The sequence below is a fragment of the Aethalodelphis obliquidens genome, unplaced genomic scaffold (genome assembly GCF_003676395.1).
Source record: "Aethalodelphis obliquidens isolate GAN/ISIS:26980383/991018 unplaced genomic scaffold, ASM367639v1 scaffold11, whole genome shotgun sequence".
Taxonomy (NCBI): Eukaryota; Metazoa; Chordata; class Mammalia; order Artiodactyla; family Delphinidae; genus Aethalodelphis; species Aethalodelphis obliquidens.
Window position 1 is genome coordinate 12,812,487 of NW_020837955.1, and position 72,089 is coordinate 12,884,575.

The following is a 72,089-nucleotide window of genomic DNA, read 5'->3' on the forward strand; positions in this document are numbered from 1 at the left end:
GACTAATACAGCAATCGTGAGGATCAAACAAGATAATTTATGTCTAAGCAGAGTGTCAGGAACATAGTAAATGTTTAGTAATTAATAGCTATTTATTATTGTGTGATATCTGCCCTACTTTATGTACACAGACTTTTCCCTTCCCATCTTTCCAATGCTACTTCTTCCCTTTCATCCAGTGACCAGGGTATCTCTGTATGTTTACCCCTGCTTTGTCTTTAAGCCTGAGCACAGTGTTAATGGGCTGCTTCTCTCTGGACCTTGTTTTACTAATAGCATTTCCTTGCAAAAAATATGGGGATAGAGGGGATGTTTCTATTGACATGATAATGGTTCTGAAATGAGTCAGAAGCATGAGACAGCCCAGTTGGCACCGTTCATCACACCTCCATTTTTGCCTTCCTTGCCTTTCCTGAAGGCTGCAGGGCTGAGTGTTAAATTCATTTGAGAACTGACTCGGATGAGCAGCACAATCTGCTCCACTGGAGAAAACATTTCATAAAAACTGTTCCTGCCGAGTTTCCATGAAACTTCCAAATTTTAAGTAGAAACTAGAGAACCAGATGGGTGGCAAAAGGAATATAAGTTAGTGAGGGAGCAATTGCTCATATGCTAAGGTTAAAATCAATAGCCGTATGACTAGGTGGCCACCTAATTGGCATGATTTGAGGAGTTCTAGGGGCTCCTCCTATGGTCCCCAAACATAAACATCTCCTCCATTGCATGTTGGCAATGCCTGAAAAGTTGTTCATAGCAACGCTTCACAATCACACGTCACTTTACATGATCTCTCTTAACACTCACAATTCTTTTGCAAGGTAGGGTTATAAATATGGACCTCAAGACTGTGAAATCAACTAATCGGCACAAGATTACACAGGTGGTAAAGGGCAAAGCAAGGACTTACAATGTGTCCTAAACTTCAGGATTCTTTCCACTATACCACAGTTGCCTCTGCCATCATTAAAACTTCATTTCTTTGGGTTAAATGAATCTCCTAAGAAACGGATCGTTCAAATGAAATCTTACCTGAATCTTAGTGTATAAATGGAGTTGTTCTGGCTGATGTGTATTTATGGGGAGGAGAGGCAGAGAGAGGGAAAGTTTAGGGAAGTAGATGCAAAGCCCAAGAACTACAGTCCAAAAGCCACTAGGTTAAAGCTTCCACCCCCTATTTCAATACAACTGGCCTTGGAGGAACCTCTCGCTGTCATTCATACCTTGTATCCTATCAGATATTTCCCACCACCTGAGACAAAGAACTAGAATAACAAGTCCAGATTAAAGGGCTCTGTCAGTACATGGCAAGGTGGGAAGGAGAGAAGGAGTAAATAAAAGATGAAAACCATTTGGCTTCAGGTTTGCTCTGTCTATTGAGGGAATCAAATTCTTCTGTAACTAATCGATTATTATGCTTCCTTAACCTTAGTGCTTTAAAACTGCTAATATGGAAACAGAGAAAACCTAGAAATAAAAAAGCAAATTACAATCCAAGAAGGCCTTCTATTACCTTGAAGTATGATCTTTATATTCTAGAAATACTAGAATTCCTTGCACTTAAAGTATACTCTTCAAAAAGTCAAAAATATAACTCTTATACAAGTATAGAATGAACACATGTTGAAGATTTATTCAATTCATTAGCAAAGGGTGGTAAAACTGATTCCAAAGAGAATTAGAGGAATTGGAATTATACAGGCATTGGAGAAAGGATATTGGCATGAGATGGTTGGATTAGACAAAAAATTGATTATCCTACAAGCAATAGAGCCATAACTTGAGGATTATGTTTTCTACCTTTCATAATTCATTTACATCTCTACAGGATACAAGTCTATAGGTTCTGGTGTAACTTCAAAGTGGCCTTTGGTCAATAGTGAACAGAAACTCAAGCAAAGGCCCACTACTCAGCCTAGATCATTCAGTAATTCTCGGCAGGCCTGTAAAGAGTGTTTCACTATGACACTGAGAAGACAGTCTGCCCTCCCTTTGCTGTCTTTCCAAGTTTTGAGTCCTAGTGGCTCAAGTTGGGCTCAAGCAGTTCAAATTTTTCTAGTTCAAATTCTGATTTGCCTTTGAATGTCTGAGTGTGTTCAAAAACCAAGGAAAGAAAAAGAAGTGTAATTAACATTTGCATTCGTCAGCTAGGGTTGCATAAAAAAATATTCCAAATAGGGTGGCTTAACAACAGACATTTGTCTTCTCACAGTTCTGGAGACTGTGAGAAGTCCGAGATAAAGGTATCAACAGATTTGGTTTCTCCTAAACCTCTCTCCTTGGCTTGTAGTTGGCCACTATGTCCTCAAATTGTCTTTTCTCTGTTAACGTACCCCTAGTGTCTCTTCCTTTTGTTATAAGACACAAGTCATACTGGATTAGGACCCAACCCTTATGACCTCATTTATGCTTAATTCCCTCTTTAAAGGTCTATTTCCAAATATAGTCATATTGAAGGTTGGGCTTTAACATCTGAATTTGGAGGGCGGGGGGTACAATTCAGTCTATATGACATTTATTTAGCAGTTTCTCTGTGTTAAGACTTTTAAATATACAAACTTCTTGAGAGTTAACTCCAACCTGAAGAAGTGGGTGCATTTTACAGACGTGGTCTGGGAGGTTAAATAACTGCCCAAGATCACCCAGGTAGCAAGTGGCAAGGCTGTCGTCTGACTCTGGGAAGACGATGCTATAGGACGTCAGGAGCTAAAGGTGGGCCATTTCCAGAGGATCTTGTTAAGGTTACACAGCCTCTATAACTTCCTGATATTTGCTCTTTATTATGATCTTCTGATGCTTGAAATGAAAGATCCTATGGTCTTGTCTTCCAGGGAAGCATCGTCTGGAGAAGCCATGGAGACTGAGTTCCAGCCACAGCCAGCACTGTGAAAGTCAGAATTTCAGGGACCAGAGAGAGTGGGGGAAACTAACCACCATACTTCCCAAATTCCTGGGAGCTGTAACATGCAAGAGAAGAAGATAGAGCCAGCTGGCCTGTGACTAGGATCGGTAGGAGAAAAGGCTGCATGGATCCTGATACGTTGAGAAAGACCATCTGAGACTCATTCCTTCACTCTGTTCTTCATGCCCTCCCTCACTGTTTTACTCCATTCGTATTAATTGGGCTCCTTCTGTGACCAGCACTACCAGACGCTGAAGGATTTACAATCCTCCCAAGGATCCCTTTCTTGATTCTCCCTAAAGACCCCTTTTTTAGGAACAATAATATCTCCCATCTCCACTCCTGCAAAAAAATTGCCCTTACTAAGAAATGATCAATTAATTTTTTCATTTTCCTAGGTTCAAAACCTAGCTCTGCCGTTGGCTAGGTTTATGACCTATTCATTTCACCTCTCTAGCCTCAATTTTCTTACCTGAAAAAAATGGGCATATCAATAATACCTACCTCATAGAGTTGCTGTGAAAAATAAATGACATGATATATCTATATGAGATGATGGATGTTCACTAAACCTATGGTGGTAATAGTTTCATGATGTATGTAAGTCAAATCATTATGTTGTATGCCTTAAAGTTATGCAGTGCTGTATGTCAAGTATACCTCAATAAAACTGGAAATGAAAATAGAAGAAAAAAGAAATGATATAATGTAATATAGATACAAAGGTTCTAAGCACAATGCCCAATACCCAAACACGGCCCAATGAAGGTGATCAGAGTATGTAACCCCAAAATATGCCACTTTTTTTAGCATTGTTTTGAGCTGAGAGCAATTATCTCTCTGCCCTGTCCCTTCCTACCTAAAAGCAGAGTATAAATTTCCCTTTGTAAAGGTAACATAAATTTCCATTTCTAAACGTGTCTCTGTCTCTAGTACCATGAAAAGAACTACTAGGGAGAAAATTCTTATCACCTGAGAGGACCCTTATCTGCATAACAAACCTTACTAAACAACTTTTATCTACCACACATGCCCTAGTCACCTCCCAGAACTTACCCCCCACCAGAGGCCCCAAACCCCTTTTTACTTTGTTTAGCCTCTTCTCCATACTTTATTAAGAAGATACATAAGCCCCAATTCTTACGCCTCCTTGAGTCACATTTCTTTGTGAACGCCTGTGCATAAGTATGTAATTAAATACTTTTTTTCACTCTTATTAAACTGCCTTTTGTCAGTTTAATTTGCACCGTCCAGGTACTGAACCTAAAAGAGTAGAGGAGAAGTTTATCTTTCCCTACAGAGGCATGAAAACTTTTTCTTCTTGCAACTTTTTTTGGCATTATTCTCCTTGTTGCCTTGTTTTCCCTAGAAACTATTTCTTAGAACCTTGGCCATTTTTGTGAGAATTTGGAAGCAAAAGAGTGAAGAGCTTTCCCAGATCTTTGGGAGCAGAGGGCCTGCAGTGAGACACTCTCTACTGCTGCAGCCATCTGACATCCACAGGGAAGCTGGGCCCCTGGGGAGGCTGCTAGGATAGATTAAGGCAGAGTTGGAGCCCCTTGTTTAGTTTAAACTTTCCTGACACCTTAGTCTGGATTCTATTGCTGTTATTGCTGCCCCACCAGACTGAATGCCCCCTAACTCATCCTTCACCTCACTTGTTTCCTCTTGTTTAATTCTTGTCTCCTCCCCTAGACCGTGTGATGTTTGAGGGCAGGAGCTCTTTGGGTGCCATGCTGTGCCTCATATGGAGAACACACTTCATACACACTTATTGAATGAGTCAGCTGAGACAAATATGCTGAGTAAGAAATAAGATTCCTTTGTCCATAGTAAAAAAGAAAAAAATCCAGTGTTTACTTAGTTCTAATCTGAGCAATATAATTACAGTCAAATGTCAGATGATGGATACTCCACTTAAGCCTATGTCCATCACAACTCACTTCAATGTTGGTCCGGAAGAGGAACAAAAGGGGGAAAGTGTTGTTTTCCTGAAAAAAACTTGAACAATCATCTCAGCGTGTTGATGCTCTCATTTGAGAGTCCCTCTGACATCTGGCTCTATTCTAGGAGGGGGACAGAAGGAAGTACCATCTCTGGGCTGTGATTCACCCTCAGACTAGAATTAGGGTACCTATTACCCAGGCCTGGGGGTGAGGGATATAGTCTGGGTCAGGCAGGCTGCCATTCTAGTCTCTTCTCCCCCATCCTCAGGCCTGATGTTTCCTCTCAACCCCCTCCCTCAGTCATTCTGACAGCTTCAGGAGGTGGAGGCTCTTATAAAGGTACCTTGAATAGCAAGAGACAGATCAGAATGATAATAACTTTCTATGCTAAACATATCTTACAGTATCTCATTTCCTCTTCATAGCAATCCTGTGAGGTGGGTACTAGTATTATCTCCATTCTACAGATGAGGAAAACAGAGGATGACGAAGTATAAAAACTTTCCCAAGGTCACTTAGATGGCAAGTGGCAAAGCCAGGACTTGAGTTGTAGCCACAACACTAGACTGCATCCTACTGGATTGGGATGACCAAGGAATCCTCCAGGTTTCCCCAGAGAGCCTCCAGAGCCAGGGCTGGGTCAGCCTCGGTCACTTCTGTGCCTCATACAATATATATAAACAAACAATGTCATACAGACATTTTACATAATAGTTGCCTCACACAGACAAGGCCTCAAGAACTGTCTATAATTTCATATACATCAAAAGTAAGAAATTACAGGATAAACATTTGGAAACTGATAGAAGTCAATTTGAAGCCAAGCTGTACGGTCTTGGGCAAGTTGTTTAATCACTGTGAGCTTCTGGCTCCTCGGAGTAAGGATGATAATGCCTCACTTGCAAGCCAGGTAAGATGATCAGTTGAGCACCTGGCCCATAGGAGGCCCAGCAAGTACTGATTCCTCCATCTTCCTCCCTCCACTGCTGGGAGCAGTAGGGGCAGTGCAAATGTGAGGCCAAGAGCGGGGCTGGCGTCAAAGCCCAGTGCTTTTCCACTGTTGATGCCCATCCTGGCCTGGACCAGCAGGGCACTAATCCTATGGTCAAAACCAGTTCCGTCATTCCCTTGTCATTTTCTGGGGTCAAATTCCAACCTTCTTGGGTCATCATTTCTACTGAAACGAATGAGTGTAATAAAGGCCACAAGTCACGGATAGCAATGGAAAGCTCGTAGTTCTTCCAGAATGAGAATATAAAGCCAAACAAAACGGAGCCTTTCTAAAGGGATAAGACAAAAACAACAAGCCTGAAATCCAACATCATGAAGTTCAAGTTTCCAGCATGAGCAGTCTAGTTACATGTTTTTCCTTTTAATTTCAGAGTCACAAAGCAAAACAAACAAACAAAAAAGGCAGTTAATAGTCTCCTTGAAAGGATGAAGGAGTGTCACTTTTAAGAAAAAAAAAGACTGCTAATAACTATCTCGGGAATAATTCACACATAAAATAGAAGAAGAAGGAAGGTGAGTAATCATATTTTCAAATTTATATTCTAATAAACAAGTCTCACTCTGGGGCAACGCCTCTTAGGGCCACCGCTTTCTGGACCAATTATGTTCACCTTGACCGTGACTTAGAATTATGCTTGTTTTATTCCCTAACAACCTTTTTTTTTTAAGCCAGTAAGAAGGTTGGCCTACCATGGTCTTGCCTACATTTTTGTTGTTTGACTCTGAAAAATTCAAATATATTTCCAGAGAAAATGCTAAATAGCTAAAATCATACTTTATCAAAAACCGTCTGGGATCATTTGCTTCTGTATACCTTTTTTTTTTTTTTTGGCTACGCGACGCAACATGCGGGATCTTAGTTCCCTGACCAGGAATCGAACCCATGCCCACTGCAGTGGAAGCACGGAGTCTTAACCGCTGGACCAACAGGGAAGTCCCTTCTGAATACTTTTTTTTAATTGAGGTATAGGGCTTCCCTGGTGGCGCAGTGGTTGAGAGTCCGCCTGCCGATGCAGGGGACATGGGTTCGTGCCCCGGTCTGGGAGGATCCCACATGCCGCGGAGCGGCTGGGCCCGTGAGCCATGGCCGCTGAGGCTGCGCGTCCGGAGCCTGTACTCCGCAACGGGAGAGGCCACAACAGTGAGAGGCCTGCGTACCGAAAAAAAAAAAAAAAATTGAGGTATAATTGACATATAACATTGTATGGTTTCTGGTGTACAACATAATGATTCCATGTTTGTAAATATTGCAAAATGATCGCCACAATAAGCCTAGTTAACGTCCATCACTCTACATAGTTAAAAAATTTTTTTCCTGTGATGAGAACTTACAAGATTTACTTTCAAATATGCAACACTGTATTATTAACTATAGTCAGTAGAGTCAATAAAGTATGCTTCTGTATACTTTTGATTTAAGCTTTGCCATATGCATTTCAGTTAACTACAGTACATGTATCTGCCATACACAAGGCTTTCCAAGCCTTGATTTTTACGAGGTATTTCTCCTTTCTGAGGAGAGGAATTAGGAAGTTATAGAATGTTAGTGCTATAAAGATGGAGAAACTGAGGCCTAAAGAAATGAAACGCCTTGTCCAAGGCCACACAGCCTCTCCAGAGTTCTTGCCGGAGGATATCTGTCAGTTTGTTTTGGATTCTGTGTGAAGAGCATTCAGCTTCCCCGAGTTAATGGATTATTGATTAATGTTCAGAAAAATGCACAAAGAAGTTTTTTATGTTCCCCACTATGAGAACTTCTTTTATTCTTCCTCAGTGGGAACGCTCAGAGCATGCTGGCCTGGACAATCCTTCGTTGTGTGTGGAGGTCCCAAGAGTTTCAGGATGTTAGCATTTCCAGTCCAACAACTGCAGCCAGGGTGAGAACAGAAATGCTCTTATCCATTTCCAAACACTTCCCAGGAAGGCAGTACTGCCCTTAGTTGATATCCACTGGGGTGTTCTAAGACCAAAATAATGAAAAGTCCTCCCTCCCTACCCTGCCCTCCCCAGTGTCTTCTGTAATATTCTTCTCACTAAATAATCATTCCTTCCTTTTCAGGTTTTCTGAGCATCCAGGAATAGCCACGAGTGATGTTATCCATTCGCCAGCTACAGGCATATGGCACAAAGTGAAGCAGCAGGCAACTAAGCCCCAGGTTTTCAGACCTCCTCAGGGCACCCAGATAGCTATTACCTACTATGTTTGGATGTTCAAGAACCTGCTCAACACTCTCCTTGCCTTTCTAATAATCTAGCCTCTAATAGGATTTCTGGCAGGGGCAGTTGACATGGACAGGATCCGTAGAGATCACACAGATCACAAAGGAAGCAAGAGCTTCCTTTGAAAACCAGAACCTAGTTCTCAAGAGCTGTGCCCAATGTCATACAACTCATCCATGACAGAACCAGATCTTAGCCCATTTCTCTTTCTTCCATGTCCCAGAGACAAACTTCCCATACGCCACAGCTCTTCCAAGGATCAACCCTGGTTACATGACCAGGCTAGCACAAAGGCTCAATACACATCACCTCACTGGGTTCTGCACTTACACACCTCTTGCCTGCCAGGGTGTGAATAAGCTGGGATCATCTTTGTTTCAAGAAACCACTCTGAAGCAAGGAAACAGTGCTGTGGAGTGATTAGCAGCATGGAATGCCTCAGTTTAAAGCCAGATTAATCTCTTAATCTTGAGCAAGCTGCCTAGCCTCTGTGTCTCAGTTTCCTCATTTATAAATTGGGAGTCCATAATAACCAAACAATGTATTAGTTAAGATTAGATGGAGTAATGGTTCTAAAGCACCTACAACAGTGACTGGCACATTATAAACACCTGTTAAGTGTCAGTCGTCATCACTAGATCATCATCATTATCCTTATCATCACCAACATCTTCATCATCAATTACATCCTTTTTCCTCACCTGAAAATTTAACCAGGGAAAGAAAGCATGGCTGGTTCAATTTCTCCCACCATCATGAGCCAGAATGGGCTCTTCCTTTGGGGACATAAGCAACGTTCTCCAATCCATAGCTAATTCAGTTTCTTCTCAATATTGAAGACAGTTGTGAAAAATGTGTAAACTCAGCTTACTTACCTTCGGGAATAAAAATTAAGCAAATCAGGGCTTCCCTGGTGGTACAGTGGTTGAGAGTCCGCCTGCCGATGCAGGGGACACGGGTTCGTGCCCCAGTCCAGGAAGATCCCACATGCCATGGAGCAGCTAGGCCCGTGAGCCATAGCCGCTGAGCCTGCGCGTCCGGAGCCTGTGCTCCGCGATGGAAGAGGCCACAACGGTGAGAGGCCCGCGAGGGTACAGAAAAAAAAAAAAAAAAAAAAAAATTAAGCAAACCAAAGTTCTTTTTTTTTTTTAGAGTAAAGAAAAGTACCAGCCCACAGCTCTATCTTTTCTCTTTTATAAGGCCATTTTAGCTGTTTTTCCTACTGAATAATCATTCATTCAAGGAAATAGAAAGATAAATAAATTGTGGGTCCTGCCTTCAAGGAGGCTTTCATAAGCAGTACAACTTGCTGCCTTTCATCCTGTTTACCTAGGTTCCACTCTGTGAGGGGCTTGGCATCTTGGTAAACTAATAGTGCCAGGGCTGAAATTCTCCTGGAATCACTGACCTTCCTACTCCCTTCCTTGCAGACCACCACTCCTAATGGGCGGTTACCCAGGCTTCCATGCTGTTCCCAGTGCTCTTAGAGCACAGTCAGTTGCTTCCTATTGAGGAGTGGCTGGAAGGATGTATTCAGCATGTCTTTTTATTTTCTTTATTCTAAAGGTTTGACATCCGGGCCCTTGCTGACTTTGGAAGGACTGCCCCTCCCAGGGTTAGCCAATTCCTAGAGAGAGTAAATGACTCACCTGTGAACATCTCTCTCCCATATAAACCAACCAATGCAGAGCCCATATCTCCAACCACCTCCTCTGCTGGGCTCTCACATTCCCGACCACTAATCATCTCGGAGGCAGGTACCAGATAATTAGGGACAGCTCCAGTGCCCCAAAGCCCACTGAGATTATTCAACTAGTGCAATAAAGGCTCTTGTCCACATTTTTTCTTTACTCCCTCTGCCTCCTGACCAACCCTAGTGCTTCCCCACATGGCCCCCCTGCGTGGTGTGCCATGCCTCCTGTTTTATACTCCAGGAAACTGTCACAACTTATTCCTTCATGACAGTTATTTCCATGTCTGCATGTCTTATCACACCTGATTAAAACGAATCTTGGGTACCCTTACAACAAAGGGAGATAAAACAGAGGAGGAAGAATCAGAGACAAGAGCCAGTTGGGGAGGGAGGATGGAATTTAACTCAGTAAATGAGATTAGGATAGGATAATAACCGCACATACTTATTTGATAACTTACTCATATCAAATGTTTTCATTGACACAATTTCACCCGACCTTGTCAAAAGCCTGTGAGGTTAGCATTATTAATCTCATTTTACACAAAGAAATTGAGACCCAGAGAGGTTAAGTGATTCGAACAAGATCCCACAGCCAGTGGTGGCAATACCGAGATTTGAACTCAGATCTATCAGATTCTACAATCTGGGTCACTATTCAGTTTTTCTGAATAGGTTGGCCCTACTGTGTGCTTAAAAGCTTAAATTTGGGAATCAGACAAATATGGGTTGAGTTCCAATTAATAGTAGCTGTGTGACTTTGGGCAAGTGATTTCACCTCTTTGCTCTTTCATTTCCTTTTCTGTAAAATGGGGTAATAATAGTACTTATCATACAAACTTGTTGAGAAGAATCAATATATAATTCAAATATATATAATTACATAATATTATACATAATATACTATTTATATATTATATAATGTATATGCATAATATATATTATAAATATATAATATTGTTAGTGAACACTAATATAGGAAAAAAGTTTCATCTGTATATCTGGCACATAATCAGTATTCACTATGCTGTAGCAAGAGTTAGTACCTTTAGGAACCCTCCTACACTGTTGGTGGGAATGTAAATTGGTGCAACCATTATAGAGAACATATGGAGGTTCCTCAAAAAACTAAAAATAGAGTTGAAATATGATCCTGCAATCCCACTCCTGGACATATATCCAGAGAAAACTATAAATCGAAAAGATACATGCACCCCAATGTTCATTGCAGCACTATTTACAATAGCCAAGACATGGAAACAACCTAAATGTCCACTGACAGAGGAATGGATAAAGAAGATGTGGTACATATATACAGTGGAATATTACTCAACCATATAAAAAAATGAAATTATGCCATTTGCAGCAACATGGATGGACCTAGAGATGATCATACTAAGCGAAGTAAGTCAGAAAGAGAAAGACAAATACTATATGATATCACTTATATGTGGAATCTAAAATATGACACAAATGAACTTATCTATGAAACAGAAACATACTCATAGACATAGAGAACACACTTGTGGTTGTCAAGGGGGAGGAGAGGTGGGGGAGGAATGGACTGGGAGTTTGGGATTAGCAGACACAAACTATTATATGTAGGATGAATAAACAACAAGTTCCTATTGTATAGCACAGGGAACTGTATTCAATGTCTTGTAATATATAATGGAAAAGAATCTGAAAAGAATATATATATATATATACACATATACAAATATATATATACATACCCATATAACTGAATCACTTCATCGTACACCTGAAATGAACACAACGTTGTAAGTCAGCTATACTTCAAGAAAATAAAATTTAAAAAGAAGAGTACCTTTAATTCTTCTATTCTTGGCTGGGTATTGTGGGCCTTTGCTGTCTGGGTATGGGTATAGCATTATTGGCTTCTGGTCAAAATTCCCTTCTTAGCCACCCTCTTCATCAACTGGATAGAATATCCCTGCTTTCTTTCCAACTCCTGTTTTTCCTCCTTTGACAAAGGAGAGAGGCTATGTTCCAGCTCCATGTCCCTATAGCACTTTTACCCATTAGTTCAACAACTATTTATTGAGCAGTGTTTCTTTTTCTTTTCCTTTTTTCTTTTTTCTTTTTCCTGTTCCTGCATTAACAAACCACCCAAAACTCACTGGCTTCACACAGCAATCATTTTATTTGCTCACAGCTCTTCGATCTGGTCTGGGCTCAGCTGGGAGTTTTTTCTGCTGGTCTTGCCAGTGGTCACTCTTGTGGCTGCATTCACCTGGCAGATCTATTTGGGGCTGAACTCAGCCTGGATGATAGCGTGGCTGGATCTCTCTTTACAGTCTTAGGATTTCTAACTCTCTGTATGGCCTTTTCACAAGGAGCCTGACATCTTACATTGCACCTCAGGGCTCCTAAAAGCCCCAAAGCAGAAGCTGTTGGGTCTTCTTGGGACTCTGGCCTGGAACTGGAAGAGTATCACTTCTGCCACATTTTATTGGTTAAGGAGGACCAGCCTGGCTGGCTTCCAGGGGAGGGGGCACAGGGCATGGACACTGGGATGTGTGGTTCCTTGAGCGCCATTAACATAACAGACTAAAAAAGCACATTCTATCTAACACTTTGCAAGGCTTCCTGGTGAACATGTTAGACCAGGTTCCTGCCTGGAGCTTACATCCCAAGGCAGGGGTTCTCGAAACTTGAAAGTGTATCAGAATCACCTAGAAGCCTTATGAAAACACAGATTACTGGGCCCCACCCCCGAGACCCTGGGGTGGGACCCAAGAATTTGTATCTCTAACAAATTTCTGGGTGATGCTGATGCTGCTAATCTAAGAACACACTTGGAGAACCACTGTTCTGGGGTTGCTTCAGCACTAAAATACACCCCCAGAGATTTTAATTCAATTGGTCTGGGGTGAGGTATCTGTATTTTTTTGAAAACATTTCCTTAGTGATCTTAATGTACAGCCAGGGCTGAGAACCACTGCTTTTAGAGCCTAGAGTGTCTCCCTCTCTTTTTTCTTAAAAGCTTCCTTGAGCTAGTCACAATTTGATTCATCGTTATGACCACACCTGAATATTTCCCTTCAAAAACAAGGATTCTCAAATTTTGCCGCACTTTAGAATTTAATGCGATTTTTAAAGTCTCAAAGTCCAGGTCATGCTCCAGACTAATTAAATCAGAACCTCTAGGGATGTAACCTAAGCATTAAGTATTTTTTTTTATTTCCCCAGCTGATTCCAAAGTGCAGCCATGTTTGAGAATGGGTGCTTTAAAACACCCTTGTTGCCATTTTCCTGGTACACAGTTCCAAGTTAAAAAACAGTCTTTCCCATGCTGATCTCCAATGTCTTCCTGCAAACACTAAAAACTGCAGAGGATATTTTAACCTCGAATATTGCCCTCTCCTCTATTTACTCCCACTGACATCTGCATTTATGCTCCCATCTCATAATCATGCTTTAGGGAAACCAGATTTTGCCACCTTTGCCATTAAAAAACTTTTTACCCAAGACAGTGAGGAACTTTTGGTGAGGAAGAGGTTAAGATGATAGCCCAGTTGCATGCTGGGAATTGTAGTTCAATAGCGGTGCCTAGCCAGGGAGACGCTATGCGCCTCCAAAGTGGCCCCCAGTATCCCACATCCCACACTGCCCTTTGGAGAGGCAGTGTCCAATAGCGACTAACACCTTGGGCACCAGAGTCAGAATGCTTGGGTTAGATCCCATTGCCACTCCTCACTAGTTGCGGAACACTGGGCATGTTCTCTAACCTCCTGGACCTCCTTTTCTTCTCCTATAAATGTAGAGAAAATAATAATAATAATAATAATAATATCTAGCCCAAGGGATTGTTACGAGGATTAAATGAATTAATATTCATAAAGTGCTTAGAACAGCAGCTGGCACATGATATGCATCCTGTGTCAGCTTTTGTTATTGTTGCCTTTTCAACTCCCCTCTTGGCCAAACTTCTGTTCTCTTGGACCACAAGAGTTGAAAATGCCCTGATTCCACAGTCAGGACATAAGAGTTTAGCTGACTTTTGGGAAATTATTCATTTGTTTGTCTAAATTGTCCCCTGGTCATTGCACTTTAAAATCTTGAGGATGGATTTGGGATGATAGCTGCTATCATTTCCCTTTGCCCTAGCCTAACAGACGCTGGCACACGTCCTGTAGTGAGTGTCCCTTGGTTTTGCCTGCCCAGCATCCAGCCTCTTTGCTTCTGGTAGTAGCACCTTAGTTTCCTTTGGGGAGCCACCCCTCTCCCACAGTGTGCACTCTTGGTGGGATTGCCAGTCAAGGTGCCCTGGCTTCCCATGGCAAATGGGAGGGTACCTGACTCCAGCTGAGCCCCATGGACTCTCTCCTTCAGCAGGAACATGTGGATAAGAACTGGTAGGAGTGGATTCACCAGAGGACACTGCCCATTAGCTCCTGCTGCCTAGATTCCCAAGCTCCCACAAATTTCTCTATTTCTGAAGCCTGCTTGGACAGCCCTTCTGTGAGTCACTCCATCACCATGGCAGTAAGGTCCTTTATTTTAATATATTTATTTATTTATTTTTGGCTGCATTGGGTCTTCGCTGCTGCGCACTGGCCTTCTCCGGTTGCAGCGAGTGGGGGCTACTCCTCGTTGTGGTGCGCAGGCCTCTCATGGCGGTGGCCCCTCCTGTTGCGGAGCACGGGCTCCAGGCGCACAGGCTTCAGTAGTTGTGGCATGCAGGCTCTAGAGCGCAGGCTCAGTAGTTGTGGCACACGGGCTTAGCCGCTCCGCGGCATGCGGAATCCTCCCGGACCAGAGCTCGAACCCGTATCCCCTGCACTGGCAGGCGGATTCCCAACCACTGTACCACCAGGGAAGCCCAGTAAGGTCCTTTTATGCTTAGATGGGCAGAGTCAGTGTCCATCACTCTCTACCAAAGAGTCCTTGGTGACACACTACTTCTAATCTTTAAGATCTGGCCCTCTGCTCACTGCCCTCTCCTCCCCTTCCCATTTAATTCTGGGAGAGTTATCAGAAATTGAACGCCTTCTTTGTGACATGCCTTCCACGTGCACTGTTACTAATTCTAATATCAACAATGCAAAGAAGGTATTACTTCCACTTTACCAGTGTGGAAAATGAGGCACAGAGAAGCTAAGCAACTCGCCCAAGGTCACACAGCTAGTAAATAACAGAAATGATATTCCAACAGGTCTGATTGCTGCTCTCAATCAGTAAGTGAAAGTTACTGGAATTGAGATCAACATTTCTCTGCCATTTCACAGACTCCTGGGGGTGGGTGAAGCTCTTCAACATCCTGTAAGGTAATGTTTTCTTTTTCTCTCTTTCTTTTTTTTTTTTGTGTGTGGGGGGAGGTTATAAACCAATTGTAAGAAATACATTTTATATTGCAACCCTGAACACACACACACACATACATATCCAAAGAATGGAAACAAAGGCTTCACAAGGCAACAGCTACTCTTATAGGTGCAGTACAGTCCAATTTTGGATTCAAAACTATTTTATTCTTTAAAATTCTGCTTGACCTACTAGACTGATTTTGCAACCCACTAATGCAGCTGACTTGCTGCTTCAAAAACCCTGCTCTAGGTCCTGTCGCACCGGATGCTTTCCTTCACTCCCTCGAGCGCTCTCTCTTCTGCTGCTCAACTGCCTCTCCCCGTGAATACAGGCTCTCCTTTCTTCTTTCCATTCCTTTTCCCTGAATTTTCTGATTAACTCCCGTTCTCCAGCTGTTATCAGTGTCTCTCACATCTGCAATTTCCTTCGTTTTTTCTTTTCTTTTTTTTCTTTTGTATTTTAATGGGACATACTTCAGACAAAAAGAAAAAAAAGTTGCAAGAATAGAACAAAAAATTCCTGGATACTGTTTGCTTAGATTACCCAATTTTTTTTTTTTTTTTTTTCGGTACACGGGCCTCTCACTGTTGTGGCCTCTCCCGTTGCGGAGCACAGGCTACAGACGCGCAGGCTCAGCGGCCATGGCTCACGGGCCCAGCCGCTCCGTGGCATGTGGGATCCTCCCGGACCGGGGCACAAACTGTGTCCCCTGCATCGGCAGGCAGACCCTCAACCACTGCGCAACCAGGGAGGCCCTAGATTACCCAAATTTTAATATTTTAACACATTTGCTTTTTGCTTTAGCCTTCTCTCTCTTTCTCTCTCCCTCACACACACACATACATACTCAGTTACATATTTTTCTTTCTGAATGATTTCAAGATAAGTTGCAGACAGGATGTTTCTGTACCCCTAATACTGCAGTGTGAATTTTCAAAAATAAAGAATTATTTCTCAAAAAAACAAACAAACAAACAAACCTGCTCTATTGAGAAAGCTGCTTAAACTGACACCAGTTTGCATGTCTGAGTGTAAAAGGAGGCAGGGCCAAGCTGGATCTTTTAAGGCTCATAATAATCATTTGTTTACTTGCACGATGTGTGTTTCCTAGGTCACCAGCCTGAGGGGAAAACTGGGATCAGAACCACAGCACAGGCTGTTCTTCTCTCTCTGTGCTTTCATCAACTCTCCCAGAATTGCCAGCCCCTCCTCAAAGACCCCTTTCAGTTTCTGAGAATGCCAGGGAACGTCGCACATGCGCTCCCAAACATCTTCATTTTCCTTCTCTGCTGCTTAGGCTCCCTGCTGGGATCATTTGCCACTTCCTATGTCTGTGGGGCTGTCACTACTGTGGGACAGTAAGGGTGAGTTGCTCCTGGTGGAAAATCCAGTGATTCTGGTGATGTCTGAGCCATGGACCTGGATGGAGATACTATTGGTCTCATATCTCTACAGCAGCTCTGGATGCCAGAGCACTGTGTGTGGTCCCCATGGCACCCACAAGCAACGCCGTTGTGCCCACCAAACTAGAGAGAACACTCTCTGTTACAGGGATCCCAAAGTAGATTCTTCTTACGCCTTCAAAATTACACATGTTCAAGGGCAATGGACTGAAGAAAAAAAATTTCCATCCCATGTTCAAAACCACCTTCTTTTTCTCCAGCCCTGGCCCTTATCCTTGGACCAAGCTTGGGGGCTCCTACTCTCACCCAAACTGGGAGAGAGTTCTTTCTTCCCCAGGAGGATTCTTGGTTCCCTCATGTGCAGAGACTCTTGGCAAGGCCACAGTCTGTCATCCTGCACAGAAGTGCCTGCTTCTTGGAGTGAATATACACTTGAGATAAACCCATTATTATTTGAGAAATTTGCTTTCCAAATATCAGAAGTTACATGTACAGAATTCAAGTCCCATTGCAATGATGACAATGATGATGATAAATCTTTCGTGTAACAGACCCCATGCTGAGCACTTTAGATACATTATTGTCCTTCATTCTCTCAACAACTTTATGTGATATGTACTGTTATACATACTCCTCATTTTACAGAGGAGAAAACTGACCTAGAAAGGTTAGATAGCTAGCCCATGGTCACATGGCTGGCCAAGTGCAGAGCCAGCCCTGGATCCCCTCAGCTACTCCTCCAGAGCTGGAACTGGGCAGTGAGCCTGCCTCAGCCAGGCCTCCCAACCTCCCTGGGCCTCCTTCCAGCTCTGCTTTCATCCTTTCTAAGCCTGTCTCCCAAGGCCCCCCCGTAATGCACAGGTGGGTTGCCAAAACTTATATAAAGGCTTCCAAGCTGGTGGAAAGCCCTAAGCTTCTACCCTCCCACTTCCCACACCCTCTCTGTGCCCTACCAGGGCTTCCCGAAGGAGGGCAGGGAAGCTTGGTCAGCAACAGGCCCCCTCCCCAGGCCCCTCAAGACTTCAATATAGGGACTCCCGTGGTGGCGCAGCGGATAAGACTCCACGCTCCCTGTGCAAGGGGCCCGGGTTCGATCCCTGGTCAGGGAACTAGATCCCACACGTATGCCTCAACTGAGAGTTCACATGCCACAACTAAGGAGCCCACATGCTGCAACTAAGGAGCCCACGAGCAGCAACTAAGACCTGGTGCAACCAAATAAATAAATAAATAAACAAAAGACTTCAATATAGCGGCAACCTGCCCTCCTCTCACTAGTTCCCTCCTCAGTCCAATTCTGGAACCTGTAACGTTTCTCCTCCTTAGATGAACATCAGCAATATGTTACTACACAGTTAAAATTGTGCCTGATCTCAGCAGGTGCTTTAATTGAATAGGAAATTCAAATCTGGGCTTTAAATGCCACAGCAAAAGAAAAAGTTATTGTCTTTTCAGAATGCCCATTGTAATTTCTCCTTAAAGAACTGCCCCCAACAACCCGCTATGGTCCTTTTTCCACTTGAACTGACAAACTGAACCGCCAGATAAATACAGCTGCAAAGTGAAGTTATGGCTATGATTTCTTTCCCGCATTCATTTGGTCTCCTGGCTTAACCACGTCAAACATGAAAGACTGCTCGCCCTTTCCTTGATGGCATCTACAGAGCACAAAGCCAAGGGCTGATCACGCCATCTTGATAATCTGATACATTTGAAAGTGTATCAGAGGGGAGGGAAGTATTCTGTTTGCCTACACAGATCAGTTTAACCAAGCATCTGCCAGAGTGTCACCCCATGCAGAGTGGTGGCCCTGCCACTTTTCATCTGTGTGACCCCTCAGTACCTCAGTCTCCCCACTGTAACACGCAAACACGCAGTGATTGGAGCCGAGAACTCTGAGGTCCCTAAAAGATCTCAGGGTTTTTATCTTATAGTTACAAAACACATCACTTACAAGTCAGAGAACTTAGGGCATAAGTGATTGTTTGAATAAAAACCATCTTTTATGAAATTTTCGTCACATAATTATTTCACGGAGCAAGTTTCCACTGTGCACTCAAAGCAGGATTCAGTTTACAAACATCTGACTTGCAGCCAACTTTTGTGACACTTTTACTGTTTCAAGTGGGGCTTGCCCATAGGTCACGGTTTCTAAAATCACTGTGATAGACTCCCTTCCTCCATAGAGTCCTAGACAGCGAAGCAAGAGTAGAATGCATTCTAAAATCATTACTTCTCTTAGACTTAGTTTTTCCTTTCCTTGTTTTGTAAGACTTAGTTTTTTCTTTCCTTGTTTTGTAACAAAACACACACACACACACACACACACACACACACGAACCAACATATTTACAAGCCCCCCAAAACTGGTTTAACGATAATAACCTACTGGTCCTTTGGAAACACAAACCATATCCTATCACTCTGCTGCCTAGAACTCTGCAGAGGCAACCTTGGCTCTCTGGGTGGTGGCCAGGCCTTTGCAAATGCTGCTTGCTCCACCTGGAATACTCCCGCCAACTCTCTCTGTCATTCCCCCTTAACTTGGAACTCAGCTGGATCATTGCTTCTCCAGGGAACTGTCCTTAACTTCCTTTATGATAGCTCTGAGGAGCTGTCTGGAGTTTCCTGGGACGAGCGTGTCCCGATCACGGCGCGCCTCCGCGCTCTGTGGCTGCCCATGAGGGCACGCTTGTTGTTCACGGCGCTGAACAGGGCGCTGTCCAGGCACTGGATTCACCCAGAGGTCTCTCCCTTCATGGAGCCTGCAGTCTTCTGGGTAAACAGACAGCAATCAAATACGGGAATGACCATGACTGCCACCGCCCTCCTCTCACAGAGCTTCCAGAGAAGTAAACGAGGGGCGAGCTCCCTACAAGAGGGAAAGGTTAGACCATCAATGCCTCAAGCTCCATGCAGGATGAGTTTATGTCATAATCACATATTTGCTTAAATAGTCCTTGTACTCCTTTCAGTCTAAGAAGCTGAGAGAAAAAGGACTGTGGACTGACATCACTGGCCAACGGTGCCAGCTTGAGGGATGGCCGCCTGTGGCGTGGTAAGAAGACCAAGCGTCTATTCCTCCATCCTAAGCATCTCCACGCCCACATAGATTATACCTCCCTGCCCCAAAGCCAGGGCCTCTTGTTTTTCTCTTGTTTAAATGAGTTTCCTTCTCTAAGGGTACATCCTCTTTCCCATCATACAGGACAGTAACATAGCCTACCATTTGGATTTTTTTTAAATAAATGTATTTATCTATTTATTTAATTAGTTAGTTTTGGCTGCGTTGGGTCTTCGTTGCTGCACGTGGGCTTTCTCTAGTTGTGGCGGGTGGGGGCTACTCTTCGTTGCGGTGTGCGGGCTTCTCCTTGCGGTGGCTTCTCTTGTTGTGGAGCACGGGCTCTAGGCGCGCGGGCTCACTAGTTGGGGCACACGGGCTCAGTTGTTCTGCGGCACGTGCGATCTTCCCGGACCAGGGTTCAAACCGGTGTCCCCTGCATTGGCAGGCGGATTCTTAACCACCGCGCCCCCAGGGAAGTCCCTACCATTTGGATTTAATGTTTGTAATATTTATGGAACGTCTGCATTATCATGCCCATTTTACAGACAGGAGAATAGATCCAGAGGCACCATCAGCTAGTTCATGGCAGAACTGGACCCTAAAAAGCCAGGTCTCTGGCTCTTAGGTTGGCGTTTTCCCCACCGTATCTCAGCCTCCTGGGTTCAGCCAGACCTTACCAGAGCCCTGGAAACCGAAGTTGGCTGCCTCCTGCTGGCAGGGAGTTCCTTCCAGGCTTCCGGTTCCAGCGCTCAAGAAAGGGGAGTGTGAGAGGTGAGGAGGGCGGGTTATACACAGAGGCAGTCAACGAACCGCTTCTATCTCCCTCCCTCACCATGGGAGGAGGGAATGGCTTACACATGGGGGGGAGGGGGCGGGGTGGATTATGAAAATCAATAATTTATGACAGTTAAGTGTCAGAAAAGTATTTACTCACATTCATTCCCTGAAAGTCACATTCTCCATGTGTTCTTGCTTGTCTTTCAGTGATGGCATCAGTCAGGTGGACTCAGCAAGAAATACCAAGGTTTTAGCCAAAAGCTGCGAAGGGAGAGAGTTTCATTTCACTTCCTATTTCCAGCCAGGGCTGGCTCCAAAGCTAGCTTTCCTTACTAGGTTGTTTGCCACATGAAAAGCAAATTCCCAAAGGTTTCTGAGATTGCTGAGATCCGGTGCAAGATGACTGCTCCCACCCACCGGCCCACCCACCCACTAATAAGACATTATGCCATCCTATTTTTGGTAACAATTAAAGGGCTCCCGGTGCAAGCAGAAAGCTGTTTATTTTCTGTTACATCACTTCGCTTTGCCTTCGAAGGCTGGTCTGTGCTCAGTGTTTTCGTGGTGATGCAAGTCCGCTCTCTCCTCGAGCAGTTGGATCCCTCCCATCTCGCAGCACCTCACAGGTCTCTTCCCCGAGCAGTGCATCGCTGGAGCGAGGAGCAGCTCACGAATCAGCTGCAGGTCCCTGTTTTGAAAAGCAGAGAGACAGAGGCAGAGGAAAAGGGTGGACTCTTATGTGACCTGGTCTTAAAGCAAGACAATCACCATCTGAATTCCAGAAGCCCTGTTCATGTTTGGGGATATTTTTTCGACTGCATGGAATCAGAGAGAAGCCAAAGGATGGGAAATGCCTGCATCCCCCTGAAAAGAATTGCTTATTGCCTATGTCTCTTATCTGCGCTTTTGCTGACTGAGGGGAAGAAACCAGCGAAGCCAAAATGCCCTGCCGTGTGTACTTGTACCAAAGATAATGCTTTATGTGAGAATGCCAGATCCATTCCACGCACCGTTCCTCCTGACGTTATCTCATTGTAAGGCCCGTAAGCATTTTGGTATCTAATTTACAATTTAAAAATTCCAGCCGATGTATTTGGGGCTTTGCATGTATTGGTAGAAGGGCATGGGGAGAGATTCCTCTTGCACGCTTGGCCATCTGACAGGGCTAACATTTTGCTGCATTTAGAAATTTTGATTTTTATTAGCTGCTACAGAACATGCTTAGATATCTTCCACCCCTGAACATTATTATGAGAAACCTGTAGCAGATTCATCTCTCCTACTTCATCTGGGAAGGAACAGTATCGTACTTCATGAAATAGTGTCAAATAGTGACTGTTTTGCTAAACTGGATTAACATAAGGTTTGTTCTGTGTGTGTGTCTCTTTGTGTGTGTCTGTTTATTGTTTTGTTTTGTTTTCTTTCAGATCCTTTGTGAGATCTGGTTTTACTGAAATCTCAGAAGGGAGTTTTTTATTCACACCATCGCTGCAGCTCTTGTGAGAAATATTTATATCATGACTATTTTTAATACAGCATATATTTGGATAAACCCTCTAGTAAAACGATCTCAATATTAATTTTGTCAAATGTGATTATATTTCTGGAGAGGAAAGGAATATCAGTAAAGTGAGGTAGATGGGTTTGTTTGCGACTTGACACCAACGGTGCGGATTGATGCTTGCAATTGTAAATTTGCTAACCTGTAATGCTAGCTACTTTCATGGCTATTTATGAAGTTGTTGGAATGTTGCAACAATGATCTTCATTTCATTCCACCCTTTTACTTTCATTTTTGACTTGGGAACTTTGGTTATTTTACCCTGGAGTTTCTGAATTAGTCAATACAGAACCCAGCATAACATATGCGCTCAAGATGTTGTCCTCGGGGACCTGGGGCAGGCTGCTACTCTGTATGATTTACCATGTGGGGAAGAAAAATCTCAGTTCTTTCTAGGTAATTCCTTAAAATATTCATTCTCAAGTGACTGCTTTCTAATCTCATCTAATTTATAACTCATCCCCTTATAAGGAGGGAAAGAAAATATTAATATAGGAGAGTGCAAAGGATTAGTCTTTGCTGTGTGTTTTAAGTTAGCCATGAGGGAACCATATATTCAGTCTATGTCTGAAAACAGTCAAAAAATAATATTTGACTAAGAAATCAGATCTCTCCACAGTCATAATGTAACATGGATAATTTGTTGTGACGTGTAACGTTTGGCCATTGGAGTGTTAGTTCTTAGATCAGGACCACATACGGGGGCAAGAGGTCCACCCCCCCCACCCCCGTTCTCAGGTGTCAGGCCACAGACTGGGTTGTAGTTACCGGTTCCAGGGGGGGAATCAGCCAAATGTCCATCAACTGAGCTGTAGTTATCTTAACTGCATGATCCTGGACCCAAGTTTTTTTGCTTGTTTTTGTTTTCTTGCCTTAATTGGCCATTTTGGCCGTTTGAGGTTTTATAGACAGAGGCAAACAGCATGGATTTGAAATGCGAGAGACCTGTGTGTAAATCTCACCCTACCACTCCCTAGAAACTAGACGTGAAATTGTGTGCAAATGACTAATTCTCTCTGAGCCTCAGTCTCCTCATCTGTAAAATGGAGGTGATGACACCTTGAAGAGTTATCAGAGATAAATAAGATTTAAGTAGATAAAATGCTTGGTATAGGATGTGACAAATGGTTACACATTTTATAAATGGTAGGGTTTTAACTTTCCACATAAAGCTAAAAAAGCTAAAAAAAAATCACTTAATCTATTGTTTCATCTATATGAAATCCCCAAACTGGTTTGACTATTTCATTTCATAAACCTGATCAGGTGTTTTGATATTATGTAATAATGTTGGCTACTGTCCTTCTACTGGCTAATGTCTTTGAATGATTAACAATTGAGTAGAATATTCCTAAGTGATTTATCTGTTTGATTGATGGCTAATAGTGTGATTAGGGGAAGTGTTAGTACATCAAACAAATTCAAAAAAGACAGAGTCTTTAGCACATAAAGGGGCAAAGTCTTCAGTGCTGGGATCCTTCCGTAGGATAAGAATTGCTTGTATGTGAGAAAGTGATCAGTTGTGCCTATGTTATTATTTGTTAAATACATAAATGGCTCATTTTAAAAGCATCCTTTTGTTGAGCTAAGGCACCTCTCTCTCCCCAGGAGAGTTAAATAGATCAGTCCTTAAAATTTGAGAAGTGTCAGTTGACACATACTACTCAAATTCCAACACTGGATGGGCATTAGCTATGACACAGAAAGCCCGGATCAATCAACCTCATCAGTTAGCACCTCTCCACTCTGTGTTTCTGCTGGGTGGATCCGGCCTCAGCAAACACAGATGCTGGACAATGTTATAGAAATAGTTACCGGCTGCTGCAGAGTAATGTGATTACACGTATTTAGAATCACAGAGGAAAGCCAAGGAACTGGTTTTTAAATAGCCCACACGGAGCGTGTGTGCCATGCCCCTGCGTTCCATGCTCTGAGTTCCTATGGAACATTCCAGCCCTTATTTCTAAAAGCAGTTCAGTTTTCAGAAATAACAAAAGGGCGAGTAATTCTTGCCCTGGTTGTCCTTACTTAACTCACACTGGCTAACCTCAACATGGCAGATCTGTGCCAGTGCTGATCTTATGCAAAATTGTCCAGGGTCAAAGTTTGTCTCTGATCTCCAGGATCCTGTTTCCTAAAGATTTTGCTCCCCATTCTTCCTGTCCAATGTTCTCTGTTTCCTCCTGTAGTAGGGAAAGGGTCTAATAAGCGCATTTTCACTGAGGAGAAAATAAATGAAAAAGCTCCAAGTATGAATAGTGCCATAATCATAACAGTGGTGGGAATGCATGGCTCACAGACAGAAAGAGTTTTTCTGTAGGACAGGGCCATCCACTGCCCTGAAAACCCCACACTGGAACATGAAGACCCAGGGGTCTTATTTGCCTTTGCATGACTTTTGCCATCAGACCAGACCTGGATCACACCAAGCATTGCTCGGGGTTTGCAATGAATTCTAATGGTATTCGTGACCGCGGATTACCAAACTGACCTGTCATATCCTGTGAAGAGAGAAACTTCAGAATCGATTCTGCTTGATTGATGTACAAAGGCAGCTGGTTTCTTGCTAAGTTGTGGAAAAGAGAAAAGAAATGACCCATTCATGTCGCCCACCCTAACAATCTGATAATTTCATTATGGCCCCAAATGCTTTTTCAGACCTTCTGCAGAAGGCATGATGAGAAGTACTTTTTGAAATGTTAGCCTGGGGTACTGAGGGAAACAGACGTAGTGCCTCCTTAAGTTACATATAATGTTTTTGGGGAAAAGATCCTGGTAGGCCTTGGCTGGCAATGTGTGTTGGAGAACAAGAAAAACAAAAGCCCACACTCTGTAGAGAGGAAGAATAAAATTATCCAATAAAAATTCATCAGATTAGTTATACAAACCTATTTTTTTAAAAAACACCTATGGTTTTAAACAACAGCAACAAAACCTTTCCCAAGCAAATGTAATTTCATTCATGTTTCCATAGGCCTGCTGTGAAACATAACCAGTGGGAATGATTATTCATTCTAGTCTGTTTTTAGTGATAGGAGCGAGTGGTACTTGTAGCGAAGGCAATTTACAGAAATGTGTTTTCACACAGGACAGTCCTGTTCTTCTCAACCACAGACTAAAATCCCCAATGATGTAGGCTCATTACAGAAGTAAAATTCAAATTTAAGAGCATAAAATGTGGCCACATTGCCATTTGTTGATCAGATTTTTAATAAACTAAAGCTATCCAACTCTAAAGAGAGTTCTATTTGCAGGGAGTAAATTACAGGGTTAGGTTAGTATCATGCACACAAAAAAAATCTTTATATAAGAATTTGGTGTAACCAGAACAAATTCTATTTATTCCAGTGAGATTTGATCTTGTCTGAAGCAACAGAATTGATCCCTCTGGGGAAAAAATATCATCATTTCTTTTATTAATCCACAATCAATACATAAATATATAGCCCATAAGAAATCAAAAACTAAAAACCAGAAAAGCAAACAGCATGAACATGATAAATCATAAGTCCATCCTTACTAAGATTTTATCATTCAGTTCTTCAAAATAGGATTTGTCCAGGGAAAGCTATCCATAGCCTCTCTCACCTTTACAGCGATCAGCCTCTTTTTCTATTCCTCCTTATATGACAAATGTAAGAAACATTTAGCAATCTTCAGTGACAACTCAAGCCAAACCCATCAGCTAAGAGGGCTTCTAGAGGAATTATTGGCTGGTTATGGATGAGCATGTTTTGGTTTGTGCCCAGTTGATGGCCCACAAGGGACCAAAAAGTAAAAATTTCAATCACCTAGGCTGTTCTGTCTACAATCTGCCCAATGACCCATAGCTCTGATTTTTAACTTCTTAATTAATTAATTGTTGTGACTGTGCACACAGCCCTGTACAACAAAGGTTTTCTCTGAAGGTGTATTTCATTCTCTCAATTATTCAAGCAAGAAACTTAGGAGTTACCTCTCCCTCATGTCCACTTTCAACAGGAAACAGCATGAGAATCTGCCATCTCCTCTTCACCCCAGGACCATGGCCCTAACTGAGGCTGCAATCACTGTTCCACAGGCTGCTGGGGAGATTCTGCACTGGTCCCCCTGATTCCGGTCCCTATTCTCCCCACCTCCATCAGTGTTACCTTCTTGAAGCGCAGATCTCATCATGTCACCCTCATGCTTGGAAGCCTTTAATGGTTCCCTAGAAACAGAGAAACATCTGAACACCCGAGTTGGTATTAATAGAATTTGGCTATTTGTCTAGGGTCATCTCTCACAGTATTGATCGCACACACACATACACACACACAAACACCCCCACACTGTAAGATCCATCCATACCAGCCTGAGGTACCTCTATTTTCTCAAGCTCTGTAGATTTTACTGATGTCTATAGTTCTTTCTGTCATTTTTAGAGCTAACTGTGCTTGTGTCTGCCCTTGTTTCTCACGGAGGATTCTCAATAGCCAAGGTCCTAGAAAAGAGCCCGGATGTTATAAGCTTAGATCTTGCTTACTATATGTTTGTTGAATTCAGTTCATATTTTTATAGATTTTATACTAGAGACTCCTGTTTTCCTATCAGTAGATAGTCTCGGTCATGTACCTGCTCTTTTGTATGTTTTGTATACACAATCAGATTTCATGTGAATTAATAGTGTGGACGTCTGGAAAGTGGGCTGAACCAAAAAAAACCCATGAAGAGATATTTGTTCACGACATTATGATGTCAAACTCCTTCAACAGATATTTCCAGTGTACTGGAACTTAAAAGGCAAAGCATCCAAAATCTTTCTTTAGACCCACCTGTTTCACTCTGATTTCCTCTAGGTCTTTGACAAGTACAAAATCATATTTGCCACCCAGGTTCTCTCCCAGGTTTGACTAGCCTCTCTCCTGTGAAGGTTCAAAGTCCCCCTTCATCCAGTCTGACAGGACATCCAAAGAAAAATGTTGGTTGAGCATTATTAAGATGAAGAGCAAATTTATGAACACAAAGACTGTATCATAAGGCAGTCATGATAAGCTCTCTCATTTTGTTCAAAATGATATTCAGTTGATTGGTGAGGATGGTGACTCTTGCCCATTGTTGAGCCTATGGCTGATATAGGCTACAAAATGATCGCAGGGCATTACAATGACAGCTGTGATGTCAAAATGGCTAACCCTGGTGAGCTGGCAATGTGGCAAGTAGTAAAGAACACAGGTTTTGTGGTCAAATAGACATGGGTTCAAATCCTCACTCCGCTGCTTCCTAGTTCTGTGATTTGGGGCAAGTTTAACCAAGCCTCATTATCTGCATCTACAAAGTGGGCAATAACCATAGTACCTGTTACACAGGATTACAGTCAGGATTCAATGAAACAGTACACGTAAAGCACTTGGCACAGCTCCTGTAACTCAATAAACATTAGCTTTCATTATAGTTCTGAAAATCACTTTAATTTGAATGACCTTAACATCAGATTAGCATCTGATTGTATAGTTTGGGTTTTCCTACAGTGCTAGCTGTAAAATTTTATTGTTCTACGCATAGGTCTCCATCAGAACCTGCTAAGAAATCTTTCTTCAAGTACAAGGAACATGAACTATTTAGCTTTCTGAGAATGGGAGGGGAAAAGAGAAGCAGAACCCTTTCACTTCTTCCTCATGAAAAAACAACTGGAACCGTATTTTGTAAACATGTCAAGTTTTGTTAAAAATAATTAACACTGGCCAGTCTTCAGATGAGTAGTTTTGTGGTAAGATGGAAAGAAGCCTGAAGTAGAAGTCAGGTGACTTGGGTTTGAAATCCAGTTCAGACAGTAACGGGCTGTGTGACCAAGTATCCCTGGGCCTCAGATTTTATATGTAGAAAATATCAGAGATAGATTAAATTATGGTTCTCACACTCAAATGCCCAGCGGGGGCTGGGGTGATAAGGTAAATGAAGGAAACAGTTGGGTATAAGACAGTAGGGAGTGGTAGTGACTGGGGTAAACCAGACAAGACATGTCTTACCTAAAAATGACATCTTCAGTTTCAACTGATTATTGCTGACTGCACATGAATATGCGGTCTTACTTTTTAAATTTTCAGGGGAAGGCAGAAATCTGGAGGCAGATTTCTGAAACAGGAGACCAAACAAAACATGTAATTGGCATTTTGAGACCTTCATGTTCAATTAACTAAGGTCTCTTTCTGCTTAAAAATTCTATTGTATTCTATTCTATTCTACAAACAGAGTACTGTTTGTAGGATAGAATACATAATATAGAAAATGGCCTTGTTAAAGAAAAGGACAAAATTTATTGTATCAATTCTAACAAACCAGTAAATTAGATTGTTAAATGAAAGAGCCTCATTCTATGGAATTGACTATTATAAAGTTATTATTAGAATAATAATGTAGCTTGGGAATAATAATTTCCCAAGCAGGTCCACTGGGACTTTACCAGGACCTCCCACGGTGGCTGATGGTAAAACAATGTTTCAATATCCCTCCCATGGGGCAAGGACTGGAAAGGAATTGTTGAGCCCATTTACATGGCAGGATGACAGGTGTTTGCCTGTGTAAATTGTGATTAAAAAACAATGAGCCTTTAAAAAATAAACAGACTAGAATTTATATGCACAAGTAACTCCTGACTTGCAGAGAATTCCTTACAGGAGATCAGAGATTCTTCCTAACTTTGCTTCTATAGCTAAACGTTTCTAGATCTTTGAGAATTGTCTTCACTGCCAGTTTATAAGTCATACAATAAAACCAGGCAAAGTTTTGTTAGGGGACATTGTCATTTTTGTATTGCCTGATGCCAAGCACTGTATATGTCTCATTTTTTATTTCATCATCACAATAACCCTGTGAGGAAGTGTGATTATGTCCATTTTGCAGATGAAGCACTGAATCCTAGAAGGGTTAGGTAACCTCCACGATGTCACACCCCTCATAAGTCGCAGAGCCGGAGTGTAAACCCACATCCTCACTTTTAACTACTTCTCTCTGCTTCCTCTTGAACATGAATAACTGGGCTTAACTTTGCATAGCTTTGTTCCCCAAATCGAATCCCCTCTCAAAGGGTCAACCTTTGCCATTAGTGCGGATATGCAGGGGATGTGTCCTCATTCCTGGAGACAATCGTTGACAAGCCCTTTGAAAGAGTGGCCCGCTGCAAGAACATCGAGTTTCCCTAGGGTTCAACTCTCTTTGTATGTGTAAACTCTGGTCTCCTTCCTTTGAAAGAGAGAGAGAGTGAAGAAAAGAGCAAATGGAAAGGGACTTATATACTTTAAAGTTATATCTTAGACCAATGTTTTCTAAACTCGTGTCCTATAGAACAGTTGTCCTGAAAAAAAAAAAAAGAGTTCTGTGCTCAAATAAATTTGGGAAACCACTCATTCTCTCCCTGCTTGGCTACTCGCAATGCATCTTGGCTTAGAAGTGTCTCTGGAATTATTTTATGTTGTTTTCCTTTTCTTAACCTACAACAGGATATTGGGAATCTATGCCTTCGGTGTTCGCTTTATTTATTTATTTATTTTTAAAGAGCTTCTTTTTATTTTATTTTTATTTTTTTTTTGCGGTACGCGGACCTCTCACTGTTGTGGTCTCTCCCGTTGCGGAGCACAGGCTCTGGATGCGCAGGCTCAGCGGCCATGGCTCACAGGCCCAGCCGCGCCGCCGCATGTGGGATCCTCCCGGACCGGGGCACGAACCCGTGTCCCCTGCATCGGCAGGCGGACTCTCAACCACTGCGCCACCAGGGAAGCCCTATTTTATTTTTTATTATTTTTATTATTTATTCATTTATTTGTTTATTTATGGCTGTGTTGGGTCTTCATTGCTGTGCACGGGCTTTCTCTAGTTGTGGCAAGCGGGGGCTACTCTTCGTTGCGGTGTGGGTCTTCTCATTGTGGTGGCTTCTCTTGTTGCGGAGCACGGGCTCTAGGTGTGCGGGCTTCAGTAGTTGTGGCACACCGGCTCAGTAGTTGTGGTTCTCGGGCTCTAGAGAGCAGGCTTAGTAGTTGTGGCACACGGGCTTAGTTGATCCGCGGCATGTGGGATCTTCCTGGACCAGAGCTCGAACCCATGTCCCCTGCATTGGCAGGCAGATTCTTAACCACTGCGCCACCAGGGAAGTCCCTTGCTTTATTTATTAGCTTAATTATTTATACCTCAGCTTGTTCTAGAGAGGCTTGCTAACAGAGCTTGGGTGGGTAGAAAGAATCCTATCTTAAAGGATCCATTAAACCATCTATCTCCATATAAGGAGTGACTCACTGCCAGGCTCTCTACCTGGTCAAGCAGAGTGGCACACTCTGCTTCTTTGGGGACCTCCCAGTGGAGCTCCATCTTTCAGAGGAAGTAGATTATCACTTGCAGCCCATTCAATAGGAAAAAGCCCTTGAGCTTAAATTTACACTCTCACTGTTTTTGTTTTGAGAGGATTCCCTCACAGCTATTTCCCAAATGCCTAATCCAGCACTTCCCTGGGTATACACACTGTATGTAAAACTCAATGATAAAAGCGTCCCATTATCAATGAGATTGGGAAGCTGCATATTTAAATCCCTTTTGAAGAGTCTCAATTTACTTAAGGATAGAAAGATTCGTGTAATTAGGAACCCCGAGTAACTTCATTTACCCACTTTCCCCAAATTTATTTGTCTGTTTTTTTCTGTTGTTGTTCACGTAAAACCTCTCAACCCCGTAAAGGCCTTGTGTTCCAGGGACTACACTCGGGGAACTACTGGGCAAGGCTTGCTTAGATTTGTAGCAGATACTGGGCAGATCTGATAGGACTAAAAAGAGGAAGCATGGCCTTGCCCGTGACCATTACCAGTCCGGGGGGAGATCATACTGGAGCACAGAATCCCAGCTCTGCCAGTTACAAGCTTCAAATTACCTCTCTCACCTCGGGTTTCTTTGTATCTTAAATGGAGACTACACTACAGTGTTCATTGGAGGATTAAAATGAGTTAATAGATGGCAATCTGATAAAAACGAGGCTTGGCATAGAATAGGCTTTAAATAAAATTTAAGTCCCTCCTCCTTTGCTTTTTAGAAGCAGAGAAATACAGACTGAATTTACAAACAACGTCGGGAGGGTGGGCTGTTGACTAGTTATGCCAATGTCTATAAAGGAAAAGTTTTGACTATCCTGGGAGGAGAGGTAATGAACTATAAAACCAAAAGGGTGGGTCCATGCTCAAGCCTTTGCTAGGGTGCATGCCAAGAATATTCCCCAGGGAAGCCCTGCAAATCTAAAATCTACATTCTAAACCTGGCGCTGCTGCTGACAAAAGATGTGGCCTTGAATAAGTCACTTAATTCCGCAGGCCTCAGTTTCCTCACCTGAGGAATTGAATGGCATATCTCTCTAGGATGCCCCCCCCTCAGACTTATGAGAGCAAAAGTAAGGTTACTCTCCATCAATCCAGATCGAAGAGGTGGTGGTCTACTTAAGGATCAGCTGAATTACATTGAAAATGTTTTCCAAGGATGAAAGTCAAAAAGAACTGTGACATAATGCGCTCATACGTGATGTGTCCCATTTTAATGCTTTCCTATCTTAAGAGCATATTTTAAAATATTCAGATGTAAATTATTCACGTGGCACATGCACTTAGAACGTGTGCATTTAACTGAAGTTAATCATCAGCCTATTATTAACTTTCATTCAACCAGTCCTATTCTTTTGGATAAAGGAGAATATTAGTAACAGCTAGCAGGTCTGAATCATTTAAGCAGAGGCAGCTCTAAACAAGTTGGCCAGCCCCTCCAGCTATGCCCTCGAATCTTCCAACAGCTGTAACCCATGCATCTTGCTCTCTCATTTACATATATATGCACATATACACACACAGGCACACATATGTACTTGGAAGTATGTTTACGCAACACTGCTCACGGCTGCCTAATTCCCTGGACAACGCTAATAACAGCTCTCTTAGGTAGGTGACAATCTCACTGGACCTCAGTTTCCCACTCTATATAACTAAGGTCCTTCACTAGAGCTAAAAGCTCTTCCAGCTCTGATATTTTATGTCTATGCTCCTTGCTGAGCGATTCCTTGGCAGAAGCATTGGAGACATGCTCTTATACATTATCTCATGGAATTCTTAGAATCTTCCAGGAAATCTTTTTGTTATTATCATTCCTATTTTAATGGAGGATGAAATAGATTTACCTCCTTGATGTATCATGTACATAATAAGCGGCAGCCACAAACTTAGAAACCAGATTCTCTATTCTATGTCTAATCAGTGCCATCTCTAAGGGACAGCCCAATGCTGGCTGCTCACTCTTCTTCATCCAGAGTAGCCCTTACTGAGGGGGTGTTTTATGGGAGAGCCCCCTAAATCATCCCCCACTCCATAGCTGCAAAGATCTGCTTCAGGCTGGAAGATAAAATGCAGACCACTTGTGGAACAATGACAATTCTGATGGCAGTTAAGATGTCACGGGTGACTAGAGAGAGTCTGAAGAAGTGTCATTAGAGCCAGGGGGCCCTGATGTGACTAGATGAGCAGTCTGGCTTGAGACAAGGGGAGATTTTCCCAGCAGGGTTACTCCTCCCTTTCAGCCATCTGCAGACCTGCCTCCCCACTATGCCCCACTCCTCATGTAGAGGCCATGCCTACTCTTCCATGAATGAAGCCTGCAGCGCTACAAGCCTGACGCATACATCTTTCAAGCTAGTTTAGACCCCTCATTTGACAACATAGAGAGGAGAAGTGATGTGCTCAAGGCCACACACAGGATTTACGGCCAAGTGGGAATGAAGACCCAGGCTTTGCGATTCCCTCTGCAGCATGCTCCTTCCCTGGTCCCTAGAAGAGGTGAGAAGCCAGGGCAAGAAACCACTTCAGCAGCCCAGCAGCCTTGGCATCGACACATGTCCCTCCTGCCCAGTTATTTTACTCTTGTGGACCCCCAGCTGGATGTTGGGCAGCCTTAGCCTTGACCTCCACCTAATGTAGCTAGATCCTCATTCTGTGATCCTCTGCTTCTTCCTTTACTTCTCTGTTGCTGATCCCAGCACTTGAGCTCCATGCCAACCCTATCACACACTTCTCTGCCCCTTTTGAATTAAGTGCTGCTGGTCCTAGCTTTTCAACTAGGAACCCCCTAATAACCTTTCAGCCTTGGTGTTAATTTATTGCTTATGGAGAGGTGCGACCCACTCCTACAGACAGTTGAAAATAGGTAGTCAGAAGGAAGAACTGGAGCTCAGGGTCAGCAGACATTTTACAGATCTCGTCCTCTGGTCCCAGTGCAATATTAATTTTAAATTTATGAAAGCTTTAAAATAAAAAACTATCATCAACAGGAAATTTTAAGAATATTATTCTAAATATTTGTTGAAATCAAATATGCAATTTTAAGACATTACATTTAAAACTTACTGGATGCTTTACGTAGAGGTAAAGTCATATTTCTAAATATTGATACTTTCATTTTAAATCAGAAAGAATAAAAACATATGAATTGAGCATGAAACAATACATATTCTAAGGACCTCAAGAGAAAATAAATAATAAACAGAAAAAAAAATAAATTAGGAAGCAGTGGGAATAAGTAAATCCAAGATTTCATTTTTGGAAAAACCCAATAAAATAGCAGACATTTGAAGGAAGTAATACGTACTCGCAAGTGGCGGGGCAGGGGAGGGCATTAATTATTCAACAACAGGCTTTGGCAAATTTGGGTAAATTCTAGGCAGGAATCAAGGCAATGTCTCACCTCACATCATAGATAAAAGTAAGTCCCAAATAAATTAGAGTCAAAAAAAAAAAAGCTTAAGGAGGGAGGTTTAGGTAATATTTCATTAATATCAAGGTAGGAAAAAACATTTTAAGAATTACAGCAAAGAAAGAATATATAATAGAAGTTGATATATTTTGTTAAAATGTAAAATGTCTATATGTTAAAAATCATGATTCAAAAGGCAAATCATAATCAGTAGGGAAAAACTCAGCATCAAATAAGAAAGGAAAAGAATAGCTAATATCCTTAGTAAATAAAAGGCGCTTAGAAAGCAACAAAAATGGTCAAAGGACATGATTTCATAGAAAAAGAAACAAAAATGATAATACTAAATGTTGGTAAGGATGTGGTAAAAACAGGCGTTTTTATATTCAGAATTGAACATGTAATTTGATACGAGTTAGTAATAAACTAGAGACATACAAACCATATACAATCCAATAATGTTACTTTTAAAAATCTATCCTAAGTCTATTCTAAGGAAAGAATTAGGAATATGGAAAAATACTTGCATGAGAGGGTGGTTATGGTAGTGTTTATAATAGTGAAAACTGGAATCAACAATAAAAAAGTTAAATCCCGATATCTCCATAATACAAAACTTACTCGTCTGTTAAAATTATATATTGAAAAAAAAATTATATATTGAAAATGTATTGTCCTGAGAAATTATTCTTGAAAAAATAAGTACATGAAAAGGAGGACACAGAACAATAAAATTATTATTCCAATTTTATAAATATATACATGTATATATATTTATTATATATACACATATTCACATCTTTAGGTAGTATGATTACAGTGATCTTTATTTTCTTCTTTAAGCTTTTCTTTATTTTCCAGAATTTCTACACTGAGCATGTAGCGTCCTTAAGCAGAATACACCGAACCGCATTCAGATTTTTAAAATTCTTGACTTGAAAAAAATACAAGTTGACATGACCTTAATGTGACTTTAAGACTGCTTATTTTGAGTAATTAATTCCTTTAAAAAAGGAATTATGACTTAATTAGATTTCTTAAAACTGCATAAGCTGGGTAGTGTTATTATGGTTGTCTACCAGAATGGGGATGTTGTATCACTATGTGATCCGGGTCCTATACTGAGAGACCACCCAGTGTGTGGAAAGGGCAGTAGACCAGGAGTCTTGGGCCTCATGACCTTGGTCAAAGCTTTTAACATTCCTCTAGGCCTCAGTTTCCTCCTGCCAAACAGCTATTAACACCTACTCTACCACTTTCACAGAGTTGGTTCAAAGACCAGATAAGATAATGCAGCAGGAGTCTATGAAATACAGGCTATCATGGAGGCAACAATCATCATTTAAAGAATGAGCTATTGCCTGCATGGTATTGACAGTTGATATGTACGGTCTTAAATGTCTTTCTTCATAAGGAAGTACACACTCCCTTGGTTGCAGAGGAAAAAACTCCTCCCCGCACCTCCTACACTCCGTTGTTTTCGTACTGCACTCATGAGACTGATGGCTAAGAGACCTAAGTGCACAGCCCTTGGGGGGAGGGTACAGAAAGGACAAGGTGCATCCCTGTGTCCATCTCCACCAAAATCCTAGGGAACAGTGCCTGCCTTTTTCCCTCCCTAAGAATAGAGGAAGTGGCAGAGACCTCAAATGTTCCCACAGGATCAGGGGCAGAGGGCAAACTCTACATTATCTCTGCACCAACCTACTGGATGGCCGCTTGGCAAGTGTATGGATAGAGATCTCTGATTTGCAGCTCAGGGTAACCAGTTCATTCAGACAGTACACTTATCCCCACCCACCCATCCATGTGCTACTTTTGTGAGGGCAGTTGTCAAATCTGAGTCATATTATTGTGGACTCCTGCTGCCTGTAGTTATGGAGACGGGACAATCCACAGCACCTCTGTGTACCAGAGCAACTATTCCAGCCACACTTGCTGCAAGGAGCACAGGCCCCCTCGGTCACCACAGGTAAGGGAAGGCTATTGTGGCTGACAAGAAAGTTTACCATATGCAGCCCTGGCTGTGTGTAAGAGACACCTGGGGAGCTTTTAAATATCTCATGCCCAGGCCACACCCCAGGTATAGAATTTAACCAGAATCCCTGAGGGCGAGAACCCGGTACCAGTATTCTTAAAGCTCCCCAGGTGATTCCAAGTGCAACTAAGCTTGAGAAGCACAGGTGTAGGATCTAACACAGATCTGGGCATCTCCCTGCTCCAGCCTTCACACACGCTGCCCTTTGTGGGGTCTCCTCTGCATTCCACTCTCTTCTGAGTGTGCCTTGCACAGTCTGCCTGCCATGGAGGTAACTCAACCCTAAGGCCTCTTTTCTCCTTCAGCTCCTCTGCTAGCTGGTTCCATCTGTTTGTGATTCCAAATCCCCAAGAGGGGATTCATCTTTCGCCCAACTCACCTTTTTGAACCAGACTAGTTGGGCCATGGGATGCTGACTGACCTCAGGATCAGCTACTCTGCATGAAGAACGGAGTCCTTCTTGGTCTCATAATTTATGAAAAGGGACAGAGGTCATGAGGTATAAAACCTGGCCACCCTGGTCTGCCCCAGATCTGTTTTGTGTGAAGAGGGGGTAGAGTGACACAGTTTCCCTTAACAGGGACGTTAGGATTCTTTAACACATCTGGCTCAATAACAAATCATGATACTGAAATCAAACATTTATAAAGGAACCCATACAAATTAAAGATCGGCATTTTACCCCCTTTATAGCACAGGACCTTTTTAAGTTTTTTTAAGTATATATAGGATAATAAAATGGATAGCCTGCTCAACTATATTTAGAATGTATGTATAAATTAACAAATCTTTGTCCATGGAATCCTTGTCCAAAGAAAATTACAATTGAATTTAGAATCTAGATATTAGAATATCTAGATATTAGAATTAGAATCTAGATATTAGAATTTAGATATTCATTATTGTCTTAGCCAGAGGGATTTGTTTTAGCTTTTATAAGAAAACTTTTTATTGAAATATAATTTACTTAAAGAAAAGTGTGCATATCCTAAGTGTACATCTTGATAGTTTAAATTAAGACTTAATTTTTTTGGAGCAGTTTTAGGTTCACAGCAGAATTGAAGAGAAGGCACAGAGATTTCCCATAGACCCACTACCGTGACACGTGCATAGCCTCCCCCATCACCAGCCTCCTCCACCAAGGTGGTATGTTTGTTACAACTGATGAACTTACTTGATCGCCCAGAGTCCATAGTCTACATTAGGGTTCAGTCTTGGTGCTGTACATCCTATGGCAAATGTACAGTGACATGTATCCATCATTATGGTAGCATACAGAGTATTTGCACTGCCCTAAAAATCCTCTATGCTCTGCCTATTCATCACTCCCACCCCTGCCATGATTTTTTATAAAGTTAACACCCTTGTAACCAGCACCCAGGTCAAGAAACCAAACATTATCATTACCCTAAAGACTCCCTTTGTGCCCCCTTCCTGTTACCACTCACCTTCGAGGGTAAACCCTATCTTGACTTCTGCCAGCATAGATTAGTTTTGCTGGGTTTTGTTCTTTATATAAGTGCAATCATGTAGGATGTATTTTATTGCATTCTGGCTTCTTTCCCTGGACTTACATTTGTGAGACTCACCCATATTCTTGCGTGTTGTTGTAGTTTTAGCCAGAGGTTTTGATCCTTACGAGTTAGTTCAGCAAACACAATTCAGCCAGGAAATATGCTCAGGGCTGAGGACACAAAAGTCAATAAAGATAAGCCCGTGCTGTAAGGAACATTCAATCTAGTAATGTAGTAATGACCAGAATTTAATGTAAAGTAAATCCCTCTTTATTTAACAAATGTTTATTCAGTGTCCACTATGGGACAGGCACTATTACAGGTGCTAGGGATAAGCAATGAACAAGCAGATAAAAATTCTAGTGGAAACACTGTTTTAGTTCCCTGACATGTGCGGGCTAATTCTGCCCACTAATATCTATATCCTACCCTGTTATGCATATGATTCAACATAAGAAGAACTAGTGTTAGAAGCTATTTCTTCCAGTGACTTGGAGTGTGATTTTGAAGTCACTGGTCCAACCACGGGACAGTTTGCAAACCAGTGAGCATGGGAGGTATTTCTCTGTATCTATTTCTGCCTTATTTCACTCTCTCCATCCTTGATGCTGCTTATACAGAATGAAATGAACATCTGGAACCCAAGGAAGACTTTGGATGGTAGCTTACCTTGGAGTAAGGCTGAGTAATCCTCTTGTTTCCCAGAACCATGAAGTAAGAAGAGACAATTGCCAAAGTTGCGACTGAAATCATAAAACTTTGAATTTGTTTGAATAACTATGGGCATCTAATACGTATGACTATTCGATAGTGCTGACTCTTCAGAGTCTAGTGAATCACTTGAGTATAAAGCTATGTATGATGTTGGAAGGAGAAGGGATAGAAGAGAATCCAATATCATTCCAGGAATGATAGCTTAGGAAGAAATGCAAGAGATCATCTGGTTTTGTTTGTGTTTTCGCCCATTTTTACAGAAATTTTCAAGCATATATAAAAGTAGGGATAATAGTAAAATTTACTCCCATGGACCCAGCCTCCAATTTCAGAAATTACCACCTCATGCTCAGTTCATCTCTAACCCACTGCTACCCCCTCCTCTCAATATTCTGAAGGAATCCCAGATGTCAAATAAGTTATTCACAACTGTTTAGAAAGTGACATCTCCTAGTTTTAATCCCCTTAGTTAACAGGCTCAGAGAGGGTAAGTCACTAAGTTGGTTAGTGGCAGTTATTTTTAACCCCTACACCTCAAAAATAAAAGTCAAATAGTTTACTAACTGAGAATATTGGACTTTACATAGTACAATTAAACAGTACGTATGAGACATGAGGTGTCAAACTATGTCAAACTTCTGGTCTGTCCCATGACCACGGTCACATTTTAGACTCTAAGTACAAGTGAAATATGAGGTTCTCCTATATGAAAACCTTAACATGTAGACTAAATGTCACTTGAACTCATTATAAATTTGTCATCAGTACATGAAAAATTTATTTTCAGTCTTTATCAACACTTTATCTAATGAATTCCATAAATTAATACTCATTCTAAAAAAATAACTTTGTATTATTTGACCTATAATCACCTCTGTTAAGCCTCCCATTCAGAAAAAAAAATTCTTCGGGAAATTCAACAGGATGTGGGGACGGCTGGTTGATGTTCCTTTTCATCAGTTATTTTGAAACCAAATCCCTGTGGATTTTGAAATTGCAAATAAATTTGTCCAAGCAAAAGTATTCCTTTTCAACTATGTAGTAATAAAATGCGTCTGAGACTCTTCCTAAGCCTCATGGTTTCCCATCTTCAGCCTGTTCTATTTTCAAAGTAGGAGGTTAGTTGATTTTTATTAAGCCAGTGTCAGTGGCTTATCTACTATGAGATATCACAGCATAACTGGACATGGAGCTAGTTTTCTAGGTTTCCCAGGCTTGAAACCATGACACCAGTATTTGGCCTGGTCAGAATGTTCCAGAAGTTTCTAGAACAAGAGGGGGAGATTCTGCTAGTGTCTTTGCATGGAAACCTGCAACATGTTGATTTGGCTGTCGACTGCCATACTTGCCCTATTGTATCTCAAAATGTTACCCAGGGCATGTGACATCCATCCCTGTGAGGAGTGGGGCACAAGGCACCCCTCAATGAGCATTTGATGAGATAATTGACGGTTAAAAAAAAAAGCTGCAAAAATTACCTGAATAAATAACACTGTAGAAGGCAGACATCCAGACATTTTTCCATGCACAACTCCCACTCGTTTCTCTGAGAGATAAAAGCAGCAAAGATTGACAATCTGTCAGTTTAACCGTTTCATTGTGAACTTTTTCTGGGCAGGTTATTCACATCGAACTCATTTGATGTGATCAGTGATGATGCTTTTATTGGTCTCCCACATCTAGAGTATTTGTAAGTAAAATAACCTTTTTTTTTTTAACATAATGATTCAGTAAAAGGGCTCTGAGGTTCCTACAGCTGTCTGACCCAAAATATTATAACCTATTGCAGATTCATAGAAAACAACAACATCAAGTCCATTTCAAGACATACTTTCCGGGGACTAAAGTCTTTAATTCACCTGTAAGTATGAATGTTGCTATTACTTTTTAAACTTGCCAGTGGGCAATGCAACTTGATAACCTGTGGTTAAAGCACCCACTTTGTGGGTATCCATGAAAATTTAAGAAAGCCAAATGATTTCTCTACATGCACATTTGCCTTCTCTCCCTGCCATTAGCCAGTGTGTATCCAGGAAACCAGTTACTATTAATACTAGCCCAAACCAGCAATAATTAGGAAAACAATCTACTCCAGGGAAATTGTGTGACTGAAATAACGTTTGTAATTATCTACATCATTACTCACTTCATGAATTGACTATATAGCTTAATTTGATATTCTCTGTTTCTCTTTTTCTGTACAAGCCCTGACTTCATATACATTTAAACATATACTAGAACCACAGGCCACGTCTACGCAGCACCTGAACAACTTTTTAATAAGAAAAATATTTATTCAATGGATGATTAGAGCTACATCAGCTGTTCTTAACAGGACAATTTTACCTCCCAGGGAACATTCACCAATATCTAGAGACATGTTTGATTGTCACAAGTAGAGGATGCAACTGGGATTTAGTGGGTAGAGGGCAGCAATGCTGCTATATACATCGTGCAATGCACAGGACAGCCTGACAACAAATAATTATCCAGCCTAAAATGGCACAGTCCTGAGGCTGGGAAATCCTGAGTAACAGGAACCAAGTAACTCTTTTCCCTTACCCTCCCCCACCCCCTACACACACACACACACACACACACACACACACACACACACACACACTCACAGACAGATGTACTTTTAAGGAAACTAGAAGGGCATGGGAAGAAATGGCACTAACACTTGTTAAGTGCCTACTACTATGTTGGCCAGTGTGCTTTATGTGAATTTTCATTTAATCCTCTCAACGATTCTGCCAGAGTCACACAACCCCCGTTCTAGAAATGAGGAAACAGAAGCCTGGAGGGGATATGTGACAAGTGAACTGAGTAGTTATGGAATTATGATAACATCAACTTAATAGCTGAACTGCTATGGCTACTCATCCATTCAGGGACTGTTTCTCAAGTGCCTAATATGTGTCTCTTTAGTGTTAGATAAAGATGCAAGTCATCTAAGCATCATAGTCATTCTGTCGATTTTAACCTGTTGCCTCACAGTACCTCATTTCCAGCTCTGCCCTCTGAACCTTTATTCTAGGGTGTCTACGTGGTCATCATGCTGCCTCTACTAGTCCTTGTCTCTACTGCTGTTTGGATTTGTAGCAATAGGGAACTGATGGCCAGATGTATTTTACGAAATCACTGCACCTTTCAAGGCTTCTGTATATAGTCATTATAAAATGATGAGGAAAATAATGTTTATAAAATAAACAGTTTGCAACACTGCTTTTCACATCAGTGTTACAATGTGCTGCAAACCTGGCTGTGTATGGTACGAATGCTATGCCATTTGATTACGGAGCCAAACACCACCAAGCCTAATCTTTCAGCAAAAATAAATAAAAGAAATGAAGAAATGGAAAGATAAATGGAAGTTCATGACTTCAACTTGACATCTACTTGATTCACATAAATCCATCCAACATGGCCTGTGTCTAATAGCTCAGCATCACGAGGGGCTGAAGGAAGGATGTAAGACCCTGGTGTTCTCTCTGGGAACCTGGACATAGCCTTGCCGTGCCCCTTGGTTCAATCAAGTATATCTTCTCTCCAGCCTAAGGGCCTACCTCACCTGGAGGGAAGAATGGAAAGAAGGGAAGGAGGGAGGCAGAAAGAGAGAGAAAGGAAGGAATGAGGGGGAAAGAGGGGAGGGGTGAGGAAGGGAGGAAAGTGGGGAAGAAAAAAATTTATACAACACCCTAGTGAAGAACATTCATTTTGTTTGACTAGAGCCTATCATGCCCATCAAATAAAATGGAAATATAAATTTGGGTCATTATGAGGCCCCTTCTTTAGAGGTATGAAGAATATAAGAAGAAGGCACTGGTATAGCATGTGCTTAATACCTAGAAATTTTCAAGCTCAAGGGAACACAAAAGGCAGGCTTCAAAGAGAGAGGCGTGACAATGAAAGAGTCAGACAATGAAAGGGAAGTCCCACCTGTCTGACAGGTGCTGGAGGTAGGAAGGAGGTTTTAGGAGGGAACAGGTTAAAGTCGATTGAATATGACCCTTAGATCTCTTGTATCCTTATCAAACACTTAGGTTGATTCGTGTGGCATCGCCAATATGAGACTCTTTTGGATCTGCAAAAATGGCATTGCCATATGGTTCATCCTAAATAGTCTCTAGGATGTGCCACACAAAAATGAATAAAATCCAGCTCCAACCTGGAAGAGCTCAGTCTAGCAAGAGGAATTAGATGAACATTAATTTTCTCACTGAGTGCCTTGTCCCCAGGTCATGATCTCCTTTCTAATTATGCTGTTCCTCCAGGTGTAGTTCTCTGCTTCTTCCTTCTTTCCTTCCTTCTTTCCTTTTTTCTTTTCTCCTTTCCTTTTTTCCTTTCAAGAAGAGATGGGTAGGGAAGATTTGAAGCCCAAATGTCCCTCTGACGGCTCAGCACATCAAGTTCATTTTCCATTATTTACCACTTATAAATAAATCTGACATTTGTTTGAGCCATTAATTTTCTTTTTAAGATTTTAGAGGTGTTAGGTTTCAAAGTGCACTTTCCTCCACCTCAGACCAATTCTTCTTAATTAAAGGCAAACATTCAAGTAGCAAAGAATTATCACCTCACCCTCTAACCTACAGAAAGAGTTTACAAAGCTTTTTCATATTCTTGACCTCATTACACTCTCTTGATGACCTTATGAAAGATACAAGGCAGGCACTATCCCCATTGGCGAATGAGAACACGGAGGTACACCCTCAGTTTAAGCTGCTCCCCAGTTAGTAGCGGTAAAAGTTAGAAGTTTCCCGAAGTCTTTAATGAGACATCTAGTGCCCTCGCCACCATGTCAATTATAGCAGGACCGGGGAATTCCCTGGTGGCCCCGTAGTTAGGACTCCGGACCCTCACTGCTGAGGGCCTGGGTTCAATCCCTGGTTGGGGAACTAAGACCCCGCAATCCATGCAGTGGCCAAAAAAGAAAGGAAAAAGGGAAAAAAATTATAGCAGGATCAGAAAGCTTTATGGAGCTGGCTGGATCCTTCCACAGGACATCATTTGAGGAGCAAATATGGCTGGGGAAGGAAGAGAAGATCCTGAAGAGAGGAGCCCTACCCTCGCTGTAGTCTCCAAATGCAAATAGTTGGGATTAGACATATACTTTTAGACCCAACTGGTTCCCACCCTGGCCTAACATTAAAGCTTCTCCAAGGGACTTGCCTGAGCATTGATATAAATTCAGTTCATTCCTAAAGAAGCAATGAACTTATCTCACCTTCTTATACATCTAACTCAGTAGACTTACCTTCTAAAGAGACATTAATAGACAACTTAAAACTTACTATATAGACTTCTCTCCCCCTCAAACCAACCACCCCGCAAAAAAGAGAATTCCTTATATTTAAGTCCTTACAAATCCTGGGACCCTCTCTTGATTATTCTGAATGACTGTAATATTATATATGATTAACTTAAGTGTTTGAATAGCTTATATATTTCAGAAAGGTTTGACTTTTCCTGATGACCATGTATTACTTCTGAAATCAGGGAAAAACTGAATTAAAAAATCATTTATGACCAATGATCACAAAATCTCTAAACATTTTGTACTGGTTTCTGTTAACATCCATGAGGTTTTCGTAAAGGTTCCCTCGGGCGTCACATGAGTGTCCTCGTGGCTAAGGCCCAGTGGAGGCAGGATTCTTTGCATGCATGTATAAAGACATTTGGGGAAAATGTCATCCATGTCTACCTGCTGGGGAGCACCTACTGACTGCTCACCACTGCGGAGGTGCAAAAGATATATACAGCAGTCCCCAAGCTCAGGGTGCCTGTGTGTCTCCAGTTAGTCAGGCAGGATGTCCTCATTTCAGCCTTTACAATGACATGCATGTAAAGAGGGCAGTGCAATATACTGGCTGAGGGGGATCGCTGCCACCAGACTGCCTGGGTTCAAAGCACGGCTTTACCCGTTAATAGCTGTGGGACATCAGGCAGGTCACTAAGCTTCATGGTGCCTCCAATTTCTTATGTGTAATATGGAAGTGATAATAATCATCTGTAAAAATGGGGGTGGGAATAATAAAATACTTAGGAGTACCTAGATCCTAAGGTTGTCGTGAGATTAGGTCAGTTAATCTATGCAAAGTGCCTAGAACAGAGTGTGCTATGCAGTAAACACCATCACGTAGGAATAAACTAAACCTCACTGCCTAACTTCCACTGGTCCTGGATCAGGACTCCGAATGCTGTAGTGTATTTATCCCCTTTAAACATTTTGTATGAAATTAAAATAACTGTACTTGAAGTACCGCAAATTCAGTGAGACACCAACTCAAGCTGAGAATCTGCACTGCAGGGAGCCTGGGAGCACCCCAGATGGCCGTGGGCGATGCTTTCTTAGCAGCAGACCCCAGTGGCACTGAAACAAACGTGCTGTCTGAGCCAGTCTGGTCTGCCTTAGAAAGAAGACTTTCCAGTAGGTTCCATACTCCATAATTAGAGGTTTTCTCAGGTAAACCATGAAAACACCAAAGTGGAGGGAATGGTCATCAGTTCCATTGGGTAGGAAAGCCTGCCTGCCACTGAGAATGCTTGACCCTTCTCAGCTAGTCTCAAGGCAGCTAGGTGCTCAGCTCAGCAGTTTCCCCGGTGTTTTAAAGAATGTTTCTTAGGTAGACTCTGAGTCAGGACCTAGAGAATGGAGCTTAGTGGCAGGCACACTTTGAAGAGCCCTCCTAGGGAATTCCCCGGTGGTCCAGTGGTTAGGACTCGGCGCTTTCACTGCTGGGGCCTGGGTTCGAATCCTAGTCGGGGAACTAGAATCCTCATGGCTCAGCCAAATTAAAAAAAAAGAAGAAGAGCCGTCCTATTGTTTAGGGCTTATTACACAGTGAGGGCTCAGAGGAGGGAGGGCACTTTGTGAGCATCGTGGAGGTGGGGCAGTGGTAATTCACAGGGCTTTGCAATTTCTCCCTAACTCGGTGTCTTGGTACAAGGGCCTAAGAGAAGCATTCTCTGCTCTTTTCTTTGTCTGGATGGATGGCCTTCTTCTTATCAACTCCAGCCTGCCCCATTCATTCATTCATGTAAAAGTAGCTGTTGAGGACTTATATTATGCCAGGCACTGGGGATACAGTGGTAAGAAAAACATCCTTCCAGTACTCACTACAAAGTCATCCTAGAAAAAAAGTAACATTGATGCATGTTTTCTCAAACCTCTCATTGGCCTGTTTTCACTCTCTCCCAATCAGTTCTACCCCTCATCAGTTACCCAGATACAGTGCATTCCTACCCCATAGTAAAACCTAAGGTGGTGATGCTCATTGAGTTTTTTTTAAAATTTTGGAATTCCTTTTTTTTAATCTTTTTTTTTTATAACCAAAAACCCCAAAAAAACAAAAAACAAAAAAACCCGCAGTTCACCCATTTCTCCCATCCCCTCAACCCCACCTCTGGCAACCACCAATTTGTTCTCTGTATCTATGAAGTTCACTGACTCTTAACACCTTGGGTATGTGAGGCTTAGAGCTCTGTTCTTTGGGCAGGAAGCGGGAACTCTCAGATTCACCTGCTGTTTAAAAGAACTGCCCAGGGCAGCAATAAAAACATGGTGCCTCTTCCTGTGTAACCCTAGTGGCTGCAGTAATTCAGGACTTGACTCTCATCATTTCACTCCCACTGTCCTATGACCCAGCCTCCTCCAAGCTCATGCCCTGCAGCCAGTTGCACTTCGTGCTGGTTTCCGGGGGAGGGACGTCCACTTAGGAGAAGTTAGCATGAGGACTTCAGGACACATTGTGCCAGCAACTATATTGAGACACATAACTTGAGAGAGATTCTAGACTGGTCCAAGACCCAAGAAATCTCTTCATTTAACCACCATTCAGTAAAAAGAACTATGGAGCTGTTCTCTGGAATAATCTTCTTTAGCAGCATTTTATTAATTCTGCATAGGCGGACAGTCACAGCAGTTCATTTGTATGGTCAGTTTTCTAAATGTTGTTTCTTGGGCAAAGACCACACAAAAGCCTTTCTCCTTCCTGTCCCCCCCCACCACCACTCCTCCCAGCTGCCCTTTATTGAGAGTAGTCCAACTACCATCCTGAGTTACCGCATTTACTTTTTCTAACACTCTTATGATATGAGGTATTATTACCTCCGCTTAAAAAATGAAAAAGCTGAGTCGCAGAGAAGGTACATAACCAAAGTCACACAGCCTGTAAATTGTGGAGCCGGGATTCAAACCAAGCTCAGAAAGAATGACTCCAAAGCTGTGCTCTTTGTCACAAAATGGACCATCACTGAGACTGGAAACTTCTGATTCAGTTCCCTTTCTTCTGTGTCGAGGTTCATTGAAAAAAAGCTTTCTAATCTAGTGGTAATTTCTAAAACTCAGAAAAACAACATAATTGACAAAAACAGATTTTAAAAGTTCTGAATGCTTGCACTTGAGAAATCTTGTATTAATTAAAGGAGGTGGAAAACATAGAAGACTTTTGAGAGTGTTTTAAATGGAATGTGAGAGAATTTTCAAGGGCTTTGGAGGCTGACAGCATAGACTCTTTTGTTTTAGTTTTGTTTTTTTTTGCGGTACGCGGGCCTCTCACTGTTGTGGCCTCTCCCATTGCGGAGCACAGGCTCTGGACGCGCAGGCTCAGCAGCCATGGCTCACGGGCCCAGCCGCTCCGCGGCATGTGGGATCTTCCCGGACCGGGGCACGAACCCATGTCCCCTGCATCAGCAGGCGGACTCTCAACCACTGCGCCACCAGGGAGGCCCTTAGTTTTAAATTTTTATTGTGAAAATTAAAAATACTCCTAAGAAGAGTATATAACATGTACATGTATAATGCTGGTTAAAAATAGAAAATTACCAGTACCTAGTACCCTTCCCTGTCATACAGCATCTGTTCCTTGTTATGTGCACATTTCTGCAGTATGGACACATGTCCCTTTCCTTGATACTATCAGGACTGTTTCTTACTTATTACCCTTGATTAGCATCAGAATCATTTTAGCGGTAAGTGAAAGAACAAAAAGAGAAGGAGAAAACAATTCCTGTGATAATAGGGCAAGAATTGGAAGAAGGGAAAAGGAGATGATTAAAGAGGATGAATGGATGGATGGATGGATGGGTGAATAGATGGATATTTATAAGGAAGCTATTTTCTAAGGAGGAATGAATGAATGGAGCTAAAAGGGAAAAAATGTAGAAAAAGGAGGAAACAAAAAGAATGTGCTGGAAGGGGGATAGATCAGACAGGCCTCCAAATTTGAGAGCTGTTGGTACTAAGAGTTGGAGGTTGAGCTGCTCTCTATAGCAAGTGGGGCGGTGGGGGGAGGGAGGAGAAGGGCAGCCTGAGTGAGAGGAGAGAGAGCACGTGGAGACCATGGACGCGGGGAGGCATCCCTTAGATGGAATGCCTGAGTGTGTGATGCTCATACTCAGTGCTAAGTAGAAAGACCGATGCCCAGGCATCATTCTGTTACTCGTATTTTGGAGGGTTTGCTTGTTTGTTTAATACCATAATACATAAGGGGTCATAAAATGCATTTATTTCATTTATGACTACAGTTTACATCATTCTTTTTTTTTTTTCCAGGAGCCTTGCAAACAACAACCTCCAGACTCTCCCAAAAGACATTTTCAAAGGCCTGGATTCTTTAACAAATGTGTAAGAGGACCTAAGAAATCACTGATTAATTAATTAATTTGCAGTCGTTAACAAAGAAGCCTGGTGTGGATTATTAAATTTTTTAATTGGCTTTAAATTAAATGAGAATTTTTAAATTGGCTTAAAATTTGAATTTAGTTGGACTAATGTTTGAGTCTCCTATGGTATTTACCACTATATTCTGAAAATATAGTCCCAAGTTTGCCTTTGACAAAGTGTGTGCCTGTATGGCAGGGACTGATGACAAGGGACTTGGAGCGGTTAGGAAGAGGAGGGCTAGATAGAGATTTCAAGATGCCTTTTTTTTTCTCATGAGGTCCAGGAAATGGGGCTACAAAGAAAAAACATAAAGAAGTCTGGGAAACTGACAGAATAAAGATGAAAGTTTACACCCATGGGTTGGTCAGTCAAGAGAGAAATGGAGCAGGAAGTGGGGGAAGGGAAGAAAGTTTGCCTTTTCTCTCATTAGACTGAACAACAGCTCTAGGCTTAATCCCCAGGAATTTGGCTTAAGCCCCAGGAAGGGAATGAACTTAATTATTTTTGACCCTTTTTCAAACAAAAGAGCTTTCAAACTTTGACTTTTAAGCCTCAGAGTGAAAGATCTTTGTAAAGAATTTGTGTATTTTGTAGTAAGGAAAGCAAGTAATATATGCCTAACCCTTTCAAAAGCAATTTAGCTTCAATAAGTGCCTTCCAGAACATTGGAAAGGTATTTAAATGTCACAAGGTAGAAAACAGGAACAAACGAAAGATGTATGAAAACAAAGGAGTTCTTATTTTTCAGGTACTTTGCTATAGAATATATATTCAAAACAACTTTTCTCCAATAACAAAAATTTGAGTCAAGAATTTTCTCCTAAACCTAGGATTTAACTTCAAATCAGTAAGCTATGAAAAACTTCCTTTGTTCCTTGTAGTATTCCCCCCACCCCTCCTCCATGCCTATTACCCCAATTCCTGAAAGATGGTTTATTTCCAAGAGAGTGTCAGAATCAGGACACTTCCAAATAGTCTTGGACAGACCACAGTTATCCGCTCTGGTTTACAATAGCCCAGAAAAGTTGACACTCATTATTCTGGGTCAGAGTATTCTTGAGATATGAGGTGAGTCCTGAGAATGTCTTGGAAGTTAGATGATTCCCCACGGCAGCCTTGGGGATACAGCGTATTTGGGGACCCTCTGGCCCAACCTTGTGTCAGCCTATACCCCACAATAGCAAAAGAAAAAACACTTGAAATTGGCTCAGTCTCTCCAAGGAATCCCATAATGGGTTTGGCCTCTTGGGCCTACCTTGATAGGCCCAAACCAAGAATCATCTAAGAAGTGCAAGGATCCATGCCGACTTGCCTTTTAGTAGATTTCTTGGTTTCTTGAATTACCCCCTAAAACACATTTTTAAATGCTTCAACGTTTAAAAAGTATTCATATGCTGTGTGAAAAGTAGGTGGTACCTATCTTAGGAATTTTGTGTGACCAAGAATGGTTTTAGGGAAGAGAGAGAGTTTTTGAACAGAAGCAATGCAAATAAACAGAGAACTTGGCGAGCTGGGATCATATGTGGAAATTTAAACTATCTATGCTGTGCAGTTTATTATGGACATGAGCTATTATTGTATGTCTGCACTAGCTCAGCTGTGTCGACGTCATTTCCTATTAAAATTGAATTTGTAGACCATGGAATAGGATCAGGGTTAATTATGCCTGTGAGGAAGAAGAAAAGCAAATAGTTCACTCGAAGTAATTAAATATGGTACAACAATCACTACATCTTTCTTTTAGACCTGTGCTGCCCAATATGGTAGCTACACATGTGATCACCAAACACTTGAAATGTGTTCCTAGTGTAAATGAGGAACTGAATTTTAAATTTTACATAATTAAAAAAATTGAATAAAAAACTAAATTTAAATTTAAAAACTGATTCTCTGTTCAATCATTGGAAGACTTTTAGGTATGCTTGGAACAACCTGGGTGTATAAATCTGTTTTTTTCAACTGTAAATTTTGTTAACTCTCAATACAAATCAGGAATTTCTGCTGAAATTTTATTTTCCAAATTGAGATATACTGTAAGTATAAAATACACATCAGACTTCAAAGACTTAGTATACAAAGAGAATGTAAAATATCTCATTAGTAATTTCAATATTGACTATATGTGAAAATGATAAAATTCTGTATGTATTGGGTTACATAACATATGCTATGAAAATAATTTCACTTCTTTCTTTTTAGTTTTTTAATGTGTCTGTAGAAAACTTCTAACTACATATGTGGTTCACATTGTATTTCTATGGAGAGCACAGCTCTAGACTGAGCTACCTTTGAATCCAAGAGGGAATAAGTTATGAGGTTCCATTGACTGGGGTGGCCTGCAAGGGCACACTGTGGTCATTCTCTGAGCCCAAAGTGAATGGTCAGTCAGGTTGAAGGTAGATTATGAGACATTATATAAAGCCAGGTGAGGTCATTCTGCACATGTTCATTGCTAAAGTAAAAGTCATGCCTGGGAAGGAAGGGCCCTCGTATATCAAAAGCAGCTGAAGTTTGTCTTTCAGGGACCTGAGAGGTAATTCATTTAATTGTGACTGTAAACTGAAGTGGCTGGTGGAATGGCTAGGCCACACCAACGCAACTGTTGAAGACATCTACTGTGAAGGCCCTCCAGAGTACAAGAAGCGCAAAATCAATAGTCTCTCCTCCAAGGATTTTGATTGCATCATTACAGGTAATGTATTCCAAATGACTCCACCTCATAAAATTAAAATAAGGGCTAATTTTTTACATATGCAGGAACTGATTCTTTAAATATATATATTAAAAACCAACTGAGCAATTTAAAAATATTATGAACCGTTAAAATTCACGTGTTTAAAAGCAAAGTAAAATTGTCATTTCACTGTTTCTCTAGAATAAATATATTTCTTGTGGACATTTGAGATCTAGCCAAGGAATGAGGCATCAGCACAGCTACTCATCATCATTTTCAATTTTTGCAGAGTTTGCAAAGTCTCAAGACCTGCCTTTTCAATCACTGTCCATAGACACTTTTTCTTACATGAACGATGAGTATGTAGTCATCGCTCAGCCTTTCACTGGAAAGTGCATTTTCCTTGAATGGGACCATGTAGAAAAGACCTTCCGGAATTATGACAACATTACAGGTACGAAAAGCCTGATCGTATTTTGAGTGGAAAGTTAAGCCACTTGGGCCAAGGGCAACAGGAAAAGATGAATGATATCAGGGAATTCTTTGGGCAGGTTGAGAATCATTTGAATCCCAAATCTACCATTTACTGAGTGCCTGGGATTGTTCCCTAAAGCTTAATTTCCTCACTTGTAAAATGGGAATAATACCTAACTTTCAGTGTTGTTATAAAACAATGAGAGCATATGTTCAAGAAACTTAGCATAGGACCTAGCTTAGTAAATATACAATAAAAGGTGGGTTATTTTTCTTCAATGAAAAAGTACTGGACTAAGAATTATGAGTTCTAATCTAGGTTCTGCCACAAGCTAACTGGTCAAGCCACTCACCCTCACTGGGCCCCTCTTTTTAACTATAAAATAAGGAGGTTATTTTAGATCAATGAGTCTCAAACTTTACGGCAAAAGCATTACTTCTGCAAAATGTTCATGGGAAATCTCCTGAATTCCCCTCAGTTTTCCAATGGATTGCAGCAGGGCTTTGTGAAATCTAAACCTTACCTTTGTGTAAGGTTCTTCTTACATGTGTACAGTCTGTCAATTGCTTTGAATGAATCTTTAGATGAGCACTTAAATGAAAAATGAATCATATATTTGCAGACTTTCAGATGGCATCATCTCGTCTAGGATGATGAATATGTGTCATATATACAGTCATTATCCCCTCCCTCACCCCAGACAGACATCGCTAATCTATCATGATGCTCTTTCTTGCAGAGGACAGAATCCTTCTTAACACAGTTCTCCAGGCAGTCACAATCAATCAATCAATATTGGTATATGGTTGAAAACTAGTGGCCATCTCTGATCTAGTTCCAACCCTCATTGTACAGAAGAGAAAACTGAATCCCAGAGAAATGATTTTCCCAAGGTCACAGAATTACACAGCCTTGAAAAGGGTCACAACTAGAATAATTTTGCCTATGGATGGAGCCAATTAATAGAAAGAGTTGATCCGGAACTTATTACCTCAAAGCCCTTAGAGCTGCAGTCAGAAAAAGCCTGGGACCAGATTTGCCCAGCTCTCTTTGGATTTCCTAGAGCCAAGCTCCCTCTATGAGATGAGATCAGAATCTACTGATAAATGTTAAACTTTAACAAAGGATATTGAGCTAGGCTTCTGACAGACTCCCATGTAGTTTTCTGAGATTTCCCAAAGGAGAAATCTCATCAGCTTCGCCCATGACTGTACCCCTCTTTCACTTTTCTCAAGGATTTCTCTTCCTTCTTTTCTGCCACCAGTGACCTAAAGCTTCACAAGTGGCATCTCTCTCCTTTCTCAGGAGAGAGCAAGAAGAGTTTATACATTCTAGAGCAAGAAGCAGTTTATACATAGAGCAAACCAATTGCAGGTAGAACCGTGGGCTGCCCAGACTACCGCTCAAAACTTTGTGAGGTTTTTCTAGAACCTTGTGGAATGCTGGCCAAGCTGGAAGCCCTTGTACAGCTAACTGCCCACCCCAGGTTGGGTTAAAAGCGTAGAGACGCTGGTAGCCTTGGGTTTGAATCCCAACTCTGCCTTCTCCTAGCAGCACCGAACCTCTCTGAGCTTCTGTCTGCTCATCTGCAAAAGGGAGGGTGATAATATTTATCTCTTAAGATTGTTGGGAAATTTAATGAGATGATTTGGCAAAGCACATAGTTGGTGCTCAATAAATGGCAGTTTCCAACTCATGATATGTCTGGGAAACAAATGCTTTCTTTCTGTAAGAAGCGAGAGGAGAGGGAGTTCCCTGGCGGTCCAGTGGTTAGGACTTGGTGCTGTCACTGCTGTGGCCACGGGTTCATTCCCTGGTTGGGGAACTGAGATCCACACATGGCTTGGCCAAAAAAAAAAAAAAAGTGAGAGGAGAAAACTCAGGCTGTAGCTATGTATCCTGAACATCTAGTACACGTTGGATGTGACATGACAACTCAGTTATTGATAACAAGGCTCCATGAGGTACAAAGGCACAGAACTTCGGGATCCCACTGCCATTGGACCTGATTAGGAAATTGGCCTTTTGCCTAATCAACCAAGGAAATGATTTTGGTGGCAGTTGCATGGCTTCGGCGTGCATCTTAACAGGCTCCAAAAAAGGATGGCCATCCTCCTAATCTCTCATTTGTCTTTTCCAGGCACGTCCACTGTAGTGTGCAAGCCTATAGTCATTGAAACTCAGCTCTATGTTATTGTGGCCCAGCTGTTCGGCGGCTCTCACATCTATAAGAGAGACAGTTTTGCAAATAAATTCATAAAAATCCAGGATATTGAAATTCTCAAAATCCGAAAACCCAATGACATTGAAACATTCAAGATTGAAAACAACTGGTACTTTGTTGTTGCTGACAGTTCAAAAGCTGGTTTTACTACCATTTATAAATGGAACGGAAATGGATTCTACTCCCATCAATCTTTACATGCGTGGTACAGGGATACTGATGTGGAATATCTAGAAATAGCCAGAACACCTCAGACACTCAGAACGCCTCATTTAATCCTGTCCAGTAGTTCCCAGCGTCCTGTAATTTATCAGTGGAACAAAGCAATACAATTATTTACTAACCAAACTGACATCCCTAACATGGAAGATGTATATGCCGTTAAGCACTTCTCAGTGAAAGGTGACGTGTACATTTGCTTGACAAGATTCATTGGTGATTCCAAAGTAATGAAATGGGGAGGCTCCTCATTTCAGGATATTCAGAGGATGCCATCGCGAGGATCCATGGTGTTCCAGCCTCTTCAGATAAATAACTATCAATACGCAATTCTTGGAAGTGATTATTCCTTTACTCAAGTGTATAACTGGGATGCAGAGAAAGCCAAATTTGTAAAATTTCAGGAATTGAATGTTCAGGCACCAAGATCATTCACGCATGTGTCCATTAATAAGCGTAATTTTCTCTTTGCTTCCAGTTTTAAGGGAAACACACAGATTTACAAACATGTCATAGTTGACTTAAGCGCATGACACACGAAATCCTGTGGCTGCCATCAGAAACTTTCTGCAGTACATGATCCGGATGAACTCAATGCATGATGACTCTTCTTATCACACTTGCAAATGAATGCCTTTCAAACACTGAGGCTGCTAGAACCAAGCACTACCCGTAATCTCCACCCTTTCCTGTCCAGTCCAGTGGTGTGGGAAGTTACCTTTTATAAGACAAAATTGAATTGTGTAACTGTTCTTTGCAGTGAAGATGTGTAAATAAGCGTTTAATGGTATCTGTTACTCCAAAAAGAAATACGAATATGTACTTTTCCATTTATTTATTCATGTGTTCAGAAACAACTGCCAAATAAAATGTTTACATTTTCTTTCATATCCCAAAGGTGATTATTTACAGGAGTTATTTTATTCTTGGTGATGGTATGTTGAGGAAGGAATTTTATACAATAGGGTTATATTTGGATCAAGAATTTATGGTGTGCATAATGAGTGAAGATAAACACTGATACTGATTACTCATCATTTATTAATAGGACCATCAGTTGAGTTTGAACATTCAAAGGTGTTTCTAAAGGGCATGGCTTTGGGGAACATTCTGAGGTGAAATGGTGACAAATGGAAAGAAGGGTAGTGAAAGTTGCCTATTACAAGAAGGCTAATTTGACAGTTAGACCCATCCTTTTCTATCTGATAGCTCCAGCTAAAAACATCATTCAGACAACTTAGAGAAGAAGCCAAAGTCAAGATTTTGGATTTTTAAAGGCCTATTCCGGGGCTTTCTAAATGTTTGACTCTGGAATCATCTGACAGCTGACAGAGATTGTAACCTTACAGCACTTGTCTCAGATGTATCCCATATGAAGTCCTCTTAATATGATCAAGGATGCTTCACTTCTAGACACCAGTTCTGATACATTACTGACATACTGCAGAGTGCCTACGAGGCTCATATTTGATTTTCTAAATTCCTGCTCCTGGATCACATGGTATGTTAGCAGTTGGCACAATGCCTGTGATAGAGCAGGCTCTTAAAAACTACTTTTGAAGATGCACATGTCCGCCTGTTATAAACTTAATAATAAACTTCATGAGGCCCTTTGATCTAATCAGTCATACTGATCTGAGTACCTATTAAGAACAGGGTATCATTCCTCTGGTTTGGGGAGGAAAACTGAGGAAAGAGGAGGGCATAGTCCTTGATCCGTGGGGCCTTAGAAGACTAATGGGGGGTTAGGACACAAAAAACTACAGTTAGCAGTGAGTGCCAAATTTCACCTGAACATTCTGATTTTAAGTATCGGGGGAGTATCCACAATGAGTTCCTGCAAGAAGTGGTCCTTGTTTGCACTTAAAGGGAAGACATGATTTCAAAAGGGGATCAGGGGAGAGAAGATATTCTTGGCGTGATGTGGTTCTGTGATCCCCTTCACAGAGGGGATCAGAGCTTCCTCCAACTCATTGTTCCCCAGAATCTTTTGCCAAATGACTAGGGGTGTGGGGGCAGGTGGGACAGACAGCAACTCCACTGGCAGCACATGCCTGGAGAACTTGAGGCATCAGAGGTACACATAATAGTTACATAGTCTCTGGGAAGCAACACCTTGGGGAGTTATGCATAGAAACCAGGCTCCTTTACCACATGGGGAAGATACTAACTCTGACATCAGGGTTATGGGGGGACAAGAAGAAGACTTACCCGCTCCCAATCCTACACATAGGGAGACCTGGCCTTTGAATGTCTGACTTTCTTTGCTCCCTTGTCCTATAAGCAGCACATATGTGTTGGAGAACACCTGCTCGGTACAGACTGGGTTTAAGTCCAGCCCTGCAATGTCCTGATTTTGTCCACAGGCAAGTGACATGACCTCTCTGAGCCTCAGTGTCTTCATCTGTAAAGGTACAATGATGCCTACTCAAAGGACAACAGAAGGACTAAATGAAACAATGCACACATGGTGGATTGAATTTTACAAATATGGCCACAACAACATCTCCCAGCCTACTTGCTCTATGAGAACTTCCCCCAACCCCATCAAGAGGTGATGCCTAATTCCCCTATCCTTCAATCTGGATGGCCTTGTAACCAACAGAATGTGGTGGAAATGATGCAGTTTGACTTTTGAAGCTAAGTCATAAAAACAATGAAGCTTCTGCCTTGTGAAATTGGGACAATCCCTTTGGGAGGCCTGAGCTGCTGCATAGAAAGTCCTATTAGCCTGAGGCTACCATTCTGAGGAAGCCCAAGCTTTGGTCAACAGCCCCAGATAAGGTCGCAGCCAACAGCCACATCGACCACCAGTCCTGTGAGTGAAGATGGCTCCAGGTGATTTCAGCCCCCAGCTCTCAAGTCACCACAGCCCATCAAATCTTCCCAAGTGAGGATCCGGAACTCATGGAGCAGAGACAAGCCATCCCTATGATGCCCTGTCCAAATTCCTGACCCACAGAATCTAAGAGCATAATAAAATGGTTGTTTTAAAAGGCCAAGTTTTGGGGTGATTTGTTATCCTGCAGCAGTAATCATGCAAAGAATAGCATGGGAAGTGCTTAACACAGAATGGCACAAGTTAGCACTCACCAAGTGCTAGCTATTACTAATGGGCTCCACACTCAGAATATTGTATGCTTTGGGGTCATGCTCTACCTTACTGTTGTAATATAATTCACCATCATTTCTTTTTTTTTTTTTTTTAATTTATTTTTGGCTGCGTTGGGTCTTCATTGCTGTGCTCGGGCTTTCTCTAGTTGCGGTGCACGGGGGCTACTCTTCCTTGCGGTGCAGGGGCTTCTCATTGCGGTGGCTTCACGTTTTGGAGCACTGGCTCTAGGTGCGTGGGCTTCAGTAGTTGCGGCACGTGGGCTTGGTAGTTGTGGCTCGCAGGCTGTAGAGCGCAGGCTCAGTAGTTGTGGCGCACAGGCTTAGTTGCTCTGCGGCATGTGGGATCTTCCCGGCCCAGGGCTCGAATCCGTGTCCCCTGCATTGGCAGGCGGATTCTTAACCACTGTGCCACCAGGGAAGTACCTGTCATTTCATTTTTAAAGGCTATCTCCTGTTTTCAGTATGTTCCGACTCTGTGCCAGGTACTCTGCTGACTTCAGGGCTGCAGAGATAGTGGATCTAGACTCTGCCCTGTTTGTTTTCATAGAAGCATTGGCTGTTTAAGTTAGCAAACCAACTGTCTAATTTACCTCGAAGCTGAGACCCAGAGATGTGAAGCAAGCTAGGTGAGGTAAGCTACGGTCCAGGCCTCCTGACACTTGGCCCAGTCCCTTCTCCATCACATGGTGCCACCTTTCAAAACCCTCCCATTGGAACCTGGGATTGCAGTTGGGGAGAGAGGTGAGGAGTGAAGAGGCTGACCGAGAAAATAAATTCGAGAAAGACTGAGAAGGAGGACATATGGTAGGGTCCACTTTTACAGGAATTGACCGGTGTTTTCTGAGAGTTGCCCTCTCTCCCTGTAACCCTCATCTACTCTATACTATGCAACTCTGCCCGCTCTCCAGCCATAAATGATTGGACCTGCAGTGAACTCTCAATCTAGGTGCTCAATCCAGAAGCTGGGCTAGGCTCAGCCTAAGCCAATCCATTCTCCCTCCTGGATATCTGGAATTAGGACAGCAGAGTCTGGGCCAATTAACCACAGGCACCAGACTTGTAAGGTGATGATCTTAAATTTGGTTCCCTCAGAGCAGTGGGATTTACTGAAGGAGTGCTCTCAGGTAAGGGAGAGAGAGGCACATAGGGCAGGGGAAGATGTCAAGCAAAGATGTCCTTTCAGGAGAAGTCCAGCTGCAGCCTGACCCCATGTGGAACTCTAAAGCATGAATTGTACTACAGAGTGTGTCCTGCCTTGAAGCAAGGAATGTGGACATTTATATCCCTCATCTGACAGTCAGTGACCGGAGAATGTGGGGCATAACCTCTCAGGCATCTCCAGCTGAGAAGGTTGCAATTGGCTAAGGGTAATCCTGCAGAGAAGGGTACCAATGTAAGCAGTCATTAACCAACACCCACACTGCAGGATGGGTGCACCAGCCTAGCAAAGGGCACCTGGGTGGGTGACCGAAAGCATACGCTACAATGATGGTGGCTGAGGCACTACTCTGCTTTGGAGCAGCCATTATGGTCCATGAACCAGAAGAGCAGAGAGAAGTGGTCTGAAAGGTGAGAAGAGAATGAAGCAGACACTCAGAAAGGAGGGGTGAGAAACTACATAGTCAAGAGAGAGGGAGGGAGTGGAAAAAGAAGGAGGCAAGAAGAGAGAAAAGGGGTAAGAAAAGGGAGAGGGAAGGAGGGGAAACGGGAGAGTAAAAAGGAAGGGAGGAGGGAGAGTGGGAAGAAGATTGGGAGGCATGGTGTCCCAGCTTAGGTCACCTGAGAACCAGACTCTGAGAAGTTAATGTACATGTATTAGGTAGTACCTTTGAGACCAACACTGGGAAGGGAGAAGGAATTAGAATTTGGCAAAGAAAGCAGCTGAACTGTGATGCAGTTCTAATAAAAGCAACCCTGTAGGGAGCTCTAGAGCTGAGATGTCCTTTCTCAGCTGTCCCAAGTTGGAGCAAGGGGATCAGACCTTTATAGCTCCGCTGGAGGTGGGCTGTCCCTGGAAGAAAGCATAGCCTTGGGTGAGGCTGTTTTTTCAGCCAAGGCAATCCCCAAAGAAGGCAGACAGTAGAGACCCATCTTCTGTTAGTACTCCCAGAAGCTGGGAAAATAAGTCCTTTATTCCTGAATGAGGATCAGCCTCCATCCCAGAGGGAAAGGAGTGAGGAGTAAGAGTGGGAGAGAGGAGACGGGGAGAAGCAGCCCTGATTCCTAGTGATTGTTCATTTTCCACTCCATCCCTCATGATATCCAATAGCACGCCCTGTCCTTGAATTCCTTGAGATACCTCTGTAACCTTCTTATAACAACCCATCACACACACACACACACACACACACACACACACACACACATTTTGTCTTGTTTTAGGTTAGTTTGTGTGGTTTTCTGTATTTGCCACAAAATTATCTTCGACTAAGTCAGAACACTTAGGCACAATGTACTATAAGGTAGATACAGTGGTGAGTACTAGATATTTCAATCTCTTTTCTCTCTGCTATTCAAACTGTATAATTTCTATTGCTCTACATTCAAATCCACCAACTCTCTCCTCTGTCATCTCTGACCACAAATTTCTTTAAAAAGTAGTATTATTTCAACTAGCTCAGAACTTCTCAACTTTCTAAAAATATTTCCAGTGTTTAAAAAAAAATTTGGACCATGGAAATTTTAAAATCTCCAATGTATTTTAGACCAACGTATTTCCATTTATATTGTGGACCAATATTTTTGGAAATTAGAATAAAAATGAATTACTAGAAAAACAATCACGTGCTTGGTTATTGTGGCAATGTCAAATTGCTGTAAGAGTTTCTCAGCGCTTCCTCTCAAGTTCTGGACTTATCTCATCCCAAATGGATTCCACAGTCTTCCTGGACTGGCAGTGGTCCTAGAACCACATCTATAGGTAAACTGAACTAGTCAATGAGAGCTCAACTCACTCATTTCAGCTCTTGCAGTTATATGTCAATCTTAATGTGGGATGTAGACACATTTTCATACGATTGTTATCAAGGGCATCAGGGCATCCACAGAAACCACAGGCCCAGGAAGACCTACAATGGTCCTATAAAGTTCTGAACGTGGAGTTCAAAATTTGACCCAGCTTCTTCTCCCACTCTAGCATCCTCCACTTCACCCACCCACCTGTTACCCACACAACTGGCCAATCCCTGCCTATCTAAGCACTTACATGCTTCCGTGCCCAGGCTGCTGCAACCACCTACAATGCCCTTTCCTTACTCTTTTACCTTTTGAAATCTTAGTCCTTCTCATCGAACCAATTAGATAGGATTTCTCCTTTCTCTGGCTTTCTCAGCCCGTTGCTTTTACCACGAGCGAGACTCACAATTCATTCTGCCTTGCCGTTTGGTTAGTTGTTGGTATGTCCATCTCTCCCACCAGGTTACACATCCCTGAGGGTCAGGACTGTCTCTTAGGCAGCTATGATCATTCTATGCCACCCCACCCTCAATCTCCTAGAACAGTCCCACTTTTAGAGAGAACACAAAGTCGGTGGGAATGAAATAGATTTAAGCCCAGCAGCTTCAGCCTTCATGTTCACATATCTGAGAAGCAGCCACATTCCCTATTCCCTGTGGTAAATTTCCAGTCCCACAAAAAGTCCTCGCCATGGATTACCCCAAAAGAGCAGGCCCGCATAGGCCCACCTGCTCCCCAGGGGTAACCAGGGTGAGATGGAAGGTAAAAGAGACATAATTTATTTCCAGAGTCATTAAAAACACATACTGCGATCTACCTAAAACCTAGTCCACAAAACTGAAGGCTAGGAACTGATTTAATTAATCCATGGAGACCCTGAGGATGAGAAGTTTGATACTCCTGGAAATTCTATGCCCTTTACAATTTTTATCCCCAGGTAAGGATCCACATCCACGATCAGCACTACTCAGAGATGCCAAGGGGAAGCATCTTGCCTAGATGAAGCTTTTAACAATAATTCCCAGCAAAACTGTATCCCAGAAATCAGTCCTCTTAATGGTACCAGATCTCAGGACAACTGTCCTTTGTCCTTTATTTCCCTGACCTTGTCTACCCACACATGTTTAACAATTCTACCTTTAATTTAGGAAATATTCTTTAATATTTTAATTGCATTATAATAATGGGTGCCATTTATTGAGCACTTACTATGAGCCAAGTAATATACTAAGTGCTTTACCTGCATTATCATTTTTATCCTTTATAGTTCTATATAATAGTATTATTTTACAGATGAGAGAGCCGAGTCTTAGAAAAGCTAGGTAACTTGCCCAAGTCAAATAGCCAGTTAAGAAGCAAAGTCAAGATTCATTTGGATAGTATTCATCAGTGACACCATGCTTTGAAGTGCTTAAAGACAAAACATATTAAAACTTCCAAACTCTGTAAACTGCCAGATAGACAGATATACCACTCAGGAACCTAGAGTGTTCCTAGTAGCCTCAGGCTATCAGATACCTACACCTATGGACACAGCAAGCGCAATTTCATTGAAGATGTTTATTGATCACCTACTATGTGCAAAACACTATGATAAATGACAGAAACAAAACAAAAATGAGCAAGAAATTGTCCCTACCCTTAAGGGATTTGCACACCACTGGGGCTATTTCTAAAAGGCAGCATGCAAAAAAATAAAAGAGGCAAAAGTAAGATCTATAGGAAAAGTGAGATGTGACCCATGTTTTCCCATTTTTGCCTGTAGGTCTATCCTGATGGTGCCCACGTCAATTCTCTCTTTGGGGCAGTAGACACAGTGGTTAACAGAATATGTTTTAGACTCAAGCAGACCTGGGTTTGCATCTCAACGTGGCCACTTATTAGTTCTGTGACCCTGGGTAAGTTAATCTTGTCTGCAAAATGTGTATAATGATTACATAGAATGGGTTTGTAGTGATATGTGCCCTTATTTTTTTTAAGTGTATAATGTTTCTCTTTTTTTTTCTAAAAGAAGACAGAATCAGGTTCAGAAGGGGTTTACTCTATTGAGGCTATGTGACTTTGGTCAAGCTTCCTCAATTAGCATAAGTCATTCTCAACTAATAGTGGTGAGGAAAAGCATAGTCCCATTTCCTGTCTCCAAACTCTGTCCACTCTCAATGGGTGTATCAAAATTATCTGTGGGTGTATTTCTAAATACACATGACCATTTCTCTACCCCAGCTTCTGATGCCTGAGGAGACACGGTGGTCAGGATTCTTTTGGTTGTCAGTTGCTGAAATCCAACTGAACTAGTTTCAACATAAAAATGCATCTAGCTTCAGAAAAACCTAGACCAGAAACTCAGGTGATATTTTCATTAGTCTGTCTTTCTCTGACTCCTGGCTCTATGTTCCTCCATGTTGACTTCTTCCTAAGGCAGTCTCTCCATTCACGGTGAAGAGACAGCCACCAGCAGCTCCGACATTGCCTCTTGCCAGTCTAGCCATGCCCAGTAACAAGACCTCTTTCTCTGTAGTTTTAGCACAGGTTGGAGGATGATGCTCAACGGCCAGAGTGCCCACCTGAAGTAATTGTTTTGGCTAAGGATAGAGTGATCTGATTGGCTAAGCTTGGGACATGTGCCCACCCCTGGAACCCATGGATGAGAACCACGTGGAATGAGAGTGAGGTAAGGGTGATTCCCTCAAGTAAAATTAGAGTGCTGTTAAAAAGGAGGAGAGGATGCCACATAGGCAAAACAACAACAGTCATCAGCAAGAGGTGTGGTCTCTACTGAGATCCTCTACTTAGAGAGACAGGGTAACCAGAGGAGAAGCCACGGCCTCAGATGTGTTTAGAATCCCTTCACTAAAAGGTTTCAAAGAGCCCTTCCAGCTCTTATCTTGTGAAACTTGACAAAACATAACCTCCCATCTTTGTTTATTATTCATGATGATTCACTGGTACAATTTCTATATACATTTTTAAATGGTGTTCTCTCAAATATTCTGTTTTAAAATATTTAAACGGATAACCTTTATTTTAAAAGGATGTTTTCCCAAGTGAAGTCAAGCTGCCAATTCTGATAGTGGCCACCCATGCCTAGGAGATGAGACCGAGCGTTCCTAGATCGTTTTCTCTTCTCCTGGATGTGTTTCCACTTCAGATCAATCTTCATCTGGCGAGGGCAGCTCTCTCCTTGCTCTAGTTACCTTGAGGTTGGCTTTGCAGATTAAAATCTTAGAGGCTCCTTGATGGCCCAGGACTTTCCCTGACTAAGCTTTCCCATAGGTATCTCGTCATTATCTGGAAATTATCATCGGCCAGTCTCAGCAGAGAACAGAATATAAAGTGCTGGCTTCTGTTAATAATGGTTCCCCAGACTTGAGGATATGGGGAGGGGGAAGGGTAAGCTGTGACAAAGCGAGAGAGAGGCATGGACATATATACACTCCCAAACGTAAGGTAGATAGCTAGTGGGAAGCAGCCGCATAGCACAGGGAGGTCAGCTCGGTGCTTTGTGACCGCCTGGAGGGGTGGGATAGGGAGGGTGGGATGGGGGGAGACGCAAGAGGGAAGAGAGATGGGAACATATGTATATGTATAACTGATTCACTTTGTTATAAAGCAGAAACTAACACACCATTGTAAAGCAATTATACTCCAATAAAGATGTAAAAAAAATAATAATAATAATGGTTCCCCAATCTGGATGTCCCCCAGAATCACCTAGAAAGCAAACTAACTATACAGATTCTGGGGCCCTCACCTCAGACCCACTAAAACTGAACCTGTAAAGGCTGGGATCCAGGAATTTTTATTTTTAAACATCCCTTAGGTGATTCTGATGTTGATAGCTCATTCCCAGTCCACTAACTGGGACTTGGGGTCCCCTACTCTAAATAACCACATTGGACTGACCAGTGGCATGTCAAGAGCACCAAGCCTATGGTTACAAAAGTTGGCCCCAAACTCTAGCACGTGCTAGCTTTAGGTATTACCCTGGGTGAGACATTTACGTTTCTTTTGGCCTCAATTTCCTCTATAACTTATTGGAACTGGATCAGGTCATCCTGAAGGTCTTTCCAGCTCTGAAAATTCTGTAGCTCTCTGTTATAATGGGGAAAAAAAACTTAGCTTGGAAGTTTGGAGATCTGGGCCCAGTTCCAGCACTTTTATATTTTTGTGACCTTGAGAAGTCATTTTCATTCCCTGGGCCACAATTTTCTTTCTTTAAAAATGAGTTTGTTGTAGTACATGAGTTCTTTATGTTTATAATTTAAAATAGCTCTAAGATAACAATTAAGCCTTAGAGAATCCTTCAGGATAATCTGCTGAGATGTACAGTATGAATAAGCTGAGGATGATCACAGCTTCCTGTTAGCCTGGATTTGCTGGGTTGAGGATCTGCATGCAGCATTTGGTATGTTGGTGTTTAATGGATATGACATTTCACTGCACCAAATGGGAATGGAATATTTTTAGCACAGAATTCATCAAGGTTTAGTAAAAAGGACTTGTTCTCTGAATGGAGTGTGAACAAGCAGAGATACTATTTTAAAAGACCAAAAATAAAGGCCCCTTCCCCTCCACTATCACAAAATAGTCATATGTGCACTTATTTTCACCACAAAGCTTGAAGAACTTACTCCTTTCTGTATCTCCTAAAAGGCAGTATTCCATCTAGTGCAATAACTCTGCCAGCTCACACACATTCCTCCTGTATTTATATTGCCTGTGAACTTATGTTAAATAGGCTAAAAACACTGTTAATCATTGAAAGCTACCACTTATTGAGCACTTACTCATGTGCTGAATGTTTTACATGTATTTAGTCATCCAAGCCTTGCAACAATCCTATTATCAGTGTTTTCTAGAGAAGGAACTGAAGTTGAGAGAGGTTCAGAAGTCTACCTAAGGCATATAGCTAGGAGACAGCAGAGCCCGGATTCAAATCCAGGTCTGTCTTTCACAGACATCGAAAATAAACTTGTGGTTATCAAAGGGGAGAGGGAAGTGGGGAGAGACAAATGAGGGGTATTGGATTAACAGATACAAACTACTGTATATAAAATAGATAATGAACAATGATATACTGTATAGCACAGGGAATTATGCCCATTATCTTGTAGTAACCTATAATAGAATATAATCTGCAAAAGTACTGAATCACTATGTTGTACAACTGAAACTAATGCACTATTGTAAATCAGCTACACTTCAATTAAAAAATAGCTAGGTCTACAGATGAACTGGTTTGCAGGGCAGAAATTGAGACACGGATGTAGAGAACAAATGTATGGACACCAAGGGGGGAAAGTGGTGGGGGGGTGGGATGAATTGGGAGATTGGGATTGACATGTATACATTAATATGTATAAAATGGATAACTAATAAGAACCTGCTGTATAAAAAAATTAATAAAATATAATTCATAACTTAAAAAAAAAATCTAGTCTGTCTGAAATCAGAGCCTTAGTGATTGACCACTGTACTTGCATTGATTGTATCAGTCAGGATAGGCTGGGGTACATGCAATCCTTTGGTAGAGCTCAAATATTACTTGCCTAAAATAATAAAGATTTCTTTCTTATTCATGCTACTAAGAACACTATTCCAAGTCATCATAATCTTCATATACTGATGCGTGCATTGATGGAATAGCCACTGCTTGGGACATTACTATGTAACTGTATCAGAGGGGAAAAAAACCCCAACAAAGCATGCACTGGCTGCTACTACTATTTTTATTGGAATTCCTTTATTCGATTTTTTAAAAACTGTTTTCATATAATACCTGAATAACCTTTTTAAAGTAAAGTTTTCCCAAAAATGGAGATTAAAGGGGACTAAGCTCCCTTACTGCCCGACCCCAGCCAACTCTTAGAGATGCCACTATTGGTTTGATGAGGATTTTGCTGTCTCATCCTCCTAATCGAAGGCCAATTTGCCCTGTAGTCATCAATGATATGGGGCAGATGTTCATGCTTACAATATTTACACTGGTGTGGGGGAAGAGTGCAGACCACTTTTAAATACACACATCTGCTAAAATGCTCTTCCATGGCAAACAAAAAAGGCTACGTAGTAGGTGGACCCTCCCAGAAGTACTTCCCAGATCCTGCACTGCTAGCCTGCATTAGCATGCTGGCAAGGATCAGCTCAAGACTCTGAAGAAGTCTACACTCTAAAATAAAATTTGACTTGTATTAATGGTCCCTAATAACCCAGCATGTTGGGGTATCTAAACCTAGGCTCCTTTATTTCTAGGATACCCAATTTTACCCCCAACAGCATCTTTCTAAATCTTTTCCCCTTTGCTTTCTGTTTAAAGGGTCAACCTGATGCTGATATTTGAAATTTCTGCAATGCTCAGCTACCACTTCAAGGATGCTGTAGCAGATAAAGCATAACAATAACAATTATAATATTACTCTGCTGTAGTGAGTAGCCTCATGTTCAGAGGCCCCCAAATAGGAACTATCACAAAATGTGGGAGCAAGGTCAAGAGATATTACCGTCTGACAACAAATTGAATGAGAGGCAGGGCAGAGTTGATGAGCTCAGACATTTTCTGGTCATATTTCAGGGCCCTTCCCAGAAATAACCCATTATTCTTTATGATGGGTGCCAGAACCATTCACAGGGCTTGTGAGATAAACTCTACCCGGAAGCCACAACATGGCTTCATGCCATGCTCCTTAATAATAAGAGGGTCTGGTACCTGTTAAGGACAGATGAAGAAGGAGAGTTGGAGGGTAAGAATTGCAACCTTGGTGGGGAGGGGGATGTGACCCAATGGTTAACAGACAGAACAAGCCCACTGTGGTCAGAGAGGGCAGCAGAACCAGACTGCCCTTGCAGGTGGCCCCAGAGACCGTGTGGCATCTACTGTGGACATCTGAGCTCCAGGGGGTCCAGTCCACGAAGGATGGTCCCCAGAAAAGTTGCAGCTAAAGTGGGAAAGGAGGTTTGGGGAAAGAGATTTCCTTTCCTGAGGCTGTTCTGGAAATTCCAAGAACAGAGTCCAGGGGCTACCAAGGTTCAAGAACTAGGATAATAATTAAATTTTTGCTGGATAAACTTTGCCAAGGTCCTGCTTCAGCCTGATAAGGAAGGCAGCAGAGGCCAGAGGAGGAATCTGCAACTGAGGAACAATATTTAAATAGCATCTTGCTTTAGTATTGTAAACAGAATTTCGCAGTGGGAAAGCAGCACCCCAAATCTGTCCATCTTCAAGGCAATGTTCTCCCCTGAAATCAATACACTGGCCTGCCCCCTGACAGACTGGATTAATCCTCCAAAGTCTGGTCATCCCAAGAGGAACCATGAGAACAGCAATTTGGATCATGCAAAGCTGAAGACTAGAACATAAACTCCTAATGACTCAGCCAAGATATAAGCAGTTAATTAAATTCAGCCTGAAACAACCACCCATCCTACCTAGCAGGTCTGAACAGACTAACCGTTGCTTTGCCTGTGTCACCAATGTCCACCACCTCCACAACAAAGAGAGATAACATCTTCCCAATAGACCTCCTGCCCTCTATCTTCTTCTCCAGAAGGTGAGTTTTCTCACTCAGGTGATGGTGAGCATGGTGAGGGTCATGTACACATAGAGGGGGCCTGCTTGGTTGCCTCCCTTTCTTGGGTTAAGCCAGAGATGACTATGTGTAGTTGAATTTTACTGCCCTTAAATACAGCAAGACCCATCAAGCCCCGTGTGTGTAGGGTCAAGTACCAAGTACCACTCAGAGTTATTGCTAGTTGAGATGACTGTCCCAGTGGGTCAGGACAGTAAAGGAAATTATTTTTATTTATTTATTTATTTATTTTGTGGTACGCGGGCCTCTCACTGCTGTGGCCTCTCCAGCCGCGGAGCACAGGCTCCAGATGCGCAGGCTCAGCGGCCATGGCTCACGGGCCCAGCCGCTCTGCGGCACGCGGGATACCCCCAGACAGGGGCACGAACCCGTGCCCCCTGCATAGGCAGGCGGACCCCCAACCACTGCGCCACCAGGGAAGCCCAAGGAAATTATTCTGTTAACACTTTGTTATCAAAGATGTTAGTCTAACTAGGCACAACTGTTGCTGTCAATGTATTCCAAGCCCTTCTCCTGGCTCTAAAGGTAAAGAAAATTCTGCCTTCCTCTACTCAATTTCTTCCTCTCCCCAAGTCCTCCCAGAGTCCTATTTTGGGGTCTCTCCTGAAGCAGAACTGGGAGGAGAATAACACAAAGAAACTCACAGATTAGGCTGAAGGAGGGTGTTCGAATTTGGGTTTTGGAAGGGAGGGACCCAGAAGCAGCTGTGTAAGGGAAGTGGGTGGGAGAAAACATGGGGATTCTATGAAGTGTTTCTGTGGGTTACAGCCCTTTTGTGACATTAAAAAAAAATGTTGGGCTTCCCTGGTGGCGCAGTGATTGAGAGTCCGCCGGCTGGTGCAGGGGACACGGGTTCGTGCCCCGGTCTGGGAAGATCCCACATGCCGCGGAGCGGCTAGGCCCGTGAGCCATGGCCGCTGAGCCTGCACGTCCGGAGCCTGTGCTCCACAACGGGAGAGGCCACAACAGTGAGAAGCCCGCGTACTGAAAAAAAAAAAAAAAAAGTTGCTTGCCTGTGTTCATTTGAAACAAGTCTTCCTTGAGAATGGGCCCTATAAATCATAGTTTCAATAGAATTACAGGAGAAACTAACATAATTCTGCCTCTTCCTTTGAATGAGCATTTGCATAATCCAAATAGGTTATTCTGAACCTCATGAGGAACACGGAAAATTACCCAACACACAGGATCTCAAGTTACCCCCAACTAAGCAAACCGGAAGACAAATAGTTATCAAAACCCTGCTATTTCTGATCTTCCCTTCCTTGGTATCACACCTAAAGCTTTCTGGAATCATTTTTGCTGCTTTAAAGCTGTTGGAGACATTTCCACTCCATCTTGCTTCGAAAGTTTCTTTTTCTGGAGGCCTTTGGCTTTAATGTCTTGTTACTTGACCCCGGCTGCCCTTTAAAACCTCTCACTGTGGGCTTCCCTGGTGGCGCAAGTGGTTAAGAACCCGCCTGCCAATGCAGGGCACACGTGTTCGAGCCCTGGTCCGGGAAGATCCCATGTGCCACGGAGCAACTAAGTCTGTGTGCCGCAACTACTGAGCCTGCGCTCTAGAGCCCGCGAGCCACAACTACTGAGCCCACATGTCACAGCTACTGAAGCCCGTGTGTCTAGAGCCCGTGCTCCACAACGAGAGAAGCCACCGCAATGAGAAGCCTGCACACCACAACAAACAGTAGCCCCCGCTCACCTCAACTAGAGAAAGCCCACGTGCAGCAACGAAGACCCAACACAGCCAAAAATAAATAAATAAAATAAATAAATTAAAAACAAAAAACAAAAAACTCTCACTGTGGCCTGGGCTGATGTTTCCTACCTTCATGTCTCCCCCACATGACAGTGCTGGTGTTCTTGGTTCAGTTCCTTTTTCTGTCCTAAAGGGACCCTTCTAGCTTCCAGAACTGATGGCATTTAAAGAGGAAAACAGCCACAAGGCCCAAAGGCGCTTAGTTAACTAAGTGTTAAATATGCACTAGGTTTTACACCAGAGTATGAGGCATAGGATCAGGAGTGGCTTTTCCTGCTAAAGAAGGAAAACGGAAAGAAGAGGTAACATCAGCTGGAGAAAGTCTCCTGGTTACAGATAGAAAAAAACGTTGGTATCTGAGCTGCTGGGGTTCTTTCTCCTGCCATCTCCCTCTCTGTCTGATTTTTTTTTTTTTCTTTCATCGAAAGAGGATAAGGGCAGAGATAACTAGGAAGAGTTGGAATTCACTGGGGAAATTACCTCACAAGCAGGCTATGGAAGAGGGCACCACAGAAACAGCTCCCCACGTAACCATGGTGACGAGCTGAGGCAGGAAGGGGTGGGAGGGAGGGAGCAAAGAGCCAGTGCAGATAGAGGGCAGGAGGGGATGCAGGGAGGGGAGAAGACACCCAGGTCAAAGGGGTGAGTGACAGGAACTCTGAGTCTTTTAAGCTAAATTCAGGTTTTTAAAGGAAGAAAGAATTAATTTATGATTGCAGTTAATTGAGAAGGCAGGATGCACGGTATATCATGGGTTCTTTTTACGTTTAGACAGGGTTTTAAATGTTTCTTTGGAGTTTAACTACTGTAACAAAGCAAGATTAGGAGTGAACAGTGGAAAGTTGTGGTTAAATCGGTGGTGGGTGCCCGGAGGGTTGAAGAGGAAGACAGACAGACCTAGATCTACCTAGAAGCCCAGAGACCACGTGCCATCTCTCCTGAGCACAGCACCCGGCTGCCTCCTGGTGGTGGCTGTCTTATGGAAGATCCGCTCCCTCAGGCTGAAGCAGCAAGACCAAAGCCATCAGTGCAGGATGGCTAGGTTTAGCAAATAAAAATACAGGATGCCCAGTTAATTTTGAATGTCAGATAAATGGCAAATAATCTTTTAGTATGTTTCTGTTCCCTAACACTTTAGTGTGTTTGACAACCCTAGGAAGGGTGGCTCCCACTGATTAAATATCTTCTTGATCTCTCATCCTCATGTATTTAAAAAAGGAAGGAGGGAAGGAAGGAAGGGAGGAAGAGAAAATATGAACCCCAAATGGTTAGTTTCTCTCTAATTACCTATCCACACTCCACCCCTTCTTGCTCTTCTGTCTCTTCACCATCACGGGACACTTCCTAACCAGTCCCCACAATATGTCTTCAAAAAATCAAATCAGAACAAAGCCACACACAATCAAACCAAACCTCTCCGGCTCCTACAAACTCAGAGTGTCTTTGCCTAGGCGCTAATAGTGTATTACAACACCCCATATAGCCTCACCCGTGAGCCTCTGAACTGACCTCACTACTTACCTTTCTTGCAGCTGCCAGATCTACACCTGCTGGTTGACCCCACCTCTGAGCTCCCTGCTTGCACTTTTCTCAGGCCCTTGTCTATGATTAGGACACAATTCTTAAGGTGTCGACTAGTTAAGTGACAGGTGTCAATAAATCCTGTAATGGGGCTTCCCTGGTGGCTCAGTGGTTAAGAATCTGCTTGCCAATGCAGGGGACACGGGTTCGAGCCCTGGTCCAGGAAGGTCCTACATGCATTGGAGCAACTAAGCCCGTTCACCACAACTACTGAGCCTGCGCTCTAGAGCCTGCGAGCCACAACTACTGATCCCACTCACCACAATTACTGAAGCCTGTGCTCCACAAAAAGTGAAGCCACCGTAATGAGAAGCCCACACAGCGCAACAAAGAGTAGTCCCCTCTTGCCGCAACTAGAGAAAGCCCACGTGCAGCAATGAAGGCCCAATGCAGCCAAAAATAAATAAATAAATAAATAATAAATTTATTTTTAAAAAATCCTGTAAAAGTAACATTTCAAAGAAATGTTTCATAAAAGAGATCGATGTCTGTGGTTCTGCACATGGTGAGTGGTCCTGGTGTTCTTTGATGGATTTTTCTCACACATCCCACCGCAGGTCCCAGCCCCCAGCCCTAACCTAACACCGCTATAGAAAAGACCAGAAGTAAGACAAGAAATTGGCTCACAGATCATCTTAAAACTTCAGTCAGATCATGTCGTTCTATTTAAAACCCTCCACTGCTCTCTCATTACATTGAGAACAAAATACAAAATGTTCACAATGGCCTGTGAAGTCTGTAGGATTTTCCTCCACCCACACATCTCACTCTTTTCCAAGCTCACTGCCGGCCAGTCACATGGAAGCACTGTCTGTTCCTGGAAAATGCCAGGTCTTTTCCTGCTGCAGGATCTTGCACTTGCTTTCCCTTCTGCCTGGAATGCTGCCCTCTGCCCAGACCTTTGGTTGGATAAATCATTCTGATCCTTCAGAATGCAGTTTTGGGGTGCTAAGAATATTCTATATTATACCTTCAGATTTGTATGCTTTGCTCTATGGATGTCGTGCCTCAATAAAAGCTAAAATATAAAGTGGGCCACCTATAGTAGTTCACTACCACAACACCCTCTTTATTTACTTCTGGACAGTGATCACAATCCAATATTCATATTGATGTGTTTGTTTAATGTCTGTCTTCCCCCCCAGATCAGGAGTTGGCAAAATGATGGCCCACTGGCCAAATCCAGCCACCATCTGTTTTTGTAAATTAAGTTTTATTGGAACTCAGCCACTCCCATTCATTTAATGTCATCTAAGATGGCTTTTGTATTACAGTGGCAGAGCTGAGAGGTTGTGACAGAGATTGCATGGCTCCACAGAACCTAAAATGTTTACTATCTGCCCCTTTCCCAAAAAAGTTTGCCAACCCCTGCTCTAGACTGAAGGTTTCATGAAGGCAAGAACTGTATCAGTCTTCTCTATCTGTATTTTCAGGGTCCAAACTGTGCCCGACACAAACTCAATGAATGTTGGCTCCCACTGTGTCTCCTGCCAGCTGACCTCCAGTGCCATCTCTTAGTTTGCCCTTTCCCTCATTGGAGCCTGGCTCCTGGCCAGTTGCCCACAAATTGTAGGTTCTTGCCACCTGCCTCCCCGCCTAGTCCTGCCTCCTTGCTCTGTATCTCCAACCTGGTGTTACTTGTCCCCTGATGCTGAAAAGTGATCTGATCACAACAAATAATCCTATAACCCAAAAGCTTCCTCTGCTGTTTGTGGCCCATCAGAACCATGTTTTGTAATCAATGATTTTGTGGCATCCCAATCCATTCTCTCACGGGAAGCACGCCTATTTAAATTTCAGTCTTCTATTATTCAGCTTTCTGGACAACATATTTACTTAGGTCTTTTTCTGTTATAAAAATGATCCATCCACATAACATGAAATTTTGGAAGTAAAGAAGAAAATAAAAGGAAAAAATCACCAAGAGACAACCATTTTTA

General features: G+C 42.3%; 1 protein-coding gene across 4 annotated transcripts; it reads left to right on the plus strand.

The window, feature by feature from the left end:
• The first annotated feature begins 20,840 nt into the window (after positions 1-20,840).
• Positions 20,841-54,062, plus strand: LGI1 (leucine rich glioma inactivated 1). 4 transcript variants are annotated; one of them, XM_027113102.1, is made up of 8 exons: positions 20,841-21,381; positions 21,775-21,846; positions 39,514-39,585; positions 39,685-39,756; positions 47,455-47,526; positions 50,088-50,257; positions 50,529-50,693; positions 52,855-54,062. In XM_027113102.1, exons 1-8 carry the CDS (start codon positions 20,915-20,917, stop codon positions 53,688-53,690), a joined length of 1,926 nt encoding a protein of 641 aa, XP_026968903.1. In that variant the 5' UTR covers positions 20,841-20,914; the 3' UTR covers positions 53,691-54,062. The 4 variants fall into 4 exon arrangements, with proteins under 4 accessions (XP_026968903.1, XP_026968906.1, XP_026968905.1 ...); XM_027113105.1 differs by having other exon boundaries at positions 53,636-54,062; XM_027113103.1 differs by lacking the exon at positions 21,775-21,846 and having other exon boundaries at positions 20,873-21,381; positions 52,855-54,046.
• Positions 54,063-72,089: the final 18,027 nt, after the last annotated feature.

Bases quoted from the DNA above. Each gene is read 5' to 3' on its own strand.
- LGI1 (XM_027113102.1), top strand. From the start codon at position 20,915: ATGCAAGTCCGCTCTCTCCTCGAGCAGTTGGATCCCTCCCATCTCGCA. The intron at 21,847-39,513 runs GTGAGAAATATT...TTTTCTGGGCAG, and splicing joins ACACCATCGCTGCAGCTCTT to GTTATTCACATCGAACTCAT. The intron at 39,757-47,454 runs GTAAGTATGAAT...TTTTTTTTCCAG, and splicing joins CTAAAGTCTTTAATTCACCT to GAGCCTTGCAAACAACAACC.